The sequence below is a fragment of the Cyprinus carpio genome, chromosome A1 (assembly GCF_018340385.1).
Source record: "Cyprinus carpio isolate SPL01 chromosome A1, ASM1834038v1, whole genome shotgun sequence".
NCBI classification, from domain to species: Eukaryota; Metazoa; Chordata; class Actinopteri; order Cypriniformes; family Cyprinidae; genus Cyprinus; species Cyprinus carpio.
In genome coordinates, this window is record NC_056572.1 from 25405246 (window position 1) to 25477334 (window position 72089).

The 72089-nt window shown below is 37.6% G+C and overlaps 2 protein-coding genes across 2 annotated transcripts in view; both read right to left on the bottom strand.

Moving 5' to 3' along the window:
• Nucleotides 1-4096: 4096 nt before the first annotated feature.
• LOC109098912 (regulator of G-protein signaling 12-like) lies at nt 4097-48206 on the bottom strand. The gene is given in 18 exon segments (XM_042759237.1): nt 4097-5874; nt 6156-6252; nt 6910-6977; nt 7683-7779; nt 8111-8237; nt 8589-8654; nt 8953-9164; nt 12621-12690; nt 12911-13050; nt 13796-13993; nt 15029; nt 15522-15664; nt 15924-16016; nt 16429-16601; nt 20580-20601; nt 34176-34286; nt 44142-46243; nt 47942-48206. Coding segments are annotated over 17 exon segments (4155 nt in total). The 5' UTR covers nt 46104-46243; nt 47942-48206; the 3' UTR covers nt 4097-5299.
• Nucleotides 48207-50291: 2085 nt separating this feature from the next.
• LOC109098744 (huntingtin-like) overlaps nt 50292-72089 on the bottom strand; it is a 41788-nt gene continuing 19990 nt past the window's right edge. Inside the window, exons 34-66 of the mRNA XM_042759232.1 lie at nt 71933-72081; nt 71637-71773; nt 71439-71555; nt 71174-71296; nt 69983-70233; nt 69541-69683; nt 69209-69419; nt 68804-68939; nt 67981-68160; nt 67714-67890; nt 66747-66823; nt 66504-66642; nt 66282-66404; nt 65996-66206; nt 65460-65605; nt 59966-60143; nt 59793-59873; nt 59530-59714; nt 59320-59446; nt 58487-58590; nt 58250-58404; nt 58032-58171; nt 57858-57940; nt 57453-57583; nt 57224-57356; nt 56216-56371; nt 55937-56127; nt 55324-55438; nt 54156-54369; nt 53022-53127; nt 52772-52934; nt 52026-52186; nt 50292-51887 (exon numbers count right to left, since the gene is read on the bottom strand). Of these exons, the coding sequence (XP_042615166.1) occupies nt 51674-51887; nt 52026-52186; nt 52772-52934; nt 53022-53127; nt 54156-54369; nt 55324-55438; nt 55937-56127; nt 56216-56371; nt 57224-57356; nt 57453-57583; nt 57858-57940; nt 58032-58171; nt 58250-58404; nt 58487-58590; nt 59320-59446; nt 59530-59714; nt 59793-59873; nt 59966-60143; nt 65460-65605; nt 65996-66206; nt 66282-66404; nt 66504-66642; nt 66747-66823; nt 67714-67890; nt 67981-68160; nt 68804-68939; nt 69209-69419; nt 69541-69683; nt 69983-70233; nt 71174-71296; nt 71439-71555; nt 71637-71773; nt 71933-72081 (4957 nt within the window). The 3' untranslated portion in view covers nt 50292-51673. The remainder of the gene's footprint in view (nt 51888-52025; nt 52187-52771; nt 52935-53021; nt 53128-54155; nt 54370-55323; nt 55439-55936; nt 56128-56215; nt 56372-57223; nt 57357-57452; nt 57584-57857; nt 57941-58031; nt 58172-58249; nt 58405-58486; nt 58591-59319; nt 59447-59529; nt 59715-59792; nt 59874-59965; nt 60144-65459; nt 65606-65995; nt 66207-66281; nt 66405-66503; nt 66643-66746; nt 66824-67713; nt 67891-67980; nt 68161-68803; nt 68940-69208; nt 69420-69540; nt 69684-69982; nt 70234-71173; nt 71297-71438; nt 71556-71636; nt 71774-71932; nt 72082-72089) is intronic.

Sequence of the window (72089 nt, forward strand, 5' to 3'; positions counted from 1 at the left end):
GGATATTCCATGTCTTGTGACCAGATAGACAGTATTATTGATGTATCTTTTGCAATGACATTTGATAGCCATGGCAGACAGTAAGTTTTATTATTATTATTATTATTATTATTATTATTATTATTATTGAATAACACATTTTGCCGTTCAGCAGACAAAAATTGAAAAACCGTGCCCATATGGAGTCATATGGCCCACTTTTATGGTGCTATCTTTGTCATTTCCACTTAAATGAATGTGGCTTTACACCCACACCCATGTGTTGCATTATTCAAAGACATGCCAATATTTAACGTTTGCTGAGACATTGACAGAATCCTCTAAAATGAATGTCAAAAGGGTGATGTGTTGGTGGTGCAGCATGAGAGTGCCGAGATTAATTTATCAATACGATTTCAGATTTCATATATGATTTATACATAACTTAGTAAGATTTTTCAAATGAAAACAAATCTAATATGCTCACCAAGGCTGTATTATTTGATCAAAAATATAGTAAAACATTCATATTGTAAAATCCTATTACAGTTTCAAAACATTATTTTCTATTTGAATATATTTTAAAATTGTAGTTTATTCCTGATATGGCAAAGGTGAATTTTCAGCATCAATGTCACATGATCCATTCAGAAATCATTCTAATATGCTGATTTGGTACTAAAGAAACATTACTTATTATTATCAATGCTCAAAACAGTTATGCATCTTATGGAAAACATGATACATTTTTTTCAAGATTCTTTAATGAGCGAAAAGTTCAAAAGAATAGCTTTTATATGAAACAGATATCTGTAACATTCTAAACATCTTTACTCTTACTTTTGATCAAATTAATGCATTCTTGCACATTAAAAGTATTAATTAATTACTGAATGGTAGTGTACATGTAATAAATATTAGAGACTACTTATAAATATGAAACAGACATACGCTTATGTAATACATCTTTATACTCAACCACATCCAACACTAGATTTGATTAATAAGAGCAGCAGTCATGTTTTAGACATTCCTGTCTTACAAAATTAAGACTGAACAATGTCTTCTACTGGCACATCAAGCTACTGAGCTACACAGGTTGTAATAAAACTTGAATTTCTGTTGACTTCTGCTCTTCTGCACACATTAACACAACCAGTCTCCCAGCCTAACCAGCTGAAAAGTGTCTAAAACCTTCTTTTTTTTTTTTCCTTCAGCAGGATAGTTACAAAACACATTTATAGCTCATCATCAGGTTGCTTAGCAACATGCAATTGGACAGAAGACGTTGCAGCACATGATGAGATGAGTGGCTTGTGACTTGTTAGCTTTGATTTTAAGCTGCTAATGTCCCTAAGAAGACTCATTGCAAACTTATTAACATGCTTATAACCAATTGGACAGGCTATCATTACCAATACACACTGCTATGTGTTAAAGATATGTGCCAGAGGAAAATGCTAGAGAAAAGGTGAGGCTAATGAAGGCAGAACTGAGTTTGACTGTGCACATCATGGTCTATTGAATTTGAGCCGTTTTGTGTTGTTGAGTGATTAGTTACAGACACACTGCCCCCTTGTGGCAACATATAAAACTACTTGCCTGAACAGAAGCGATTTTTGTTTGTAAACCCTGTCTAATAGAAAGTCTTCATGTTATAACTAAACTGATTATCAAACATATGCACTTCAGGAAACTAAATACTCCATGTCTAAACTCTAATGACAAAAAAGCTATTGGCACATTACAGTCATGCTTTTTACAGTCAGTAATTCAATAATCACTTATCTGCCATGGCCACTAGATGGAGCACCATATCTTTTCAGATTGCAAGCCTCCTAGGACTTTGTTTTGTCACTTAGCAAAGATTGTAATGCATTTGCTCATTGAAAACTCGCTGTAACTGTTTGTATTACTGTGGGGAAAAAACATGGGGTTTTGTGTCAGCAGTGACTTTGAAGTGATTCTCTTTCTGACTCTTCTTCATGGGGAAAAACATAGTCTTCCTGTTCAAGCAGATGTTTCAAACTTGCCGGGTGCAAAAGTCTTACCACAAACACTTGAACATGCCCTGTGTATTTATTGGGTCATTCACATGCTGCAAGACTTTGTGAGTATTTGGTAGAGATGAGCATCCAGATGGGATTCTTGGGCAACAAAAAATAGCAAATGTTTCTTTGCAGTTAATAATTAAAGTAAATTTAACAAAAGTCAGTTCCAGTAGGATGATTTAAACTGTTTAATCCCATTAAAACATCCCCAAAATGAAATAGTCATTAGAATTTGATCTTGAAATGTGGTCTTCATCCTAATATTCCAAAGAATCGGAAATTCCCAAGCATTTGTAATTTTGACAGGAATTTGCAGGTGTTTGTACTGTAAATATAGAACTGAAAGTAGCGACGCTATTAATATTTTTCAGTAACATGACAGTAGTTTAGCTATTATTATAAGTGATATGTAAAGATCAGCTATTGAAATATATAGAAGAGAGCATCAGGAGTAGTCACGCAGCAACGTGGCTTCATGGTAAAATTACAACAGCATTTTGATTTCTGTCTATGGAGTGTTTCCCTTCTTTTGGAGCGTGAAAATGTACAAAGTGAGACAATGCAGAATTAGGACACTTCCTCCGGTGGAGGATGAGAGAGGGAGCACTGAGGGGAAACAGAGGCTGGTTTTGTCTGAGCCCAGTACCAGCTTCCAAACAACACAAAGCCTGCCTAACCAGCCATTCACTTTAACTAGGCCTCTGTGCATCGCTAATGCACTGAGAACAGCCTCCCTTAAACAGATGGTGGGGGAAGTGGGATGAGAGTGTGAAGGAGTTATTAAAAAACGCTTCTGAGAGTAGAACATTTCATCATGTGATCAGCTGTGTGGTTAATGCTTCATGTCTACCTTGTATTATTTATTTCATAACAGGAAAAGGAAACAATAATCTATCTTATCTGAGAATTTTTTGGGCTTCTGTCTTTCATTGAACTCTCAAGGATGTGGTGCTGTTTTCACTCATATTATACTAATCACTTCCTTTTTAAAAGTGTGGGGTTGATAGGTTTTTTTTAATGCTGTTGAAAGAAGTTTATGTTCTTATGCTCAATATATTTTATAATATAATATAATATATAAATATATATAACACACACACACACACACACACACACAAACATATGTGTGTGTGATGGCAAAGCTGAATTTTCAGCAGCCATTATTCCAGCCTACAGTGTCCTTCAGTAAAATTATTTTAATATGCAAATTTGCTGCTTAAGAAGCATTTCTTATTATTACTATCAGTGTTAAAAAAACAGTTGTGCTACTAAATATTTTGTTAAAACCGTGATACATTTTTAAAAAGCCTCTTTGATGAATAATTCAAAAGAACAGCATTTGAAGAAAAATTTTTTTTAACATTTTAAATGTCTTGTCATTTTTGACCAATTAAATGTCTTTGCTTGATAAAATTATTATTTTCTTAAAAAACATTTAGGTATTTTTTTATCTTACTGACCCCAAAATTTTTGGTTTGACAACTCTTGTATTCAAAGATCTCTGTCAGGATGACTTTTTCAAGAGTAAGTACTGAACTGGTTAAAAAATATTAAGTTCTCCAAATTCTTGAGGTGCAATTTCATTTAAGAACACCATAACATGCCAGAAAGACCCTAAGGCCAGAAACATGATCTTACAAGTACGCAAACAATACATAGCCATCACATTCCAGCTGCAGAGTTCCCTTTACTGTACATGAGTACAGTAAATTAAAATAGTTACCTTTTAATTAATTTTTTTTTTTTGGCATTAAACATGTTTATGATCAAACTTGCCCAGTAAGATTAAAACGATTGCTTCACAATAACAGTAGATGACCTGAAAGAGAAAACTGACTATAGAAGCAGACAACTAACTAACACCTTTTATAGCACCATAGTGGTAAGACTGAGAATATACTTGTGCTGCATTTTGAATTGTGCTGACATATTTTGGAGTACAACAATGCTTGAATTTAAACTTGCATAGTTGGAAGCATGTGTGTTTATGTACTTAAGAGTATGTTTCAGGTCTAAGAAATAGTAGAAATTGAAAACTGGAAAGAGATCGGAACAAGACACAAACATAAGAGGAAGGGAGAAAGAGCTCACCCCTAACTTTTATTTAACTCTATTTACAGGTTTGCAGAAATATCAGTCCGAGCAGAGATATTGGTTGTCTACAAAAAAGACTGCTACAGAAAACTGAAAATGATTTCAGTGTCAGAAGGAACTGAATGGAGAACAATTCAACAATGTCGGCAACTCAACATAGCAATAAATCACACAGATGTAACAGAAACCATGTACACATTTAGTATTTTATCATTCATGAAGATATACTGAAGTTTCATCCTGGATAAATTAATCCTTTTTTTAGGATTATATTACACAATTACATAAGTAACATATGATACTGTAGCTTAAAAAACATGGAAGTGATGTCATGGTGGTAAACAGGAAGTGATCTGCGTAGCTACACATTGTTGAATTGCATTTACGTAAGAATACGATGGAAAAATGAAAAAAACACTCTGAGGTCTCAATTTAAGATTTAAATATAGAAATGTGAGGTCATGAGAAGTTACTGAATACTCTTTGTCAATATTTATGTTTCATGGACAGGTTCATGGAAGGCACACTACTGGTAACCATTGAGAGGTAAGGTGAGGCCTTTGTCGTAACTGATTGTGGCCGTTTACGTTTTTAGTCCATTTTTTGTATTCACATCATTTGAACAACTTTTTTTAAACAGATTAATATATTCATGCATAAACAAGGGTGTTTGTCACTTCAAACACTCCACATCTGGTTTGTAGTTTATATTTAATGTCGAAGAACTATCACGTTTAGTTCAGTCGGTTGTGGCTCCTGTTAAGGCCATCATGTGATCAGCCAGAGAGCAGATTTATGCAGAAAACGAGGAAGATCAGTTCAGTTCACTACTAACCTCAGATCAGTCCGACTGGCTAGAATAATTTTATTGTTTCTCTCAGTGGAATAAAAGCTGTGAAGGTCAATGATTGTCAAGACTGTGTGTGGCTAGTTGTTTTAAAATACTTTCAGGGGAAAATAAACTGTCAAATGCATTGTAGGTAGAAGTCTCTTTTTCGATTCTTCATTAAAGTGCTTAAAGGGTGTCAAATGTACATGGGAAGGATGTGGTTTTGCCAGGGTTTGGGATAGGGCTTACGATGAGGCACACAGCAAATCCACAGCACTCAGAAATCACACACATCTTCAGGAGGGACCAGAGAGAGGTGAGGATAACACATGCGAGTGTAGTTTGTTCACACAGGAGAGGTACCTGATTGAGCCCAGCTGTCCTGGAAAGTGTCCTCTCTCAGGAGGTGCAGTCGGTCTGGGGAAGGAAGGAGAGGCATAGGGGAATGGTGAAGGAGAGAGCTGTTAGGGCTTGTGATGTCGCCTTCGGCGACAAATGTCAGGTCCGTGCTGCTCTCCTCTTCCTCCAGTGCCTGGACCCCTCCGTCACTCCTCCAGTCTGTGATCCCGGACGAGCCCCCTTTTTGCGAGTGTGGTATTGGGGATAGTGAGGAACTAAATGGTGGTGGATTTCGGCCTGCTGCGTTTCTGAGAGGATTATTGGGAGGCAGCGCACGTCTAGGCGCTGTGCCTTCCACCGCTGAATCTAAGCTCTGCGATTGGTGGCTGGCACTGAGTGCGGAACCGTTCTCCTTGGATCGGGGCCGGTTCTTGTGGGAGACAGGGGTGGAGCTGAGGTTGCTGCTGTCTGCTTCCATGTCGAGGCGCAGGAAGTCCGGAAGGACAAGGTTGGATTTGTTCAGCAAACCCCGCTGGTCGTCAGCTCTGTTGCTCTGTGCTTTGGATATGAGCTCGAAGAATTCTGGTTGAACAACAAATACAATTTTAAACTGTTTTATTTGTTGGAAAGTAAAAAGCACATCTGACATGTTACAAAGAGCGTTAGATAGAAAGCATTCTCGCAAGACATCAGCAACAGATTTACTGCAGTTGCAAAGTGTGCTTGCGTTAGCATTAGCTACATCAGCCAGTGTTGCTACAGAGATTGGTTAGCAGAAGATGTAGCCAAGAACAACTTCACCGCCTAACTAGGTAAAAGAAAGATAGATTATTCAAGAAAGTGAAAGGGGAATAGTATTTTACCTTCAGCTTCATCTATATTAAGCTTTTTCTGTTTGCGCTTTTCCACCTGGGCCCTGGTTTTCACAGATGAAGCCTTTCCTGCCGCTTTGTCCTCCCCCTGGGTAGCGACAATGAGAATGGGGCACATTAAGGGTGCGTGGATGAGAACCGCCTCTTCTGCAAGGCTTTCTCTGGGGCGCAGGGCTAAAACTACTGGGGTCTCATAGGGGTACTAGGTGGGCCTCTAGTCACTATCACTAAAGCTAGTGTACATACTCACTCTACTTGTGCAAGCATACTAAAGTCAATCTCCATTCAGCACAGCATGTAACTGCAGAAAAAAACCACCACCAGCACAGCATGCCACCACAAGCCCAAAATCAATAAACATCCACGCTCCACTTTCTTATTTTTCAACCATTTCTCTCAACATATCACACAGCTACCAGCAACTATTAAGATGAAAGTGTCTGTACAGAGGAAGAACCCTTGAACCAAGGAACTCTTGGCGGACAGAGTCTGCTATCACCTCACAACATTGTGGTGTGTTGAAGGAAAGGAAGTGGTCAAGAGGTGGGTTGCTGTGATCCGAGAAGTGGGGTTAGATCATCCACAGGCCCAGAAATGCAGAGATACACACAGCCTTCAGACCAGAGAAAAGAATAGGGAAGCCAGCCATGCACAGACTCCCCACACACAGGCCAAAAAATACAAAGAAAGAAAGAAAGAGAGAGAAGGGGATGAAAATGTATGATCTTGGAGATCAAGGTCTTACTGTGGCTGACTGGCTTCGCGTAGACAGAGGTGGACCATGACTTTTAGATGAGACCAGCTTTTGTTTGTCTGTTCAGAGAGGGAGAAAGTTAACTTGTTCTGTTCAAGCTTAAAAGAAAGCAACTATGTTTAAGACAACAAGGCATACATAACCCATTTTACTTTCATAATGCAAAGTGCATGAGTATTACTTGACTATAATTTTTACTGTAGAGTGTGATTCCGTATTACATTTAAAGTCAATACATTTTAAATGTACGCAATTGCACCTTCATCATTACAAAAGTGTAATTACAAATATATGTAAATAAAAGAAATTACATTAAAGTATATTTTAGTTTACCATAAATGCTCATCAGTAAATTCAGCAGCACACTTGTAAGCATATTTAAAAAAACAGTTTTTAAAAATGTATTTATTATAAAATTAAACAATAATATATTTTAATTTAATTGCAGTTAACACACAATTAAATATCCAAAACATTACATTTAGTTTGCACTTAAGTATATACTTTTAAAGTGTATTATTTCTGTAATAAGTATTCTTTTTAAAAGTATACTAATGTGTATTTCTATTTTAAAAGGGACCTAACAGATACATAATTGTTTATATAGCTATCAGGGGAATTGCAGATCTAGATAATTATAAAATCCACATTTAGGAAATAAAATTGTCTGGCCTTCATGATAGTGTTTCACAGTGTGTGAAATCAAAGAATCAGATCAGATGATGTGAATGATGTCTGTCCTGTTATGTGTGCGTGCATCTTGCCTTTTCCTGGAACGTGGTCTCCTGCTTCCAGAACCACCCTCAGTCCATCTAGATTAGATATAGGAAGCCCAAGATCCAGCGGCTCTTTCTCTCCACTCTACCCACACAAAAACAACACATCTACTTAGTAGTAGTCATCATTTCATAAAATCACAAAATGCATACATTTCACATTTTATGTTACAGTAGCCCATATTCCATATAGCAATGTGCTACAAAACCAAACAAGCTAAACAAGCAAGATGATGGAAACATACTTACTACGCTACTGTGAAACCTGATAACCCAACATGATTTTTAACCCACAAACACATCGTCATCATGTTTTCGGTGAGAATTTTTGAATACAATATTGTGCACAAAACATTTCTAAGATGCATGCCAATATATTCAATATATTTAAATAAAATAAGCATATGCTGACTCACTATCCTGGCCACCAGGTCTCCTAAGTTCAGGCCATATTGGGCACACACCGGCCTCAGCACTTCTGTAACTGGCTTGGTGGGTTTTGCTTTCAGCCCAACAGAACGGTTTATGGGCACCAGATCCAGTCTATGAGGGGGAGATGAAGAAAGAGAGAAGTTAAGAAAAATAAACTTTACAAAATGATAATGAAAGACTTCAGTTAAGTTTAAAAAGTATAAAAGAAAAAGAGGCCTGATTAATACATAAAGACTAGGGATGCACGATAAATATCGGCCGATAATTAATGTGCATCTCGTCAGTAAAGCCGGTTCTCGCACCTGACGGAATTTACCGCTGTTTAGAGAACCGGCTTTACTGACGAGATGCTCATTAATTATTGGCTTATATTTATCGTGCACCCCTAATAAACACGGACAAAAATGATAGATGAAAAGATGAATGAATGGATAGATATAAAAACATAAAACTGGCGTGTACCGGAATAGTGTACGTTTCTCCAGCCGCAGATCTCTGGAGCACAGTGTCATGCAGTCCTGGTCCACACTAAAGGCTTTACACAAGGACAAACATGCTATTATAGTCTATTACAGCATTACAGTATCAAATGATACAGATGCGTGCACACACACACACACATACACACACACACACACACACACATAAATGCAACACTCAGCACAAACACACACATACTGAAACCACCTTGTAACCTTTCAAGGTGGACAGGCCAAAATTAAAAGCAAAAGCAAAACTGAAGGTACCTTAATTACTGGTTACTATAATAGTATAGTTTTATCCACAAAACACAGTTAACACTCTACAATGGAGATCTGAACTGCACTATGATAGACATGTTACCTTTTCTCCTCCTACTAAGAACAGATCCACAGCAGCCAGATTAATGCAGAGCTTCTCACACAAGCCTAAGAGCACCTCTCTGATGGAGACGCCAGGCCTGATGGGTACTGAGCTGCATGAACCATCCGGAAGGTTAATGTTACAGTGACGCACGGCACGCTCAGACAACGACATGGAGTTACGCGACACCTCACCCTGTCAGACAAAGGATTACAAAGGAATAAGCAATACAAACAAATTAAATGAACACAAAAATATTCAATTCAGCTATATTAAATTGGAGATAATACTCATAATTAGAGGATATATTCTTAAAAACAAATAATTCTACTACAAATAAAAATGTATTAATAATATGACCATCATCATTAGACAATGTGCCAGTATTTGGTAATACGATACATCACGCGAATGAATATGCACGATATTGTTATCATAGGCACTTCAAAATACCGAGAATAATTATTTAATATACCTGCAAGCAGCAATTATCGGGGTTCAAGCAGTTAAGGCATTTAAGCACATACGGATAAAGATTGTGTGTTAACATGGCTGTAACCCCCTTAATCAATAGCATTTTGGGTAAATAGAGGTAATTTACCAACGAAATATTATGATTTTTAAAATGTATGACTGTTATAGCGCCACCTACAGTCCGATCACCATGAAAGTTTGCATGCTTGTTAAGAGTCATCGGTCACATGTTTTCACCAAGTTTCATAAAGTTCTGAGTTTTTGTTCAGGTTTTATAGGCTTTTATAGGCACTTTTCTAAATGACCCCGTTATAAGTAACCAAAGGACAAAATTCACTTTTTTTTTTTTTTGATAATTATTGTTTTTTCAGTTTCATCAGTTTTTTCTGCCACCAAGTGGGAGAGCTTTGCAATTTTTTTTTATTTGACCAAAGATTTAGCTCATACACATATCTTCCGATTTCTGTGAAGATATCTCATTCCATTCCAGAGTTATAGCCATTTTAGTAAAATTGGCCACGCCTCTTTCGAACCTTATGGCGCCCCTTTGCGACCGTGAGTTGAAATTTCAACTTTTGTTTTGATAATTATTGATATTCGGTGTCCAGGGAATATTTCTGCACTGGTTTGGTTCTGATCAGGAAAAAAACCACTAACTAGCAAAAAAAATAAGCTTTTTTAAATAATCTTGAATATTTAATTAACAGTTTTATTGACAACATTGGTCCCAGAGGCAAAGTTGTGTTCAGCATGACGAGATCTATTTTATGATATGAAGATGTAGTGTATGCGTGAATATGTGAACCTTTTTTTTTTTTTGTACAATTTAATTCTGTTATAATTGAAATATTTTTTTTTTTTTTTTTTACTAACTGTTATAGAGCCACCATATGGATCTCCGTGACTCTTTGCATGCTTGTTAAGAGTCATCTGACACATGTTTTCACCAAGTGTCAAAATTTTAAGTTTTCATTTAGGTTTTATAGGCCGTTGAGTATATTTGGCCATGCCCCTTTTCTAAATGACCCATTTATAGATAACCAAAGGACAAAATTCTACATTTTTTTTTAAATAATTATTGATCTAGAGAGTCCAGAGAATATTACTGCAGTGGTTTGGTTCCGATCAGGTGAAAAACGTAGGACTAGTTCGCAAAAGTAGGTTTTTAACATATTTGAGAATAATTAATGAATGATTTGATTTCCAGCAATGGTTCTTGAGGCAAAGTTGTGCATTATGAGGACATCTATCAAATGATATGCATACTGTGTGGATATTTGAAACACCACATGATTACTGAGCCATAAAACTCATTAGCACCAACTAGTGGCCAATTTCTTTCAAAATTCTTACAGACCTTTAGAGACATGAGTCGAACAGGCCCACCGAGTTTCATTCTGATTGACCTCCGTTAACCTTGTCAAATAGGTGCTCAAAATTCATTGGCCAATGGCGGCCATGTTTTTTGAGATATGCCAATGTTTTTTTTTTCCTCCTATAGCGCCACCAAGTGGCAGAGCTGCGCATTTTTTATTTGACCAAAGTTTTAGCTCATACACACGTGTAGCAAGTTTGGGGAAGATATCTCATTTCGATCATGAGTTATAGCCTTTAGCGTAAACTGGTCCTCGACTTTTGAACATTTTAGTGCCCCATTGCGACAGTGAGTTGAAATTTCAACTTTTTTTGATAATTATTAATATTCACTGTCCAAAGAACATTTCTGCAGTGGTTTGGTTCCAATTGGGCGAAAATCCTAGGACTAGTTCGCAAAAGCAGGTTTAGGACATACGTCAAATTTGCAGAAAAAAGAGTGACAAATCACAGTGACAATCCCAAGGATTCTGAAAATGTAGCGCTGTAGCGCCCCCTATTGGCCGATTGGGCTGAGACTTTGCACCTGAGTAGCGAGCCAGACTACTACCTTCTGACCAAGTTTCAGCTTTCTAGGCCTTACGGTTTGGCCTGCACAATCAGTTTTACCGGAGAATAATAATAATAAAAAAAAAAAAATCCTAATCCTAACTGCATGCTTGAGCCCCTAATTACAAATTATACAGAATTTTGAATGCATTTTAGGAAAACTTTTCCCATCAACTGGTCACAATGCACAACACCTATGTATGCTGCTTGAAAGACGTGTGAAGTCTGATGTAAACAAGCACGGATGAGAAGCGCATGGCGGAACACGTGAGAGACGAGCTGAATGAAAGCGCACATTCACTCTCTGACAGCAGATGGCGCTAAAACTGCAGAAAATGCAGCCATTACCCTGGAATCCCCATAAATAAAGCAGCTGCGCTACTTTCTAAAACGTTAAATAGCCATTCGGATTTTTGTATTGGCTATGGTGTTCATCAAAGTGCCAAAAACATAAATATTCATACTTAGGTTATTTTCAGACTTTTTTTTATGTTTAATCTGGACTACAACATGCCCTAGACATTGTTTGAAAGTGTTTTGATTCTTTATTGCTCGGTCACACTTTACATTAGGGTTTCATTAGTAAACATCAGTCAATTCAGTTAACATAAACTGCCAATGAAAAATTATTCTAACATTCACTAATCTTAGCTAATTCCAATATTTAATAACGCATTGTTAAAATCAAAAGTTGCAACACTGTGTTATGTAGTTGTATTTTTTTTAAAAAAGATTAATAACTTCTGTAGCAAACGCAGCTTTTGCTCATTGTGAATGTTAATGCATTAACTAAGGTTAACTAATGAGATCTTATTTTAAAGTGATACCTTTTGGTATTTATAGTTCTTTTGCACTTTAATCTGTGTAAAATTTTTTACTTTATACGTTTTTCTGTATAAAAAAAAATCATATTTAAATGTTCAGTTATTTTATTATAAGAAAAAAAATTATTAAACCTGTTATGCTGTATTATGACAACACTTTTTTAAAACTAAATTTTCAATATCGTTATAATACCGTATACCGTGATAAAAAAGCATTAGCAATTAATCGCAACATTTAGTTTCAAATGTTTCATTTCAAAGTTTTATACCAGCATATCCCTAATCATCATTATTAATTGACTGGGTGGACTTAATACAATATACTATATTTTATAATTATGACAAAATCCTAATAATCCTAGACAGATTACCATCAACTTGAGTCAGACACATTCAACTCACCTCATTTTTTTCCAGAACCAGAGGTTGCAAGTTCCAAACTTGCACCAGACGACAAAGAGCCCTGTGATTCTCTCCGTCCGTTACTACCCCAGTAAAGCCTGTGGTGAAAGACAAATATCATTTATAACCAACATACTAGAAAATCCAGGGAATAGAGGAAATATTCAAGGAAAGACAAGAAGCACAGAAACAAAAAATGCAGACATGAAAAGTATAAAACTTTATGAGCATTGTAAGTGCACAGCAAATACACAAAAACTAAAATGAAGCTAAACTGCAGAACAATAATTTAACAGAATCAGCACTGATGTCCCCCACTCACTGTAGTCTCCAAGGTCCTTCTTCTTAGATCCTTTTCCGAAACTTCTATTTCTGGACCAGGAGAAGAAAACGCTTTTCTTTTTATCGCTATGTTCATCTTTGCTGTCTTCATTTAGTGACCTTCCCGATTTACTCTTCTTGTCGTCCTGCACCTTCAAAAAATGTTCAATTATTTTCCACACTCAAACACAAAGGTGTTACACAAAGATCCCAAGGTAACAGACAATAAAATAAAAAACAATAAAAACTCCACTGACATGAACCACTGATATGCAGAATAAAAAATGAGATGCACAGCCAGTCAGGAATTTAGAGAGTTAAATTAGATCTGACTGGAAAGCATGGTGGGATGTTAACTGAGATGACTGTCTCTCTTCTTTTGAAAGCTTCTGTGATAACTATATTAACACTTGGCTATGTAAACAAGAAGATAATGCTGACAATAGCTTCAGTCTCACACCTTAAATGAAACAAGATAATTGCATATAAATACTTTAAGGTGTTAAGCTTTCCCACATACATAGGTCACAAATTACTTTAAAGGGCAATTAAAAGTGAGACATCTTCGCGAAATGATGGTAAAACTTCAAAATAACATTTTTAAACATTATTACATTCTGCAATGCTGAAGAGATCATATTTCAATAGTTACAAAGGTCATAAATTCATAATTGATAAATGTTCATACATAATCACATATGAATGTACATAAACTACTAAAGGTGTTACTAAACCTTCCACTGAGAGATAACTGGGGGTATCATTCTTTAATATGCTTCACAATTTGTTTGTTTTTGTGATTATGTTTCAAAGGAAGTCATTGTGTCAACTGACAACTGACTTTCATCATTCAAATGAAGGGCATTAAGATATAAAGTAAACACAAATGTGTTTGTGTTACCTTTTAGGTGTAGAGAGGTTAGAGCGGTCAGAGCTTGTGCTATGTTTGGACGTGGGACTACTGGGGACCTGGTAGGGGTCTGGAAGAGGACGGCCCTCCACCTCTGCAAGCATACATTCTTGATACAGGTAGGACTTTAGGAAGCGGGTGTAACTGTCAAACTTCATCAGGTTAAAGATCTATTGAGGGAAAAAAAGAAGAGGTGCACTGTAAAGCCAGCTGCTTACAAGACACAAGCATGGCACAAATCTCGATACTGGTCTAGCATATCCATATTTTTTTATGTTTGTCAACTAGCATTAATCTTGCTGGTAAAGCTGCTTAAAGCAAACCAGTGGGGGCACCAGCATCCTTATCAACAACATACTGTATGTTGATGACCACCAATGTGGGTCTTATCAGCTGCAATGATATACACTTCCATTCAAGTTGAAAGGAGATCAGTCTTTTTTTCTTTTCCTTTTTAAAGAAATTAATACTTTTATTAAGCAAGTATGTATTAAATTAATCTGAAATGACAGTGAAAACATATACAGTGTAACAAAAGATTTCAGTTTCAAATAAATGCTGTTCTTTTCAACTTTTCATTCATTAAAAAATTCTATTTATCAAAAAATAAACTGCTTTCAACAAGTATTTCTGAAGGGTCATGTGACACTGAAGACTGGAATAATGGCTGCTGAAAATTCAGCTTTGCAATCACATGAATAAACTACATTTTACAATAAAATAGAAAGCATTAATAATATTTAATAATATTATTAATCAAATAAATGCAGTCTTGTTCATCATAGCGACAGCAAACAGACTTATTTCAAAAACAACTAAAATATCTTCCTGAACAAAATGCAAGCTTTAATTAAAAACGTCACCATTTTTATGGCACCAGATTCCCCGTTTAAAATGACAAATCCAGAAAAATAAAAAAATGGGGTGGAAAAAAGGAAGGACCTGGATTGCGGGGGTTATGCATTACACCACTGAACAGCTACAGTTATCTGACATTGCAAAATGTGGCCAACATAATGTTGATGTGACTCTGATTGACAGAGATCTTGGATAAGGAGGTGACAGCCAGACAGGAGCCTCTAAATGCTGCTACGTGATTCTCCGCCTTTAAAAGACACTTTATAAGAACACACATTCTCTGCTGCTACAAGCACAAAGGTTGCCCGCAGGTTTCCTCACAGTTATCATGGGACGGTTGGAGTCACTCTAAGGATGCTACATTCATGATCTTATGATATCATAGAGCTGAATTCAAAATACTTTATTATTTCACATCTTGCCTACAGTCCTCAAAAGACAGTGTTGTGATGGTAACGCCTCACAGACATGCCGTAAAAATAACGTGTTGGGGAGTACAAAGCCTTCTGGGATCAGAATGTGGGATTTTTTTTTTTTGTCATGTTGTCATGAAAATACAATCACTGAAATCATTTGATTTGTTCTATTGTATATTAACTGGTCTGGGAAAGGCGTCAAGTAGAACCAACATAAAAAGACAGGTAAGGCATGTAAGCGCATGGATTTTCCAAACATTTCAAAATCTACTAGGTTGGGCCTGACACCGACGCAGCCTGATGTGCTTTGGGAAAGTTTTTGGCTCTGTGTTAATTCCATGCTAAAGCTTTTAATTTAGGAAATACAGTGCTGTACCCCCAAGGTTACAGTAAAGAATCCAAATATGAGAACTTCCTGTCTTACTGTAGCTGCTGCTCTTTGAACATGTTCGGCCTTGGAGCGTTGAGGATGTCATCAGCCAACTGAGCCTGACTATCAATGTTGACGGGTGTGGTGGCTTTACTCGACAGGAAGCTGTTGTAGATCTCTCGGGCCCTCTGGGACAGCTGGGGGCCAAAAGTTACAAAAAGGTCACAATCAAACGGAAGATGAAAAACAATGTTTATTTCATCCTGTCCACGCAAAGGTATTTATTACACTAAATGAACTGCAATAGACAAAAAAAATAAACAGTCTCAAAAATTCCCAGAATATGTTTTGTGATCAAGTACCCAAATAAAAAAAAAAAAAATTAACTAATTAATTAATTAATTAAACTGAATTTACATTATTTAAATTCAACTGGTAAATATGTGGACTTTATACCTGTTTCTTGTCTGTTTCAGGAACATGACTGAAATATTCACATGCTTGCCAAAATAAAATATTCTCCTCACTGAACTCCTTCTTCAGAAACTCCTGCAGGATGAAAAGAAAAAGAAATAAATTAAAGATCACTGATTATACTGCAAAACATACAAAATAAAGTCCTTTACACGCATTGTTTTTTTACCTTTAAACTAGAAAATTAAACTTACTAACTACTCACTGGCTGATCTGAATTCTCTAAGCATTCTTTGCTTTTCAAAAAAAAAATCAATTTCAAACACTTCCTGGTGGTTTTGTTTGAGACCTTGAATTCATCGAGTTCCTCATGCAAACACTCACTGAGAAACGCCTTTACCACTTCTGATAAGAAAAGTATCTAAGGTCTTCACATTTTTCAATAAAATGCATAAAACTTGACATGTACTCCCAGCCAGTAGCGATCAAGTATTCTGTAACAGTGCAACTGCTGTGTAAAAGGAAGACTTGGACCGATCCAACATACCGAGAAATATCGGACACCGATGGGATCCTGTAGCAGCCGCTCGAAGCAGACGGCCCATGACAATGCAACGCGCCGTTCAGTGTGGCGTCTATGGCATTGCACGCTTGGTAGGCGAGCATTACTGTTCAGACTGTTATCACTGCCGCAGCCTTTCAGGTCCACACTGTTCAGCTCTATGCACAAACAATGAGATAACACATGTTACTTTTATTCGCACCAAAACACAGTGGCACAATTATTTTTGTGTTATAGAAGAAAGGTATAGTATCATGAAGCTTTTTCTTCATTCAATTTGACATATTGCATATGACAGACTTATATGACAGGACACAATAACCCTCCCAAAAAAAAATATTAACTCTTTCAAATCAGCAAATGCCCAACGGGACCTGAATTATGTAATCCTGATTCCTGATAAGGGTGGGGTGCTCTAAATTTAAAACCATATTCTTAAAATAGACCTGCATTTGCAAAATGAACAACAAAAACATCAGAGCTAGAACACCACAAAACAACATGACAAATTCAAGATGTTTCTCCACTTTTCTAAATGCCTTCATCACCCTTAACTGATTTCTAAAACCACCTGATAATTTTTTTCTGCTGCTTCTGAGGTGAGATACTCCTCCTTTTAGTTTCTGGGTGATTCTGATTGGTTGGTGAGTTCTTGTAATTAAATACTATCGATTAAAGTTACAAAGCAAATACTTCTTTAAAGGCACAGTTTAAAAATAGTCATTACTTTACTCGCAGGCACGTGTTGTTCCAAACTCATATGCTGTTATTTTATCTAAGGAACATCAAACAGAAAATAGTTCATTCCATGTTACTATGAACAGATTTACTTTTGTGTTCTGTGTGTTCAGGCACAACATAAGGGTGAGAAATAATGACTATAGCTGAATATAAAACATGCTAAAAGAAGGACTCAGAAGAAATTCAAATGTTAAGTTTCAGATAGACCACCTCTGAAAGAATCTCAGCAGACCTGGGGTCACTATCAGCATGAGCTCTTACCTGGGTAAGCTGGTACGAGCCTGTGTGATGCCACTTTACCAGGTATTTCATGCCAATTGGACGCCAGGCTTTGACATCCAACCCCACATTACAAACACACACTACCAACGTGTGGCAGAGGATGAACAGCTATCAAACTGTCCATAGAGCTAATGTACATGCTTGCTGGAGACATCATAAGCATCTAGTCACTAAACTAAAACAAAGCAGACACACAGCGACGAGACGACATGCATGCAATAGAGGTAAACAGATAGAGTTGCCCTGTGCAACAAGCTCTGAACGGGCAGAAATGATAAATTATTGAAAGTGGAGAGGGGAGGAGAAACTTAGACGGTAGAGGTAGTAACAAGAACCTGCAATATTAATGCTGGACCAGCACAGCCACCCCAGTAGCACCTAACTGAAGACAAACTGCACACATAAACAGATAGGACAATTTCATTTTGACTGTGTTGCATAATGTCCACTGCCCTGAGTAATAGGGGTCCATTAACAAATAAGAGTGATCCATGCGATAAGAATGCATGCATCCTAATAATTTTCAAACAAATGTTTTTAAAATGTTTTTTAAGGTAAGGTATTTTTTTGTACAAATATGATTCATTCATGAAATATAAATTGTATGGATTTTATGTTTATGTCTAATACATTAGCGTTATATATGTAATATTAATTTAAAATAACAAATTGGTGCCAAACAAAAAAAAATACGTATTTTATATTATATATTTACACTTCAATATATATAAAATGTATTGGGGAGTCACACAACATGACATGACATTTCACAACTGAAGTACCCTTGTTTTGTTATAAAAACGGTTCAAATCTTATGGATTATACAATTATACGAGACTTACTGACCTTGACACACCAGTAATGAGGGTTTCTGGATCTGTCCTATGAATATTCACTTCCTGTTTTACGTGTTTTTTTCTACATGATTCATGGTTGCACACATGATTTAGTTTTGGCAGACATGTTTTTCTCTCAAATTTGTTCTTTTTTTACTATAAGATATGACACTATTTGCCAACTATAATACTACTAAAAGGTTTTCTTTTTAAACATGTATTTTTTTTAATTCCTTAGATAGTTTTTATAAGCTCCCCAAAAATATCAAAATTTTAAATATGAGAAATATTTCTTCAGTTTATAGAGGGGGTGCATTCCAGTGATTGTATTTATGAATTGCAGCTTGAAATAAATGACTAGCTCTTGCACAGAAAAAATAAGCATTGTGTCATTGATCCTTAGATGCAGACACCTTTACATCATGAAATAACTGACACAAGGGGTCCAGACTGGTACAACTCACACTAAGATGTCTACAAGAACACAGTCCAGTCTAAAAGACAGCAGGAATAATAATGAAGGAGAGAAATGAGAAGGTTGCTGAGATTGCACTTTGATTTCAAGTGATGGATGGGTGTTACTGACGTTACACATGGATCCTTAACGCACTCTCTCTGCTTTCACAGGCAGCTTTTACGATCCTTCCATGCCAGTAATTGATCCTGGAGCCAGTTTTCTAGGGAATAAAAAAACTGGCCCCGGCAACCTGAACACACTCATGACCAGCCGGGCTAAACTCAATTCAGATCCTCCTCATGGTCAGTGTGGTGGAGGGCCGGGTGCTTGTAGAGGCCACAACTATTGTGTGCCCATTCACAACACAAACCCTGTAAAAGAACTACTACTAGACCGTAAAAGCAAAACAGCCCACGAAATTAAGTTTGCGTAACACTTTATTTCAATAGCCCTCAAAACATTTATCCTAACAGTAAGTAAACTTCTGCAAAACTACATGTGTTTATACTACTTATTCATTTGAGGTATTAGTGGAAGGTACATCGCTAACACATCGTCAGGTAAAATGTTTCTGTTTGAGGAAGTATTATCAAAAAGTATAAGTACCATAAACTAACAGTATACTTAATAATCCTTTTGTGAGTTAGGCTGACATGCATGTGGCAAATTACTGAAGTAGTTTCCACATTGTAGTTACGTACAGGTACGCGAACATCTGACGTGGACTACGAAATAAAGTGTCAAACGGTACGTTCCTCACAGTTTTGCATGCATACATTTTGTCACTCTGTGCCTGTGGTTATGCAGAAGGCTGAAAATCTATGGCTCTGACTGGGGCAACGTTAAGCCAACAATTCACAGAATCCCTGACACATTCACCACATGTTAATTGAGGCACTGAGGTGGAGAAAGGGGAGGTAGTTAGGGGTGATTCATCCTAGTGCAGTTGGACTGTGAGGAAAGAACAAGAGATTTACTTGCTGAGTTGGCCTGATGAAGCATGCAACAATCGTACAATCATTGGGCTGCGTTCATGGAATAGGTTTGTATAAAAGAGATGGAAGAGGGGTGAAGGTTCAACGAGACACGTATATGAACCACCCAGATGTTGGCCACATTCTATACATTACGCATAGTAACATTTGATGTTCACGAGGAAGAAGTGATCAAAAAAATAGATGATTGCACTGGACCTCAAAAAGAACCAAGATGAACTTTTAAATTACATTGTTTACACCCACAAAATGGCCCCAGAGGACTGAAATCGCTAGTATATATTCTTCTTACAAGCATTTATGAGAGCAGAAAAATTCGTGTATAAGAGCTGGATTTGAGAGCAGGTGATGGATGGATGGCATTGAGGGAACAGAAGCCAATCTTATCAAGAGGATCAGGAAGCAAAAATAAAAAACACTACGCCAACAATGGTGTGTGCTTTCACCCTAATTTGCGTAGATCTCCAGTTAATAATATAAACACATTAAATGTAAACACACAGCCAAAAGAAAACGCGACACCGTCTGATACCAAGAGACATCAGAAATCAGACTCGGAGGAAAAGAGGAGCAGAAAGGAGGAAAGAAAGCACATACAAGTTATTGAAAGTCTGATATATCGAGAAATGTAAGCGAAGTAATCAAGGTCCCCAAAGAGCTGGAGTACAAAAGAAGTGGAGCTCAAGGATGGAAAGTTTGTGACCAAAAAAAAAAAAAAACAAATCCGGGTGGAGCAAAAGTAAGACATAAAAAACAGAACATTTGAATAAGAGGATCAGATGCAATTTCATGGCTTTAATATAACAACAGTGATTAATTACACACCACCATCAGAGACAGCCGCAGACCGAACGAGAACACAGAAAAGAAGACATGTGTGAGGGACGTCTCATTCACCAAAAACACACACTGAAGTCTGCAACACAGCAGGTACTGCTGAGAGGGCATGATACAAACACACAGCTCTTCTGTTTTAATGGTACAGTCTTTCACACACGCCTCCTAACTCACTCTAAGAGTAATGAGAAGATGATCAGGTACATTCAGCGATTTGATGATGCAGACTCCGCCATTGACACAATTAGTCCACCTCAGTTGTTGATTCATTGCGCCCTGAGATGTTCACTTCGGTTCGGTTAGTAAGAGATAAGCAAGAGACTGAACCTTTTCATCACACAGACAAATATGAGTCAGAGACTTTGTACAAAATGGGAAAAAAATTGTGTTACACTGCGTAAATTTGATGACGACCCATTTATGAGGGTCAAACGATGCGAGCTACAGCCATAACAGTGGATAGCAATAAATGCGTTATAGGATGCATTAGTATTAATCACCAATGACAGTAAGGACATTAGAAGTGTTATAAATAGTTTTCTATTAGAGTTCTAAAAAGTGACAACTCAAACTTTGAATGGTTAGTTAGATATAATATTTAAAAAATTATGGTTTATATTACATGTATTAAAGGGATCATCCATAAAAGAATATACAATTAAAAAAATCAATGAATCTGTATATTGTATTTTCTGTATTTGTTCTACATTCAGAAGAATGTTGACTATATTAAAAAAAAAAAGAAAAGAAATTCTTAAAATGACCAAGAAAAGACAACAACTGATTTCCAAAAGAACGGAAGTCACACATTGTGGTTGTGTGCACAAAACTGACCTAAGCCTCCTGCAAGGAAATGCCTTTATTCCTTGCAACAAGAATGACTGATTCGATACAGGCCTAGAAATGGTTATTATTTGTAGCATATTTACAAAATGAGCAATTAAAGAACATGAAAGGGGAGGCTGATCTTTCACAATCCAGAACACAGGCATGGAGGAAAAATGAATGATAAAAATAGACCACGTCTCAGCGGCTACGGTGCACCAGAATGCGATAAACCAAAAAGACAGATGTAGTTTCCATATGAACAGGTCCTATACAAAATAAACACTGTCTATAACTACAACGTTTCTTTTTCCCAACATGACCTTGTAATTTAAGCCAAAACTGACCTTGATGTTATTCCACACTGCATTTAGAAAAACTGAAAAAATTCCCAGGACGAAATGTGGGAGCACCCTTACATAATCATCATTTTGGCTGCAACAAGCTGACTCCTGTCCTTGTTTGAGATGAAATCAGCATAGCCTATGAGCTTTATTCTAATCAGTGCCAATGACATCAGGAACACACTTACCCCGTCCAGGACATCAACTACATTACCAATCCAATTCACCAATAAGCTGTTGCGGTGTAAATAATTGACTCGCTGAGGACTTGCTGAATGCTAGAAGATACCTGTACTATATAAACACAATAGTGGTTAAAGTTTGTATGTTGTTCACACTATCAGACACGGTTTATCAACTTAATCTTCTTTGTTAACATCTCCCGTTCCTGTTCTATATCCAACTCCTCTTGCTTAAGGGTCCTTATACTCACCTCATGCAATATGTATTTAAATTCACCTTCTAAAATAAGCTCGTGTTAATGGTTGAAGCTGTTTTTATAGCTTTCATGTCGACAAGGACGACACCAAGCCATTTACAAATTGCCCAAGTCTATCCTATTTCTAAAAGTAAACCCTATACATTTATGCAATGTCATAACGTAGTATTTATAAATTAATCCTTGCTGGAGCGTGGAGGTTTTCTGTCAGTGGTCCTCCTGGTTCCCATCTCGTCGATCATTTCAAAATTAGAAACACTTACCCATCGCAAAACAATCATGGCGCAGCCAGTAGTCAAGACATTTATTTCCTAAATGATCAGAAAGATTTTAGTTGTGACCTTGATTTGCAATGAAGAATATGAAAAAGATAAATTAACATCCACTCCAGGAAGAATTTGAAATGTTTATTTCTTTGAAAAACCCTTTCAGATGAAAACACCACAGCAGCTATCGCGAACACAGTAACTTTGGGAAAAAGCCTGCTCTGTAGCTAATCTGTTCAAACCATGTATTAATCATTATCTGGAAACATCATATGAAACCAAAAGCAAGTAGGCTATAAGTGTAAGCACTAGGAAGACTATGACTGCAGAATCAATGTCAGAGTGATGCTCTGAACGTCCTAGAATTATTGATCATTCCTTCAAAACCCTTCCAAATGAAAAAAAAAGTCTTGAAGACATTATAGTTTGACTTCTCGCTTAAGTTCTGCTCATCGTCTTACCCCCTCTTAACCCCTTCTCTGTCCCCTACTTCCTATTCTCATATCCAGTGGGTTTCCCTGCATTTTGTCTGGTGCAGTGGAGCAGCTTGTAACATCATATTGAAATTATAATGTGGCCTTTTCCCAGCCCGAAATAGTCTTAATCCCTCTCCACCCCTCCACCTTCCTGACTCTTTCCCTGCTTACACCCAGTCTCGTTCGGTCTGCCTTAAGGGGAACAAGACTGGTGGCAACACAAAGGCTGCTTTAGAGTTAACAGTGTTGATGGCGCTCTTGTTTACGAGTGATGAGGTTGAGCGGTCACGGAAATGGATTCTGGTTGTTTGTAAGAGTAAAATAGATATCTCACCACAAGACTGGAGCTGATGTAGTTTTTTCTATGACGTGCACATGACGTAAGAAGAGGAAAGCAACTACACCTAAGCAAGTCGAAATCACACAATTATTGAGAGTGATTTCGGAGGACGTAATACCAACACATCAACCAAAAGTGGTAGAGGATGCACGCCTAGGTTAGTCACTCCTGGACCACCGACAGGCAGTGCGCTTGATCTTGGCCTGGAATATCTGTACCGGGGGGGCAGGGCCCATGGTAGAGCGCAAGGCCGTATGAACAGTTGAGCATCCACAATGTCTAAACACAAACATAAGACGACAAATAAACGAAAAAGCCAATTCAAACAATTAAGCAAACAAAGGGATTCAAAAGTTTGACACAAAGAACAAAAAAGACACAACTTACAGTATGGGGTCATTTCGTATTCTGGCCTGGTTCATGTAGAAAGTTGTAATGAATAATACAAGTCACTGGCCAAATACTTTTCTTCCTATTGGGCCATATATTAGTGCATGGGATTGTCAAAAAAAGGCGAGCGCAGGGACGGAGGTGGCATCTGATTTAGCATTTCATACACAACTTGAACATACTAATAAACAATTCCAGTTAGGTCAACACTTGATGTTCATAGTGTCAAAATCATGGGTCCTGAGGGCAAAAATAAATAAATAAATAAATAGAGAACCATTGCACGAGCTATGCGACACCACCAGGCTAACAAAAGTGGGTGATAGATCTATATTGTAAAGATATATAGATATATATCATAGTTATAAGATATATAGATATATAATATATATATAGATATAGATATATATTATATAGACTACTAGATGTCTTTGTGTTTTTTTTAGTTGAGTTATCAAAGCATTCTAGGAACACACAAGTTCCTTCACAAGGTGCTTTCAGTTTTCATCTCTACGATCTCACTCCCAGTTGCATGATGACCCAATGATGTTACCTTAATGTGTTGCCTTCTCTTCCTCGCTGCGGTGAGTTCTCTAACAGTCAAGCATACAGACCTGGTCGGCTATGAGTAGTCCCGACATGCACCTAAGGTGTTTATCATATGACGTCGGTGTCGCGGTGTCTCTTGCACGCGGGTGCCGTGTTCCCCGTCATTCTCTGCAGGTTCTCGTAGTCGCTGTATTGAGGCATGCGTTTCTGATGTTACGACTTTGCGGGAGGTTTGCAGTCATTGAGAACAGTAACAGTAAGTAAGTATTCCTTTAAAAAGCCAGGCCACAAGTTGCAGAAGGAACATACTACAAAACATCACTTGTTGTACATCCAAGTGTGTTTGTTTACACAAGGCTTTGGACAATTATCACACACAACAACCTCTGTGCTAAGGTTTTTGCATGGGTTAAAATATATTTGAAATTGGTGTAGCTGACACAGGGATGACTTCAATGACAGTGTGAAAGCACAGCTAGCTACACACCAACCAAAGCCAAGATGTTCATATAAATATAAAACTTCACAAAGCAAGGCCTGTATTTAATAAGGTTGGGATAATTATCTAAAAGTCGATATGAAACAGCAATCACAATCGATTTTTACCGTATTCGCATAATTCGATGTATTTCTGAGGAATCAGGACTTCAAGCAGAGGTGCAAGTTGCGGATGGCACACTTTTGTACAAACTCATGCAACGGTATATTACCAGAAATGTTACACTATGTTTAAAAGTGGGGGTTAGTAAATTTATATGAGATAAATATTGTGGTCTTTGGAAATTTATCAAGATACCAATATCCAATAATACCGCAAAAAAACTGTATCAGGTTTCCACAAAAAATATTAGCAGCACAAACTATTGTCAAACTTGATGTCAATAATATAAGTTTTCTTGAATGCCAAATCCGCTATATTAGAATGATTTCGAAGGATCACAGTTACTGAAGACTGGAGTAATGAGACTGAAAATCAGCTTTGCCATGACAGGAATAACTTTCATTTAACATATATGAAAATATATATAAAAAAATAGACATGAGGCACTCGTTTTTAACAAAAGCTCATATCAAGCAAAGTCCAAATCCACAATAAAAGATTGGGGGCAGAAATGTAAACGGAAAAAAAAAGTAGGATGAAGAGACAAAAGTATAAAATGAATGGTGCTACAGAGAGAAGAAGAAGGAAAAAAAATGAAAGGAAATGAGGGATTGAAAAGATTTGATGACTGGTTCTCCACTCCCCACATAAACACATCCAGTAAGGTGTTTGAAAAGTAACAGACAAGGTTTTTCCAAAACCTAGCGCACTGTGGTTTGAGACGAAGCAGGGAAAACTGTGGGGACTAACAGCTAACGGACCAAACAGATTCCAGTGTTTAGATTTGAAATCTGAAATGAATAGTCCCTCGCACTGAGTGCTCAATTACCGTAGGATAGAAGAGTAAGTTGTGCTTCTGCCAAACGTGAAGGCAGTAGGAAATTCATATACAAATACTCGCACAGTTCTGCTTTGGCATGAAAAATGCTCAAACTAACTTATAGCACAAACTATTATAATTAGACAGACAGATGAGCTGTATTAATCTGACAAAAATACCCACCAATTAATCAATCTTGCACACACGTTGTCAAGAAGACATAGTTTAGTGGAACAAAACAGTGCTGTAATACAGGTTGTGTTTCTGTTCTCCTTTCAGGACACCGCCGGGAGGATGTTTACAGAAGCGAAATGAATGGGGACTAACAAAAAAGCTCGACATCTCTAACATATTACAACGAATTAACACGGGCCAAAAAAACTCAAAGTTCTAGACACATAAGAGACAGTATGACAGATAAAGAAGGAAACGAAAAATAGAAGGAAACGAAACAAAAAGTGTAAAAGAAGTGAACAACTTTTCATTACTCACAGATCCAACGAGAAGAAGCCTCACCGTATGACGAAAGTAGCAGAACCCTTGATAACAAAAACGACAAGCCTCTTTTTCAAAAGGGGGGGGGAAACTCATGGTGTTTTTGCGATGTGTCTCCATTTCTATAGACCACAAGCTCCCAACGTTGTAGAGCACCCAAACGCTATGACTGGAGAATCCATACTGCTTCTTACAAATAGACTGCGATCATTTATTCCTTCACAGCAAGAGCTGAACATGCTCTCCGAGAGCGAAGGCAGTATTAACTGACGAGGGAGTTCCACTTCGTGATTCTGTGATGTTTACTACGGGCAACCTTGAATTTTGTAGCAGAAAGTGCTTGGGGCTGTGAGTGAAGAAAAGAAATTTCAGGAGAGATGAAAAAAGACAAACTAGGCACGATTCTCCGCTTCCCTCGCTTTGCTTTGACCTGTGTAGTAACTACAAGAAAAGATGTCAGTACTTTCACCCGTGGTGGATCTTAATCAATGCAATGCAGACGCAGACTAGGGCCTCTCTTGTTTCTCTCACCTTAGAGAAATCAAGAAATGCTGACCACAGAAAACGTAATAGTCACCATTCCTGGCCTCTGCCACGCACACTTCAATAAAATTCCTCCATTCAGATAAAAAATGAACGACCACTCACTCGCGGGTCATCCAGCTGCACAGCCCTGTTGCTGCCACTTCAAATAAGCAGCATCTGTCTTAATTATCCAATGTCTAAAATCACAGCCGGGGAATAAAGCAGCCAAAGCTCCCACACGAGGTTTATTATAGAGCAGTATATAAATCCCAAGAGGCCTCTGAGATCGTCTGCTGAGAAGGAATGTTATGTGGGGAGGACAAGTGAGGTCTCGGGGTAGTGGGAGGAATTGGCGCGTAAGGTGGAATGACCCTGCCGTGAGAGTGTGACGTTACACGAAAGGCAGGTTCTAGAGCAGGGTTCATATCAGTAAATAGAGAGAAAAGTCTTTCTTTGTTTTTTTTTTTTTGGTTTTTTTTTTTTTTTTTAATTGTTTTTTTTTTTTTGGTTTTTTAATTTCATTAAAATGCCAAACCTAATGAGCTCTATTCAAAACTATGAGACGTCGCAACATACGCAATGAAGATCTGAAGAGGCGAAAAAGAAAAATATTAAAATGCTTAGCAGAACAATTACACAGAAGAAAACCAAAGAATGTTTTAGAGGGACCATTAACAATTATGCCACTTTTGCTGGTCGGTTGAAAGGAGTCTTAAGGGAGGTTTAGGGAGCTTGTTATTTAGTATTAGGCTATATATTATGCTGTGGGTTGTGGTTTTTTGTCGATTAGTGTGTTAAAGAGCAATCCCGCAGTTATACAAGAACCGCCCTCTCAGCCACCGAGCAACTAAGACCACCCCCCCACCCACCCGACGAGCCAGCGGCCGGGAACACACAGGAATAGAAATAAAAGTAAAATTAAAGTAGTTTGGATCAACTAAGATTGTAAAGGTGAAATTCTCTACTATAAGTAAGCCCTTGTGTAAAGTGGACTAAAAAATAAGAAAATTAAATAATGTTGAAAATCGTCAATACAAAAATTAAAATAAATACAAATAATGTATTGTAAAAATGAGTGTTGAACTGCTGAGAACCAAGTTAGTCAATCAGCTCATTTCAAATTTGTGAAAATACAAAGTTCTCTGAAGAGCTTCAAGCCAATGAAATGAAGTATGACAGTGTTTTCAGAGATCACTTCTGACAGCGAAGAAGCAAGGTTCAGATTCAAATGCATCCAATACAAGTACACTACCTAATACTGGATCAAATCTGAAGTCCATACTGAACGCAGATTCCACATTCCTGCTGGTTACCAGGACTGTCTGATTGACTGGTTCCCAGTGGGCATGAAGGCATTAAAAGATGTTCTCTCTTTTCCCCCGAAAATCAAGAGCAAAATGGAGCTTATGTGAGATATGGAAGGGCTGGACAAACAGGACGTAAACCTATACGAAAAGGACATCGTAAATCTGCGGGCCATGCATGACCAATAATAAGAAACCAAGGATTATAATGTAATAATATGATACTATTTTCTATCTATAATATAAATTATATAGGTATATATATTACGGGGCCTTCTGTTTATGTACCACGTGGGACGAAGAAGGATTAAGTTATTTTAATATATAGAATATATATAATCTATATATATATAATATAATCTAATTATGTATTATATATAATAGAAATGTTTATATGGCCTTGTTCTCTAATAACCAGCCAAAACACAGTAAACAAAAACCACTACAATAATATCTGCCAGCACAATATATGAGAAGACTGATCCACACTACAAAACATGAAAATTAAAATTGGCAAGAGAAATAAATAGATAAACAATAGCATGGATTGTTTATATGTGGATAGTAATATATAGGAACACGCGTTAACAATAAAAATTATGAAAATATACATTATTCTGATAGATGACAAACGTTTATCGAAAGAAGGAAGGAGTGTTAGGCGCCCTCCTAGACTGATTCTATGATTTATTTCAATTAAAAGACCAAATTAGTTTTACAATACTGCCATACTGCTGTGTATTCCTCAAACACAGGCCCAACAAACACACTCACTGAACAAAAGGTGTGCATTAAATGTCTATCGAATTAAAAAATAAAAAAATGCCTCATAGAATAAAACTAATTAAAAAATTTAAAATAACATTTTACACAATGTTTGCATATTCATTACAAGGACTCCAAGATACATCTGATGATATTTAGTGTAATTAGAAGTTAAATTTTTCTTGGAAATCAGTAAAGAGAAAAAAAAAAACAAAGAGAAGAAAATCAAATTAATTTCTGTTCTAATTTTCAGGAAAAAAAAAAAGTGTCTTAAAAAAAAAAAAGGTGAAAAAAAACAACTTAAGGAACTCAGAACTACTATTCAGCAAGCATTAACATAAAATACTTCATTGCAATACCGAATTAGTTCACTCAAAGTATTTGTTTTGCAATGTTTCACTTTAATTTTTCGATTTGTGTTCTTCTTTCTTAAAAGGAAGTACAGCTTTACTTCAAATGAACTGTTTGTTGTCTATAAAGCCTACACAATTTTAACAATAAAAAATTCTAACACACTCATGCAAGTCATGAGACTGAAGACTAAGTTGCTTTAAATCATAGCTGGCACTTGAATAACCACAAAAAACCCTCAAATGATGCTGAAAGAAAACAGTAAAAACAGAAGAAAAAAAAAGAATGACAAATACAGAAATCTTCATCAGGAGCTCATAAGAATACACAATAACACCTGATTGGACAAATCAGGTCACATGATTCGGTATATGCAAAGATGATTCGTGATCAAACCATAAAAGGTAAATGTATATAATTACATGTACCAACATCTTTACTCTTACTCCTTTTTAGCATAAAATTAGATAATTAAAATATATATTTAAAGCATAAATCATAGCAACAAATGGAATCAAATGAGCATTCGAGATGCAAATTCACTTTATAACCCGTCCATCAGCACAGTTTTCAACTAATTGGGGTTTCAACAGACATGAACCTGCATTCCAAAGCAAGATCGCACAAGTACTTGTGCAAGCAGTGTAAAATCCAAACAGCGGTTTGTAATCGCAACCACACTCTTAAATATTAACAGCAGACACAGACTCATGCGACAGAAAACTGTCGGGGTGCATCCACAACCCCCCACCTCAACTAAAACACTGCATTTAAACACAACACGACTTGACAGATCAAACAAGCACACTAGCCCATATAAATGTGTGAGTAAAGGTACTCACTCCATCAGAATTGACGCTCAATGTTGGCTCCATGTATGGCAGTGTTAGACTCCACAGTCGGCCGTTAAATGACTCCACGCTCTGTAAACACATCCATCCACTGGCTGCGTCCAGTACGGCGTGTGTGAGTCCGTGTTCACAGTCTTTCCCTGTCACTATCTCTGCGTCTTGTGTTGTTTGATTCCCTCTCTCTCTCCCTCTCTCCCTCTCTCCGTCTTTCCACCCACTCCGCTGTAATTCCTATTCCACCCACAGAGCTAGGGCTCACAGACAGAGATGCAGAGACACGCTCGCAAATGGGAGTGAAAGCACAAGCAGCACAATCATATACTTCACAGAGGCGTGAGAAACAGCCACACACACGCACTGAAAATGTAAGTGCTTCACAGTGGGATTCTTCATGTTATTTACACAATGTGTTGTGCCACCTTATTAGTATGCCTGGAGCACAGCATCTGCTTAAAAAAGGGAGCGTGAAAGAATCAGAATGAATGTGTGTGTGTGTGTGTGTGTGTGTGTGTGTATGTGTGTGTGTGTGTGGTGTGTGTGTGTGTGTGTGTGTGTGTGTGTTGTTGTGTGCTTGTGTGTGTCTGAACAATTAGGGGGTTCAGCTTCCCGGCATGTGCTTATTTCAGTGTGTGTATAATTGCAGTCAATGTGTACAATAAAAAGTAACAGGAACATCGAATTGTCCTTCTCAGTGTGTTTGGGTGTGGATTTTCCTTATTTGACAGGCACTATTAAAACCTAAAACTGGGTATGAAGGGCAACATTCTTCAACACAGTCCCAACTCTGATTCTCTCCATAAGTGGTGTTTAAGAATCCATGGGGTCTGTTTTTTTAAACCCGGGAACAAAGTTGATTCATCACTGTAATAAATCAGTCCGAATTTGTGACTGATGAGAAGCTACGTGCAGAAGAACATATGTGCCTACTGTAGCCAGTGGCCTCAGAGAGTTAAAAATGCATTGTATTGCTCCTGCTTTTGATTATTTAAAGTCAATATAGGAGATAATACATCCAGCTAGACACATAGAGTAATACAATCATTATAAGTGAGAAAAAACGCATGCATATACAGTAAAAAAACAGAAACAAACATGTGATTCTGAGAAACTATTCAAAATCAGGCAGTCACAAGATTTTTTCAACTACTGGAAGTTATTTTCCAGTGCTGTGTCATTAATATTTATTTAGCCTAGCGGTGGACAATTTTCAACTACAAGAAGTTAATCTTTCACCATAAGACCAAATATGTGTATTTCAAATTTACTTCCGCAGTCTGTGTTTATGAAGAAAGTCAGTCTCCGGAGTGCCATTCGGTTTAAATTACCATGTGAGATGAGTTTGTATTTAAAAATAAATTGTATTTGTGACTTTCAACAATAGTTAAGTTCAGTTTTAAATAGGGGGTGGAATCTATTGGCTCAGTGAGCAAACTGAAGGACTCGAAAGGCTGGCATGATGTCACGGTGTTTTGCGGGCATGAACAGAAATTACATCTAACCGGGTAAACACTCGCTGACAAGATAACTGCATAACCCACTTTCTCTTACATGATAGGCCAGCCAGAGGAAATATGTGGTGTGTTCTGGAGAAGCCGGTAATTAGTGCCTTTCCTGATGTTGGTCTGTCCATGTTCATCTCAGAGCTTGAGAGTGTGTGTGTCACAGCATTTAAGGACAGTATTCAATTAGCATGTAATTTAAGAGTGCGTATGTATGTTCATGCCTCACTGCAGAGAGTGTGTGAGTTTGTAGCAGAATCCCTGCTAACGAGAAGAATGCTGCTCAATACTCATTAGCGCGCACACACACACACACTAATTACTGTGCTGCTTCACAAAGAGAACTCTGTTCACACACAAGTGCAGCCAGTCTGCATATGTGCAGTTCTGAGAAAAAAGACGAAGGTACCGGAACACAAGGCAAAGAGATGAGAGGAAACCAAAGAGGGAAAAACAGTCACATTTAACCTTCTTTTCAATCTATTGCATTATCACAGTTTCTGTATTAACTATCAAGGCTTTTCTTAGCATTTGTACACAGCAAATGACTAACTTCCTGCTTCTAAGTGCTTAAGACAGTTGTTTTCTTTCTTCTTCACTCAATACAACCCACTTTATGCAATTAGGTGAGTGTTTGTTTTAGCCACTAACTAGAGGAAGCATTTCATTCTTTTATCTTATCATGCCTGATCAACAGAGTGACTGTCCCGTCAGAGTGGCACGGAGGCTTATTTTCATGCTATGTGCCTCAGCTGAGGGATTCCTGCTTTTTAAAAGAGCAAAGTTTTGATCATGAAATGAACAATAAACAAGTCCAAAAGAGTAACAGTTTTCTGGGATCAGTTACTTATTATTGACTGATCATTTATAATAGTGGACAAAGGTATAAGAGTAGGAGGGCCTCATTAAACCTAGTCTTTGAAAAGTGTTGGCAATGACATGAGGTCATGGGTTTAATTCCCAGGGAATACATTAACTAATTAAATATACCTTGAATGCAATATCAGTGGTTTTGCACAAAAGCATCTAGCAATTGCATAAATGTACATGTATCTTTTCATGGAAACTGAACCCAAAGATTTAGGCGATCACATAGCTATGGCCCCTCCTGAATTGTTTAAGTCTATGTGATTTGTTCTGGCCGTTTTATTTGTTGGCTATTTCTACCCATCAGCGCCCTGTTTGACAATATTTTTGATTTTGAAAAGCCTGTCGACTTTTTACCGTTTATTCTAAGGTGATGTTTTTTTAACATTTGTATATTTATTTGTTCAAACATTTTTTTCTCAACTTTACTTTATTTTAACTTTGTGTAATTTATTTTATCAAGGTGTATGCTATGCCTTCAAACTTTTGTATCGTTTGCTAATAAACGTTCTATTTTCAGTTTTTTATAATGAAACTTTGTGTCAGTTATTTGTTATTTTATATAAGGCTCATAGCATGGTGTATTTTATTCGTTTTGTTAATAAAAGTTCTATATTTAATATAAGTGAGTTTGCCGTTGTACTGCCTTGTTGTCCATTCAAGCAATTGATGCTGAACTGCTGCTATTTTGAAAGATAAAGCAAAATGTGCATGGGCATTTACAAGCAATTTAAAAGCAAAGAAAAGCGAGGAAAAGAGAGAAAAGACCCCCCCCCCCACTCCTTCACAACCATAGTAGAAACACATTCCTTGTACTCAAATCATCATGCTATAACAAGGACTTCACAGTTTTATAGTGAATAACTTTGCGAAGATTAAACACACATGGATGTTCATTTAAAAGAAGTTAAACTGAAAGAGTGTAATTGCTGAGCCACTAGCATTACTAAATGTAAATGTCACACCTTCACACTGTTTGGACTTCGTTTTCAGTTTCACTGTTGTTTTCACTGTTGAGTTATTTGTCATGGTTTCTGATTTGATGTCATTTAGTTCAGATGTGTGTCATTAATTATCCTCATTTGCTTGTATACTTAAGTACAACACACAACTGTGTCAGTAATTACAAAAATAATGATTTTTTTCGAACAGGTTGCCAAATTACTACTATTTGTCAAGCAGAGTTTTCATACCACCACAGATGCACAGTGTGCACACTTTTCACAAAAATCAACGTACAAATGGCTTACTTATTGTTGTCTGCACAAATTAAGTTGGAGTAGAATTCCAAATGAATGGAACAGAAAATATGTAAAAAGCCTCTGATTACACACACAAAGATGGATAAAACTATAATAACCACTGGCATGCTGAGGCTATCAGGATAGACTGAGATGTGATGTGCTGTCAGTTTCTTTTTGCCCCGACCTCTTCCATCTGAAAATTACACCATCCATGTTTCACTGTCTCCTCCATTGCCATGGCAATCTGCTGTCACCACATTTGTGTGCGCATCACACGACACGTGTATGCACTCTATCTCTTCGACTGCTGGGTCTAAAATTAAACTCACATGTGTGAGTATGACCACAGCCATTAATACACTAGAATACCCTCGCTGTGGTGTCAAATCTGCTCTATATGCACACAGCTGTCGTTTCGTGAATAAGGGCCCAAGAGTTCATGCACTCCAGAGGGTTGGTTGTGTTTGTTTCAGTGTGCATGCATGTCTCTGAATTACTGCGTAGATCACTCATTCCTTATGTAATGATTCCCTACCCTCTGAGTGATAGGATCGTAAGAATGTGAGAGAGACAAAGACTGAAACGTAGGGACACCTTCCTGAGGAGAAAAAGAAAAGCATTTGGGGAACTTACCTCAAGGTCATCAAGTGAACGAGCCATACTGAGACGCTTGGAACGTCCAAAAGATCGTCTGCCCGAGGAACGGTGAGGAAAGCCCATAGTGATGCCTTTAAATCTTCCGCCCTGTGAGAAACAGAGAGAAAGACATTAGTGACATACTGGTGGTTGAACAAATTCTTATAATGCAGATGTCCTTATGATAGAATATATATTGTGTGATGCATTAAGCATTCCATCGTCCTCATATTGGCAAACCATGAGTCCCCCAGAAATGTCTGGGAATTTGTAAATGTCTTTATCTCACAGCAAGAAATGTCAAATCTGTGGCGGTCCATGAGGATGAGATGCACTGTTGTGCATAAAGAAGCTGGGGGCCACACTAGATATTGAAAGCTACTTTTCATATTGACTTAATTCAGGAACTCATTATTCTGTTTCTGTTCACCAGTGTCTGTGTGAACCTCACTGAATTTATGCCTCAGTTGTTAAACTTTTTTTACATACAAATAATTACACGTTAAGACATTTGCTGGAAATAGAACTCAAAAACAGTCGAATGTGAGAGAATTTATTAATTTTATTTTAATTTATTTTATTTTATGAGTACAGCTAGCTCAGATTTAACAATTCAGATTTTATAAAAGTAAAAAATATTAGTATTGTGAAATATTATTACAGTTTAAAATAGCTATTTTCTATTTAAATATATTTTAAAAAGACATTTTATTTCAGGATTCTTTGATAAATAGATAGTGTTGTAAGACCAAGATCAAGAGAGCACTTTAAATCCACATTTACTGACTGAGAATTGTCTTGGTAAAATATTAAAAATTAATTTGCATTATAATTACAATTGCATAAATGATATTAAATTAAAGTTTTAAATATAAACTTTTTAATATAGAAATATGAAAATTGTATTAAATTATACTAATATTAAATGCCAGCATATTAGGAAATCAGCATATTAGAATTATTTGTGAAGGATCATGTGACTGAAGAGTAACGGCTGCTGAAAATTCAACTTTGTGATCAGAGAAATAAATTACAACTTACAATATATGCAAATGTTATTTTTAAATGATTATTTATTGTGAAAGTTATTTTAAATCACTTTGAAATATAATGATATAAGTTCACTCATGATCATTCATAGGACTTCTACATTTGCATTCATCCTTTGTTCTGCACAAACACAAGAGAGTCTGGTGGGATGAATCCCAGCTCATAATCATATCAGTGTCCATCTACCAAAACTGTTTCCTGAGAAATAGAAGTGATAAGCTCATTGTCTCCCTCTCCCTATTTTTGAAAAGGACAGCAACATTTATTCTCCATTCCATGTGTGAAATACACAGAGGAGCTAGTAAACAACTCTCCTCTCACTGTTTGATTTCATTATGAGAGGAACGTTTGGCTATAGCACAGGATCACATGAACAGACACATGGGGAAATGTGCGCTTGTGTGTGTGTGTGTGTGTGTGTGTGTGTGTGTGTGTGTGTGTGTGTGTGTGTGTGTGTGTAAAAATTAACCATGCAAAGGATACCGTTCTAAAGTTCCTTTTGTCATTTAAGTGTTTTTAATAAGAGGATTTCCTGATTTTTAAGATAAATGTAACATTTGTGCCATTAGCTGCACTGCATAATATTTTTTTTTTTAAGGAAATTTGCATACGTAACGCTTGCATGTGTAAAACTCTCTATACAGCCACTATCTTAAGGTGCTGTGGATGGTTGCTAGGGTGTTTCAAGGTTGGGTCTAAGTCTCTATGATGTTCTGGTTCCTAGATATGACTTAAGTCCTTTTTTCAATGTAAAGGTGCAGTCACATTAGCAAACTTTCAGTAAAATTTCATATGCAAAATAGGTCTACTGTCAATAGCGTAGCTATTTGTATAAAGATTTGTATAAAGCACAGCTCACACGGAATACAGTGAATTTGTAAGACCAACCTGTAATCTACGTTGGGAAATTTTTTACACTCACATGAATTTCCAGACTGTTGGGATTCCAGATGAAATGACTGGATTTTGCCCATAAAAACTCATTAAACACTCTCAGAAAAAAGGTAGAAAAGCTGTCACTGGGGTGGTACCTTTTCAAAAGGTATACTTTTGTACTTTTAAGGTACTAATATGTACACTTTAAGTACTAATTTGTACCTTTAAGTGCCAATATTGACTCTTTAGGTACAAATGTGTGCCTTTTGAGAAGGTACCGCCCCATGAAATTTATGACTTATTTTCTTAAATTTTCTTAAAACAAATTAGGGCTGCATGATTATGACAAAAATCATAATTGTCGATTATTCCCTTGAAATTGTAATTGTGATTATTAATTGGGATTATCACAATTTAATTCCATTCAATTCAATTCAAGTTTATTTGTATAGCGTTTTTTACGATACAAATCGTTGCAAAGCAACTTTACAGAAAATTAGGTTTCTGCAATATTTAGTAGTAGCTTATCAGTGGTGACTGTCAGTATATGTACATATGGCAGAAATGTACGGAAAAATCTATTAAAGACGTAATCAAATTTATATTGAATGAAGTTTATACCATTGTTTGATCCAACTGCATGCCATATTTTTATATGAAATAAACAAGCTGAAAACACTAAAACTTTTAGTGCTTTTCTATAGTATTAAGCTAGTATAGGCTAAACTATACATTGGATTGGTTTCTTCTTTAAATTATAAAAAAGTAAAAATATGAATGGTGTTAAATTGTTATACTAAAACTAAAATTAAAATAACAGGATAAACCCTTAAGATAACATGTAGAAAGAAAAAAATGCATCTTAAGCACGCAGAATAACATCAGTGGACTTTAAACGATTAATTGCCGCTTTGAATGATTACGTAATTGTGGCATCCATAACTGTAATCGCGATTATAAATTTGATTAATTGTGCAGCCCTAATACAAATATTTTTGGAGATATTTATATTTCAGTCCATATAATGCAAGTGGACAAAACCCAAGTTGATGTTTCAAAATCCAAGTAAAATGACTCCAGTGGATGAATCAATGTCTATTGAAATTAAATATGTTTGTGTAAGAAAAATATAAATATTTAAAAAATTTAATATAAACCACAGCTTTCAACAAACAAGCCAGAAGACATTGATTCATCAAATGGAGTGATATGGATTAACGTCATGTTCACTTTGTAAAGTGTCAACTCTGGGAATCCCCTTGCATTATATGGACTCAAAGAGAAGGATTATTTTTCTATAAATCTTACTTTGTGTCCATTTGAAGAAAGGAAGTCATGTATATCTGGGACAACATGAAGGTAAGTAAATAATGAGAGAATTTTCATTCATGGAGTATCCCTTTCAAGAGTTTTTTTTGCCCATTTTCTAGTGTACCAATTGCAAGTAGTAGCCTTTGTCTGATTGATATTAAGACGTAAGCACTCAACAAACCATAACACTCAACAAAGCTTCAAAGCAACAGTATTTACACATTCTCTACATATTCAACTGGTATAAAATAAAGTATTTTAACAGAAAAAAAATACACACACCAGCATTAAACCTAATCGATTCTGTAAATACTTTAAACCATGTCATGTTTTGTGTTCAGAGAAAGATCAACAGGCACTAGACAGAGAAGCAGAAGGACGAAAGTACAAAGATGGGAGAACTAGTAGTCAGGCGGTTAGACAGGCAGAGAGACAGACTGATTAGAGGGATCATTTCCATAGGCTAAAGTTTAGAGAATGATTGTGCAGATGACAAGAGCAGTGTAATCAAATGGCCTTCTGTGTTGCCTAGAAACACAGCGAACTCTGTGTGTTCAGCCTCATCATTATGACACATCAAGTGATAACAAACATTTGCACACAGCCACAAATATGCCAACACCAGTGACTACATACACATGAGAGTCAGGCAGCACATACTTCAGCTATGCACATATGTGTCTGCATTTAAAGGGACAGTTAAACCAAATATAATTCTGTCATAATTTACTCACACTCATATAATCCCAAACCTGTTTTAAATTCTTTCTTCTGCAAACACAAAATAAAGAGGGCAATCAAACCATTTTGGTTATAATAATATTTCCTTATAAATATTTTCTTTGTTCCCCAGGAGAAGAGGTTTAGAACGAAGGTAAGCAGGCCTACACAATGACAGAATTGTCTGTGAACTATCCCTTTAAGGCTACCAAGACAGGACATTTACATAATATCTCTCTCAATCTCACACACTCACAATATGAATTTCAAGGCAAACATGCATAGACACCATGATCACACAACACACATACACACATGCTCATATGACATACATAAAAAGAAACCTCCCAGAATCAGGAGAGAACCAATGATCTGCGCTATGGAAACAGATGAAAACAGGTTCCTTAAAGAAAAAACTGTAATGTGAAACAAATTGAAGCATAAAGTGACTTAGAGGAAAAATTCAAAAGAAATCTACCAAAAATTCAAAGAACACGAGAGCGAATGAGTGTAAATTCTGCATCCAGTCCTGGTGTCTGGATACTAGACCCATATTTGGTTTCATTAAAAACACTATTGGTCATGTAATGAAGGAAAGGCTTAGCCGGACGTGAGTGACTGCCTCTTGATCACCTTAGTGGTTTCCATGGCAATTGAGCACCACAGCGTTGTGAATTGATCTAAAGAAATATCATGGAGTAAACTACATTACTTGGGTGAATCTTGCGAGTGGTGGCTGAAAAGAAGCATAGAGATGTCAACATTGGTTTTGGAGAACAACACTAAATGTTCCAGATGTTAGCGGGAGCTGCTCTGTTTTGTGTGTAGTAGCCTACTTGAATCCTAGAAGAAAAGAATGTTTTATTTATACACTTCAAAAGACTAATGATGAAGAGAAAGACACAGAAACATGAGGCTCATATGACTATGCTTACATCAGCACAGCCTAAAGCTATTTTTAGGTTGCCAAAGAGTGAATGATACACAAACAAGCTAAAAGGTCTCAAAATACATTCTATCCTCTTTTTTATTTCATTTCACATCACAGTTTCACCTATTGATTTATTCACTCTACAACTGTATATTTAGTCTTTCTTTCTCTAGCTCTCGCTCCGCTCTTAGGGTGCAGATGGGTCAGTCTTAGGGTTGAGATAACATCATAGATTCCTGTGGGGAGCAGGGACGTACTGTGCACTGCATCGACCTCTTAGACTTATCAGGGAGGAGCTCTGAAGAGCTTTCTTTCCTGTTTACTTCATCCATGTTGGGATGACAAATGTCACTATAAAAAAAACATGTTCCACATGCTGTTTATCTGTTTCATACCATCTCAAAACGAATTTGTTCTCTGTACGCCCATGAAGCAAATCTGCAAAAAATCTATTATAGAATACTCCACCACACTGTAATATAACAACACAGCCACTGCAAATAAGGATTCTTATTATCAAAACCGTAAACATCACAATACTGAAAAAGAAATCTCAGTATTGATAATAACCAACATGACAACTGTTTAGTACTGCTCTCCTTAAGTCTTAACATGCCTTGTTCTAGCACATGATCAATAGTCATTGTAGGCAAATAGTTTACAAATAATATGAACATGATATACTGAATTTTTCTTGTATACAGTACATACGGTGGGAAATTTTCCAATTACTTTTAGCCAACTGGTGTCAAAGTGACTTTTAGTGGATGTATGAATTAAGCTGCATTTAATAAGTTAAATATGGACGACATAACGACAACAAGAAAGAGTCTAAATACTTTTCATCTTTTCTTTGAACAGTATATCTATTTTATAAACATTTGAAACAAAATGTCCAATAAATGTAAATAATAAGTCAAATAAAATAAATGAAAATATAACAAAATGAAGCTTTTCATCTTTACTTTACTATATATTTATAGTAGTCAACATTTGAAGTGGATCAAAACCTTTCATCAAAGTTGTCCCAAAACCAAAACAATACCCGTTCTTGTCTTAGGACAACTTTGATGAACTTTTTTGATCCACTTCAAATGTTGACTACTGTATATATTCTGTATAATTATTTGAAACAAAACACAAAATAAAGTAAATGAAAAAAATATTTAAACATTTAAATAAACAATAAAATGAAACCAACTTGTTAGATATTTTAGATTAACACTTTAGATTAGGGAACACATATTAGTACTTATAGAGCCCATATTATTGCCTTATTCTGCATGACCATATTCTAGATTCCTTAACCCTACCCTATACCTAAACATAACTACTATAAACAACTACCCTACTTACTTTCAATAAGCAGTTATTAGGAGTTTATTGAGAGGAAAACTCTTATGTGTTCCTTAATCTAAAGTGTTACCAATATTTTGCTTTAGAATCTAAAGCCATTCATATATACCACCTTTAAACCACTAAATCAATAATCATTTGAAATGGCTAATGAGTTTGGGGGGTAAAATGGACAAAGGAAAATAATCATCATATTATACTGCAACAAGTATTTGACCTGTAACTGACACACAGACAGTGGAACAGTGCCGCCTGTTGGTGAGTAATAGATCAACTTATGACCCCATGTTATTGTGGATGTCTCTTTCATGATCTCACAAAAAAAGACATGAATGTTTAAACTAACATAATGAAACGAACCACTGTGAATAGATCCCTGTGCTTTAGGGGTGTGCTAATGCAGTCAAGAAAATTAAAGCAGGTGCTTTTGACTCCAAAATAACTTAAAGGGTTAGTTCACCCAAATATTAAAATTATGTCATTAATGACTCACCCTCATGTCGTTCCAAACCTGTAAGACCTCCATTCATCTTCGAAACACAGTTTAAGATATTTTAGATTTAGTCCGAAAGCTTTCTGTCCCTCCATTGAAAATGTATGTACGGTATACTGTCCACGTCCAGAAAGGTAATAAAAACATCATCAAAGTAGTCCATGTTACATCAGAGGGTCCGTTGGAATTTATTGAATCATCGAAAATACATTTTGTTCCAAAAATAACAAAAATAACGACTTTATTCCGCTTTTTCTTCTCTTCCGGGTCTGTTGTGAACCCGACTGCTGTGACTGTTGACGTATGACGCTGCTGACGTGTTTTCTGGTGCGCCCAATAACAAAGAAAACACGTCAGCAGCGTCGTACGTCAGCAGCATCACTACAGTGTTGTGAACGCGCTCACAACAGACCCGGAAGAGAAGAAAAAGCGGAATAAAGTCGTAATTTTTGTTATTTTTGGACCGAAATGTATTTTCGATGCTTCTATAAATTCCAACGGACCCTCTGATGTCACATGGACTACTTTGATGATGTTTTTATTACCTTTCAGGACATGGACAGTATACCGTACATACATTTTCAATGGAGGGACTGAAAGCTCTCGGACTAAATCTAAAATATCTTAAACTGTGTTCCGAAGATGAACGGAGGTCTTACGGGTTTGGAACGACATGAGGGTGAGTCATTAATGACATAATTTTAATTTTTGGCTGAACTAACCCTTTAATAGCATTAATAAATATAATTTATCAGCCTTATTCAGGTTGACTGTACACTATTAAAACTCATGCTGGCATGATACCTCACACCTCTTCATCAGTCATGGCTGCCACCACCTGTGTGAGACAAACGCTATGTCAACAGCACTCAACTAGAATGCACCCATATTAACAGATCCTGGAATCACCTTACCAACTACATTTTTGTATGCAGTTTTTATTACCTCAATAAATGAGAGACTACATTGAATATTTGAGTTTTTAATTATTCACCTGCCACACTATTCAAATTAATTAGTGTAGGCTAAAGTTGATTGAAAATTTGTGGAAAGACCTTAAAGAAATGCTACAGCATCCAAAAATAGCCCTTTTCCTTATACAGATATATACATTTAAACATAAAGTATTGATGTTAATGTCCACATTATATGAGTGGTGCTAGAATGAAAGAAGCAGAGAATGAACTGAAAAACAATTGCTTAAAGAAGTCGACGCAGACCACTGATGTCTGACAAGCCTTACTGTTTTTAGTAGTCCCTGAAGATATTGAAACAGAAGATGCATGTAACATCTACAATACTATTCTGGGAAAACCAATCAGTGTTGTCTGTTTTGTTGGTTTGGGCCAGTTTGGGGCCTGTTGGCTCCTGTGGAGCACTTATGGGCTTTACTTTATCTGAGAAACTGTGTTTTTAGAGAGCTTCATACTTCACAAATAGTCCAGTCAATAGCCAATCTGCTGAAGAATATTGATATTTCATCCTCATGACGATCCAAACCTGTATGACTTTAATTTCAACTGTAGAACACAAAGTATCATATGGCTTCTGAAAACTTGCAATATACTGTATGAGTCATCTGCAATACAAAAAAAGATGGTTCTTTACACAAGGTAACAGATTTATTTAAAACCTTATCATCCACTCAAACCATTTTGAAATGGTTCTTTGTGTTAAGAGTTTAGAGCTGTTTTGTTTTTCAAATCTCTGACAAATCTCCTAATTTTTTATTTTCTGGAGCTCAACCATCCAACTACACAGAGTGTCAACACACTCCCCACAGTTAAATGATTTCATTCTTAAATTGTCCATAAATTAGAAACTCTGTTAGATTTTAGAAATTGCAACTGTTTCCTACCAATCATGTTTATTTTTTTAACTAAACACCAACTCTGCTCAGTTGAGGGTACTTCTCTCCTCTTCTCCATTAAGTAACAGGTACGTTAAATGAATGATCCATTTTGTTAAGAGTTTTAAATGGTCACACACACAAAATAATAATAATAACAATAATGTGACAATCACAATTTTGGCCTTCAGAAACAATTGCTTTTACTTAAATGAAAGAGACAAATTGTAATTCTAAACTCATTTGGGTTAGGTTAACCCTTTCTGCCACGATGCTGTCATATCTGCAGAAACTGTCACTCAAAATACAGACATAATGACCGACCAAAAGAACCCTAATCTGGTGCCATTTAGAACCATTTCTTGAGAGTGTAGTTTTATGGCAACTTACTTTCATCATTTTTGGAGGTTAACAGCCCCTGGTCCCTATCTGCTTTCATTTTATGAAAAATTGTGCATCAATCTTCTACTAAACCTCTCCTTTTGTGCTCCACAGAGGAAAGAACATCATATGGGTTTGGAGCAACATGACTTGATGACAGAATTTTCATATCTGGGTGAACCATTTTTTTTTAAAAGTATCTTGATCAGATTAATTTCAGTGGTTTAAAATCTACCACCCAGATTCAAGATTTGATTGAATATGAGTGAACTGGTGTCAGCTGCTGGAGGCCCATCAAAGGCAGTCAGATCAGAGCAGGAGCTCACAGCCATTTGAACTGAAAGTTTTCAACTGGGAGAATGATAAGAACCCAGCTTTGTATCTTCTCATCTCAGGGTCAGTTTTAACATGTTCCCTCCAAGCCAAGAGCAGCAGCTGATGCAGCAAATGAGGCAGTTTCAGCCTGGCTACGCATGTCACCTACCTGACAGAATTCTTTTTGACAGTGAAGTGTTTGTGCCATTTACTGAGCAGTGCAAAATTATAACAGCAACAGCATATTTTAAGCTTAAAATAAGTGAGAATTTAAGATTGAGTGAAATTTTGCAATTCCTCTTTTTTTTCAGAAATTCCTAATGCAAACCGCAAAGTAAAGGATCATTCCATGCCTGATAATAAGAACAAGGGAAAAGTGATATTCATTCCAGGCACATGTCTGCAAAGCCTTTTTGGATAAACAACAGCTGTTTGAACAACACATGCCCTGGCTCATTAACCAGTGCGCTGCACTTGTGTCAAATTTAAAATCATTACTTAATAATTCTTCCTAATCCTAAAGATCAGTTAACTTTGTAATTCTGAATGCATTTCGATTTCTGGGTCAATTCCTCTGGAATGCGGTAGCCTTACTAATTGTGATCCCAAACAAGTTGTTCACAAAAGTCAAAAAAATAACGTGAATTGGGGCCTTTTTAATGTAAAAAAAAATTATCTTACCTTTTTCTCTGAACCTTTCATTCTTCTGCAGTCGTTCGATTGTTGCTGATGCTCTCGAAGGCTCTTCTCCCCAAACAGCTTCTTAGCCCACTCGTCCTTCCGTGCATGGAGTCGGTGAGGCTGTGAGGCGATCTCGCCTGCAGCACGGTACCGGTCAGCTGGAATCTTACTCATGGGTGGTGGCAGGGTGCTACAGTTAGCACTGGACCATCCGTCTGTGGACTCTGCATAAGACTCCTGATCACTGCTGTGTCCCTGACGCCAGTCCCTCATGACATGAACTGGCAGCCAGCGCTGGCCTGATGCTCCTGTCACCTTCTTGCCATGGGCGGAATAGTGGGAGCGTGAAGGAAGGCCTGACACATCCAGCCGTAAGGAGGAGTTTAGATGCCTGCTAGAAAGCAAAGGTGGGTCTCCGTGGGAATGTGGATGGGGCTGAGGGTGATCTACAAACTGGTCAGGACGGTAGCCATTTCGATGTGAGACCGGCGGTGGCGGCGGCGGTGGTGGAAGACCTCCTAGGACACTTTGGCTACGAGGTCCTGGTGGGTTTTCCCATAGTCCTGTGGGAACATGGCGACTAGGATTTGCACCCAAGTCAACCAAAAGGACTCGGTTGTTCTTCTCCTCTGGCTGGAAGTTACCGATGCCACTGTCACTGTTGCTGCTTGTGCTGTTGTTCTGCTGAGCATCTAGATCACCATCGAGGAAAGCTCGAGCTCGCATACCCTCTATAGATTCTCCCATGTCCCGGTACAGCACAGACACAAACTGTAGAAGTGGCTGTGAAGTCGGTGGAAACTCCAAGCAGCCACCGTTATCTGGGTCTGGAGTGCAGTCAAAGCCAAAGCGTCGGGCTACACCTTGGTGGATCTTATGATGACAGAGTTCCGGGTCTACAATAAAGACATGACAAGACGTACGCAAGCCTTGCTCCTCTTCACCATGTCTATTTACAGCATGTGCATTTGTGGCTTGCATTGTGACAAGGCCAAAGAAGCGGCGGTCATCTGGACACACTGCGCTGAATGCTAACTTCTCTGCAGGGTAAGTGGCTAGAACAGCGCCTCGATCGTTGCATAGCTGTACACAATCATGCATGACTTTGAGTAGGACCAACGAGTGTACTTTCTGTTCTGCGCGCAGACGCCGCATACAGCCACGAATCGCCTGCAGGCTGTCACTTTCCAAATTGGCACTTGTTGAAGCCAATTCAATAGATCCCAAGTATCCCACAACCATCCCAACGTTGAGTATACCCGCAGAGTCTGCATTTTTCAACAGGGCAAATTCATCTTGCTGTTCAAACACATCAACAAACACAGAGTCATCATTGAGCACTTTGGCCATCTCCTCTTGAGTGAGCAAGTTGGGATCACTCCGTCGGGTGCCGGCGTTACCGTACGAGAAGTCTGGCTCTGAGAGGGCCCTTGTTTTAGAAGCAGAGGCACAAGCTACTGTTTTCTCCGAGCTGCTGGATGAGTGGCTTGAATTTTCAAAGATCATGTTAAAGATTCCACCAGACTGCATTTCCGCTACAACACGTTCAGCACGGTTTATACCTAGTGTCTTTGAGTCCATCTTTGGCCGCAACCAGTGGCCCTTGTGGTCATGGAACCCCAATTCTTCATCGCTTGAACATGAATCTAGATGTGCATTGTTATGACTGCCTTCAGCAATGACCAAGTATAAGACACCCGTGCAGCGGCCAATCAGCTTGACAACATCCTCGTGAGATGCTTTGGACACATTAATGTCGTTCACACTCAGTATTTGATCTCCGGAGCGAAGTCCCACATAGTCAGCCGGACTACCTTTCAGGATGCAATTTAGCACACATGGAGACTGACCAGATAGTGTAAAGCCATAGCCTGTTCTTCCCCGCGCAACCTCCACCCCTCTTATGCGTGCATGTGGCTGGGCATTCACACGCCTCCTGCCTTGCTCTGATTGTCTGAACATCCTTCTTTCAGTCCGTTTTACTCTCTTCTGACTAGGGCTCACAAAAGCAGAGATGGCGAGTTTAGTGATATCATCCTTCCAGCTCCAGAGCCCCAGTCTAAGGCCCTAACGTGGTGCATGCCTGAATATTCATACAACACCTTCACAAAGAAGAAAGGGAAAAGGTCATTAATTCATTGACAAATTAATAAACATATTAAGAGAAAAGTATATGGAAATGGTGAAAATGTCACTTCAGTTGTTAAAATATGCATTTGAAGTTGATTAAATTATTAGAGATTCCTTAAAACATTGAGAATTGTGATAACAAATATGTTACTGCTTAGTCATGATTATTGGTTCATTCCAGAATAGGCTTTCATACAGATATACACTTTTTACCCACCCTCTCACTTACCTGCCAACCAGAAAGAAACAGGTAGAAATAGAGGACAGGTAATTGTTGCTAAGCAATAGAAGTAGGGTGGGTATCAGACAGGGATCATGCATTATTCTAAATTCATAAAAATGACACAAAACAAACTTTTCATATATATCTGCATTGATGTGTATGGGTCAATGACAAGACTTTTTTCTTTCTTGTTTTTTTTTTTTTTTTTTTTTTTTTTTTTATACATTAAAAATGTATACCAAAAGTGTACGAGTTTTACATTTTCCAAGATCAGCATGTTTCCAGTGGTTTATTTATTTATTTAGTGTGGCCATAAATCAGAAATGTCCAGGTGGTGTAACTGATAAACAAATAAATATATATGGAACCAACATGACTACAGGGATTCAATTTCTAAGAACCTGGAAATTGTTTTCCAAATATCTTTTTGTCATGCCGCCATTTGGCACTGACCCACATAACGTAATGTTATATATAATGTACATAAAATATAACAATATAGAAATTACAATATGCTAACTAAATAAAAAATACAAGACTTAATGGACATTTGCAAGTGTATATATGCAATATGCATTTTAAAGACGGGGGAAAGTGTTTTTGAAAAGTGGCGTCGAGTTAGCATTTTATAATAATAAACATGAAACTGATAGGATAGAAAACTGATAGGATACAGAAACTCACAAATGTAACAGTGTTTGTCATCGATATCTTTTCCGTATTTTCCTACAAACTTTCTTGAAGTTACAGATGCGAAGTAGACTCATCCACTCTTGCTAACGGTCCCGCCTTCTTTTTCCCATTGTTGGAATGCCCACGCGTCAACGTGTGTAACCATGACAATGGACTGTCGCTAGATATTTCTCATCGCTCATTGGTTTCCATGGCTGTCAATCATCTCCACAACGACCCCAGCCCAGTTTGACGGAAACTCGCCAACTGACCGCAAAAGTTATGCTACAGGTGTCCGAATCAACACGAGCGAAACACGTTAAAAAAGTAAAACACCACTGTACACATCTTAATAAGTTACCTACTACGTTTGAGATGAATTTAATATTTAATATCGGTAGAGAGCCGAGCTGCCTCGGTGTTGGTTTTCTTGAGGAACAGCTGGGCAGTGAGTAACATCTAACGGTATTGAGTTATCGGCATCAATAGCCAGATACTGACAACATATATTGATACAAAACTCGTTATAAGCTATAAAACGATAACCCAGTATAGATACGCATGCAGTTACATCACAGTATCGTTTACCTGCAATGTATGAAAGTTTTAATATCTGCAGAAAGTATAAGAAATTCTCATGGCTACGTTGCTAACATTAGCCGCCACTTCCCAGAAACTTTCCTGTGAGGAAGAAATAAAAAATTCGTAGCATTTCAGTACAGATAAGACTGAGTTAAAGATCATAGTTATATATTAGACAATTAAGTGTTCTTACTTGTGACGGATGTGTCCCAACCTGATGTGAAGTTTAATGGCATTGTAACCTTAGTGCTGCATGAGGAGTAAACAAAAGGAGAGGGCAGCTGGTGTGTGGACAGCAGGAGCAGGAGGAGGAAACTATATCTCAGTTTTTTTCTTTTCTTCTTTAAGGGCAGCACCGGAATAGGGGTTTTCCTTCACATGACATTAGATTTAGGGCTATAATTCAGTTTATCCCCTGTGTTATATAGATGTGGTACTTAAGAGTAATTTGAATGGCATAAAGTAAAATATCCTGCCAAGTTCACACTAGAACCATTTAAAGTAATTTTAAAAATGGTTGTTGTTCTTTTAATAAGACTGTAGAAGTTGATAAGAGTTTCCCATCCAAGGTTTTTCAATAACACATAAAGCATGGAATTATCAAGAGAGATATGGTTTATTTCAAGATTATTAGTAGTAATTAATTTAGTTAAGAATTAACAGCTGCTGCTGTTGACCTGACATCAACATAATGTAAAATTTTATTTCACACACACACACACACACACACACACACACACAAGCCCTGGGCTTGGAATCCTCCATTTGTTCTGCTCAGAAAGTTAATAACCTGTGCTTTTCATAAAACATCCTACTTTGAAGTAGAAAATGTTCAGAGCCTAGGAGTAAACGTAAAAAAAAAATAAAAAAAAAAACCTTAATAATAACGATAAAAAGAAGTAATCACTATATTTTTACATGATATTAAAAATTAATAACGATAAAAAGAAGTAATCACTATATTTTTACATGATATTAAAAATTAATAACGATAAAAAGAAGTAATCACTATATTTCAGGGCTCTTAAACTACTTTTAAAGGCCATATTACCTGAAGGACAATTAGCAAATCTTAGCTCTTTTATTTGAAATCTAACGTGCATATCAAATACCCAGCTGTCATTTTACAAAATAATGATAATATAAAAAAGAACAGTGTCTTTCCTGTTTCCCCTTTAAAACTCCCATTATTGCCAGGCTGAATTTAGCTTCTGAGTCACTGGTTAACAAGCCCCACAATATGTGATAAACAATGAAAAAAAGCAATTAAACGAATGGAACATTCTACATCTTTTATTCATTTCTGTGTTATAACATTTTCATGATTTATGACGTTAAAACAACCCATTAAAATAAATTCATCAATTTTTTTTGTCCTTTTTACCTGCTATAGTTTGCATAAGTGAGCTAAATAAATAACATAAAGGGATTAGGTTTCTTAAAAATAAAAAGCTCCGGTGCTTGACCATCATGGCATCGTACTGTGATAATTATGGGACATGCTGCTGCAATCCACTCATCTCTCTCATCAAGTTTTAACTGTGAAAAAAAAAAAAAAACAGATTTTGCTAGAAAAGAACAATATAATGCAAGGGGAGTGGTTTAAAAATTATTCCCATCTGAGGTGCATTAAACCAGTCAGGATTCTCCCCTCTCTTTTGTAAATGAAGCTTCCTAAGCACACAAACTAAAGAGGATAAAAGGTATTTATCGTATGATATTTATGAAACTGTGATAGGCGGAGTAGTAACATTAATTTTGCAGTATGTCACGTTTGGTCCAACCACATTGTTAAAGCCATTCAACTTATTCCAGCTGCACATGAACCCTAACATGACTGTATTAAGCCCAAAAAGACTTGAGATTTAAAGATCTTCAAAGCTGCCATCAGAGCCGTTAAAGAAGTGTTTCAATGGGAAACAGTATGTAGATTTGACTGTTATGTGAATCTAATATTCTTATTGGCTCTATATTCTGTAGATCTGCAAGAAATCCTGTAGGCATGGGGCAATATTTAAGCAAGATGAATCTGACAATACTTTTCAGGGAACTAAAGGCTTTTCACTGAGCAGTTAACTGCTATGTGCATATTCCACTTCACTAAGACAAAGTAAACATCTTATCAGAATCAGAATATACAGTTATATAATAGACATAACCAGCTAATTGTCTCCATGGAAGCAGATTAACAAGCGTACCATGAGTCATGTAATTTGCCAGATTCGTCTGCATTGGTAATTACAGTTATGCAATATCCATGTAGACTGATCCGACTAACAATAACAAATCACCCCGTTTCAAAAGTTGTTGCCATCACATAAAATACTGACTCAATATTGAAAGCAGACTAAAGCATGCTTCAAGTTAATATACATCCTCAGCTTCTCAAATAGACTTATATTTACAGTGAAGGTTTCTATGCCACCCAAGATGGATAAACATTTTTTTTTTTAGTCAGTCTCTCAATAATGAAAGGTTGAATTATTGAGCACATTCAGTTACAACTGCCTTTCTCTTTACACCATCTCATGTCCACAATTAGATGTTGTCATGCACCACGGTTTATTCATTTAATCACAAATAGTATTTCTTTTACACAAATTGTACATTGATGTAAACACTCCACAGATTAAAATACATACTTCCAGTCATTACACTAGATCAATAATCATATCTTACATCCTGAGCTTTTAAAAGAAATTTAACAAATAACTAAAGAAGTGTTTCAAGGGACACAGTATGTAGATTTGAGCTGCAATTTTCATATGCATAAACCATCGTCTAAAAACTTAACTATGCTAATTGCAATGGCTATTTCAAACCGTGTCCATACAAAGGGACTTTAGAGATTCACATTTGTGATCTGGTTTCTCTCCGTCTTTAAAAAAATCAACTTAAAAACAACAAATATAGACAATGAATTTTTAAGAGGAAAAATAAACTCTGTTCCAGGCAATTCACCCCTCTTACTCAGTAAGTCAAACACATTTTACATTTAAATACACAAAAATCTTATCATACCAATAGTCGCAACCACTCCCACATTAGAGGGGATATACAAATTCAATTTACAATCTATTTTTGCTTCAAGTGCTAGCAAACACAGAGCAAAGCAATGCGTCGCCCATGCAAAAGGAATGCTTTTAAACTGAAGGAGCTGCGAGTGTATGAAAGCGAGTGTCTTTCTTTTTTAAGGGAGCAGGAGAGTATGAACTGTTGGAGAGGAGGGTAGAGACAGGCATCGTATAAAATATCTGGATGTACTGATTTTAGCAAGTAAATTGGAGTGGCTGAATTCTAGGTCTGTGGACTAAAAGATCTGATCTTGGATCTGCTAAATTCCAGAAGTGCATGAGATATATGTTTGCATCATGTTTGTAAGAACATTCACTACAATATGTTCTTTAGTCAGTTTGTTTATAGCTGAAAATTCTCTATATTAGAATATTGCGTTCCTAATAATGGAAACGCATCGTCAGTTTACCCCATAACTGATATCCTTTGCGACCAGCCTCACAGTTTTGCCACAGTAACATTCTTTGATACTAGATGAAGAGCTTTTATACATACAAAATATGGAGAAGCCAAGCCTGCATCCATATAGGCTTTGAGACGTTAAGTGAGATATAGTGGTAGCACTACTTTTTTTGATTACAGATTCTGCTGTGCTGTGGTTCTTGTGGCCTCATCCTTGCTTGGAATGGTCCCACTGTCTCTAATAACTATGAAGTATTTGGGGTAATGTCCTCTGACAGTTTCATAACAACCGTCCATACATCCAATCAGAGATAATTGTTTCTTGTTGCCATGCATCCTGGTATGTAACGTTCTGATAAGTGTGATGTCTTCCGCTCGAGTACTGTTACCAACTTTTTGATGCCTAATTTATAATGGAGATCCTAATGATACAATATTGTTTTCTGCATTATAGTGACGTGTCATGGTGAATGCTCTGCAAACAGCACAGTAATTGGTAATACGGACTACCAGGTGAAGCCACCATCTCAAAGACCGACTGGAAGGCCCTGCGGTCTAACTCTTCATCAATCTGGTGTCGGTAGAAATCCATAGCTACCAGACAAAAGAGGCTAATGTCCACTGTGTCGGACTTCCCCATGCGACTGATGACATGAGGCAGGCTAAAGAGAAGGGAGATGTTAAGGAAAACAAGGATGAAGACAAAAAGGAAAGGAAAGCATGGAATAGGAAGTGTGCTGTCACCAAAACAATGGGTGCAATAACTGCACCAACTGAAAATCATATGTGTTTAAGGATACAGGGCAGAGATCCACTGACTGGTCGAGGCACTGACAAAGAAACATGACAAGCTCCACATTGCCATGGCGACAGGCGTCCTCTGTGTGAAGTTTGACAGCGAGAGTAGCACCCAGTCACGCACCATGGAGGACTGCCCAGTTGCATGAAGTGTCTGAAATACCTGTATCAAGAAATACATGCACTTATATGATCATATAACTTGTTTATAAAGTGACTTCAAGGGATAGTTCAAAAAGAATATACAATGAAAGCCAATGGGGTCCAAAACAACACTGGATAGTATTGATTTCATTGTATGTACAAATATGTTTAAAAAAATTCTAAATATTATGTGTTCAACAGAAGAAAAAACAGGTTTGGAAAAACATGACAGAATTCTAGTAAGACTAAAGATGCGAGCACATTTACTGATGTTCAGTTAATTTTCATGGGCAAAATCTGGAATTTTGTATGGGGGCGAAACTTTTTCCCCATGCAGATTTCACAACAGTTTAAAAGTTGTTCATACGGAATCTCCACATTGACTTACAGAAAGCTGCTTGGTTTGAGAGTGACTACTATGTGAACTGTATTTCATAAAATTACCACTCTACCAACAATAGACAACTGACATTTTTTGCCTATGAAATTTTGAATGAAATTTTGCTAATGTGACCTCACTTTAAGAACCAAAAGCTTTTAGGATCACAGCACACCTAAAGCATTATTTAAGATATCAAAAAAAAGCCCAAAAAGTGGCACTTGCCTTGTATACCACTGTAGCCATGAATTGCGGGTAAGGCTGCTGATTGGACAGGAACTCCCCAATGACTTTATTCATGACGTCCTGCAGTGGGAAAAAGTCATCCAGGAACTGAGGAAGGATCCGGGCTACCACACGCGCCTCACTCGGAAAGCCTTTGCGAATCCTGTGGCAAGAGTTTTCCACAGACGAATCAGTACAATACAAAAATGGTTTTAGCTAGGGCAAGTTTCTTCAAAAAAGACATACATACCTGTCAAACAGGACGGATACACGCTCCATTGCGACAATGACCGATTCGCTGTCAGGAGCTGTGGGGTCTGCATCAGCAGGGCGCCCAGGACTTCCCTTCTCCTTCCCTGTTGGGTAACATTATGGCCACCAGTAAGAGAAACCATTCCATAATGGATCCATTCAAAATAAACTAGATTTCTATACATCCCGACTAAAGAAAACCTCAGCGTTCAAAAGTTAATTTGAATGGTAATCTTATTATCTAGTATTTTCACTTCAGTATCACAGGAACAAAATTAAACAACCTTTCGCACAAGACACTTTCTTGTTGAATTCATACTGAGGACTCTGCTGCTATGTGCTCTGTTAGTAGGGTGAGCATCTAAGGTGATTCTGTTCTTATAGCGGATGGAGTTAAGGCTGATTTATACTTCTGCGTCGGACCTACGCCGTAGCCTACGCATAGACACACACCCTACGCCGTAGCCAACGCCGTGACCTGACGTGCACCTCTCCAAAAATCTAACAGCGCGTCAATTCTACGCGGACCGCAAGCACTGTGATTGGTCTGCTAGAACCCCTTCCTCTGTATGTACTTGAGTTTGGTGTGTGTTTTATAATGTGCACTTTAATATATTTTAATGTTACACCTTCTTATATAAAATAAAACAAAGCAAAGAACAAGTGTCTTATCATTTATTATACTACATAGCATTATACATCAGTATTTGTCCGCGATAAACAATGTTGATCTGCCGTGGTACAAGTCCTTGTGAAGATTGAAAGAATGCCATCTTCTCTTGTTCCGTTGTTGTCTCCTTTTGTAGTTTTAAATACTGATTTAATATTTATTTGTCGCCGTCATGGCTATAATAATGCTTCTCTCCGCCGAGCCGCTTCTTCTTCGGCTTTTGTCATGGTACTGCGGGTTACACCAGCAGCATGCCCGTGGACACCGCAGAATAGCAGTTTGCATGTGTACTGCACGTCGACGCGGACAACGACGCAGAAGTATAAATTAAAACTGACGCATAGCCTACGGCGTAAAGGCTACGGCGTAGGTCCGACGCAGAAGTATAAATCAGCCTTTAGTAGGGTGGGTAAGTATTAAAGATGAAGCTGAAATTTGTCCTGCCTTCCTCTCCAGCCACACCTGTGTACATGCAGGTGAGCATGAGACCCAGGGCAGCCATGGCACGGTGTGGGCTGGGCATGTTCACACGCTCAACGCTCAGCTTGACTAGCGTCTCTGCGTCCACACGCGACAACTGCTCAGACAGAAGCAACCGCTCCAGACCTCGCAGAATGCAGTGGTAGATGATGGATGGTGTGGCCTCCTCACTAGCAGACAGCATCATACAGCACAGCTGGGAATGTAGAGAAGGTACAACAGGAGAGAGAGAAGGTTCAGTGACATATCAGAGTGCCCAAGGAAATAAAAAAATGTAGCTTAGAACATATTAAGTTCTTAAAAGAACATGCTCTTTATATTCACATTGGTTTTGGAAAACATTTTACCATATAACACCATTTCCAAGAGGAATTTATATTTAAAGGGATAGTTCACCCACTAATTAAACTGAAATGAAACCAAACAGTTGTGGGTAGCCATTGACTTTCATAGTATTTTTTCCCCTACACTATCAAAGTCAATGAATACCAGCAACTGTTTGGTAACCAACATTACTCAAAATATTTTATTTTGTGTTCAACAGAATAAATACCGGTTGAATACAGCTTGAGGGTGAATAAATGATGACAGAATTTAAAATTTTGGGTGAACTATCCCTTTAATGAAACACTTGTGAAAATATATTTTCCGCAAACCTTGAATACATGCGAGTATTTATTACTTTCAAAAACGTTTTAAATATATATTTTTCAAAAATGTTTTAACAAATATCAAAATTTATTAAATCAGAAATATAATTTAGTTTTTGGAAAATCATGCCACATAACATTTTACAACCTGAATATATCTTGCTTTGCCAGAGTAAGGTCAAATTATAGTATAATTTCTTGTTTTGTTGTTTCTGCATGTTTTTTCAGCCACATGACATTGTTGGTTGCACCACATAACTTAATAAAACATTTTTGTTTTCTCTAAATAATACAAGATTATGCCAAACTACTTGCCAAACTAGAATAATTTTCTGTATTAATATATTTATAGATAGATAATTTTCTGCCATTTATGAGATTCTGAGGCTTCCCTGCCATTGACAGAATTTTCCGGCTTTCAGTGTTTACACTGGTGTATGGCAGGAGTCACTATTATGCATCTTCTGAAAGATGCTTGTGATGCGGTGGTTGGCATTCACCTGAATGATCCCAGCATTGAACTCGGACCCTACATCCAGGGGGTAGTTCTCCATCATGTAGAATGCCACGGCGCACATCACCAACACATGCTGTTGGTTGTGTAGATTCACACATCTGATTGAGACACACAAAGAGTGTTAGTCATAAACACGCTCATCTATTTTCAGTGAGGCTATCTGATGCTAATTTTAGCCCTGGTCTTTAATGAGGGTTCTCAGATCTCAGTAAGACACCATACATTACAGCTAATGAGGAGCTGATGACCATGCAGCGTGCAGGCGTGTGTTGTGATTGCCAGTGTGAACCTATTATTGAGTCTCCCAGCATGCCACAGAGACTTTGGCATTAGCTTTGACTGCATGGGTCATAACCTCTTAAGAGAGACGCTAACAGTGTGAAGTCTTTCATCCAATGCAGGACGCAAGCTGTTAACCTCTCAACTCATATTCTCTTAAATAAAACAGCAAATATTAAGAGTAAGTGTAACACTAATGATTGGTGTGTGGGGCAGGGGTTAAAGCTCATGGCTGGTAATAGGAAGATTGTTGATTCAATCCCAGCAAGGACAGAGTGTGAAGTGTGTGTATGTATTCAGGTTGTAGTGTTACTCACTGTGCTATAGCTCTAAGGTTAGAGAGCAGGTATTCACTGACGGTAGGTATAAGCTGGCGTGCCGTATCGTCCAGAAGGTCGCACTCCAGCACGTACAGAACTCCGTGAAGAGCGCCAATTCGACTGGGCAGATGAGTGCTGCGCAAAGTGCTCTCCAACAGACGGCACACAGGCTCTGCGATGGCTTTATCCTGACACAAGTACATTAGTCCCGACTGTTAAATAGCTGTAGCTGCATTTATTTATATAGCTGCTGCTTCAGTGCATATACATGCTCACCATGCCAAGCACTGCCGCTGCTTTGCAGATTGCTGGCACAAGGTACTGGTTGAGAATCTCATCTTCTGGTGGATGGACCTTCTGCAGCTCAGTCAGAGTGGAGAACATCATATCAAACTGATTCCTCTCAGTGAAGAGATCAGACACTGCCAGCAGCTTGAAGACACAGGGAGACAAAGACAGGATATGTGTTAACTGTATAGGATGAAAATTTGCACTCTTATGACACAATGTTCAAACTCTCAAATTTTTATTTACTGTGCTAGGCAGCAAAAGTTGAAACATGTCAACTGAAACACACAGTATGACTAGTATAGCCTGATTCATGAACAGATTACTCCTGGGACCTAGATCTTATAAAGAATCATAAAACAACTCACAAACTCAGGAGTTATCAGTCTGAATCAGTCTTAATAAAATAAATGATGTACTTGATGCACAGAGTGGTTACTGAATTTACATCTGACTCACTCCAGTTATGTCTGATTTGAAATGAGGCAACACTGTTTTGTAACGTTAGCTTTGTGACAAAGCAAAGGCAAAAGATTATCTCAGTTAAACATAATTTCTGTAAATTCCTGCTTAATTTAAATGAAAACATTAAAAACACAGTATGTCAGTTTCATCGCTAGATGTCACTTTAAAGTTACCAAAATAGCACTTTTTGTGTGAATTTCAATTTTTTTTTATTTCATAGATTTTAAATGTTCCTTTTGTGTTCATTTCGTAAAAAGCAGTAAGCGGCACTAAATCCAGATTTCTTTTAACAAGTGTTGATTTTGCAGAAAATTGGTAGGTATTTCATAACAATAGCTGTTCTATACAGATCATGCCTTTTTCATTAGTGCCAAAAACCGCACCATTTAACTTTTTTGTTTTGAGAAAAAATGGAAAAATTTCAATATATATCATTCATCATCAAAATATTGAAATATGAATTTTTTGCTATATCGCCCATCCTTACTATACAGCATAAAAAGGCTGATGAAATGCTAAGCACAGACTCACCGATCTGACCACCTCACTGAGGAGCACAACAGGAGTCTTCTTGCTACTGGGGCTGCCAGGGAGGATCCACTGACTGTAGAGCTCCAGAAGGAACTGTGAGCAGGAATGGATGTCAACCCCAGCACGGTGCTTCCTGGACAGGACGAGAAGACAGACAATGCAGGGTGTGAAGTCTGGAGGATGCTGGTTTCAAAGAGCTGTTCTGCTAGTAACTTTGTAAAAGTCTGACCTGGAGTTGATCGGCGATAATTGTGGAGAGGCAGGTGCTGGAGCATCTGCTTCATCTTCCTCATCCTCACCCCACTCCTCCTCCCTCAGAGGGGTGATGTTATTTCCCAACCACACTGAGTGTATTGACACCTGCAAAGTGTACAGGATTGATATTTTAAGCAGGAATGTGACTGAAGTCAAATACCTTATTCAGAAAGGCATGGATAATAGCTTCAAAGCGATTAACTTAACCAATTCTATCGAATAATAGAAAAAATATTTGGCATACTCCTTGTGTTTGCTGGATACGCAACAATAAGTGTGTGAAGTGAATGAGGGTAAACTCTAAATTAAATAAGCATGAATCAAATATGGAGACAAATGTTAATAAAATCAAGGTTTGTAGAGTAGTCAGTTTACTAACTTGACCCAGTTTGTAGTCCATGTTGCCCATCTCCCTCTCTGTGTTAATCTGCAGCAGGAGTTTCTCATGGCTGATGAGCGTGCCTGAACATGCAGATATAAACACATACACACAAAGGTCAAGAATACGACTGTACACATATAGAGCAAGAGGATCTTTCGGCTGACCACTGACCTGCCGTTGAGGATGATAAGGATGGCACGGGGTCCCAGGCATGATAGGGGAAGTGTGTGGCGATGTTGTCCCTCTTTGACACCATGGCCTGAATCTCACGCTCAACCATACCTCTAATCACACTCAGCTTGCGACCAAACCTACAAAACACACACAAACGTATGACCCACATCTAAACCTAGAGGCCTAACACATGAATAAAATAAATGTGTACATACCTGGTGTCCAGAGCTTTAAGGATTTTGTTGCGGGGTTGCTGTTCAGGGCAGCTGACGGCTGGATTTCCTGCTGTTGGCAAAGTCATGGCACTCAGCACCAGAGAGGTGATGGCCTGAACCGCCAGTACATTGATCTGAGTCCTCTCCAGATCCTCCTGTGACACAAACAGACACGTCTTATCTATTACCACAACCTGGAAGAGTGTTTATATTTTTGGTGGAAGTTGAATGATTTACCTCTTGCTGGGTTTCCTCTTCTTGGTCCATCGTGATTGGCTGAGTGACCAGCACTCCCAACAGAGTAGCCCACGTCTCCTCAAACTGTGTCCGACTGCTCCAGCCTGCAAAAAGACCACATGTACATATCAAGCTGCTTAATAATCATGTATTATACAAAAAACAATACATGGGGTCTGCCTGATAATATATATATATATTTATATATTATTGGACAGATTGTTTATGTATTGTAAAGCATATGTTTATGTATAGATTTAAAAGCTTGGGGTCAGTACGATTTTTTAATGGGTTTTAAAGAAGTCTCAAAAATTAATTTTTTTAAATTGAGAATTATACATCTGAAAGCTTTCCATTGATCTATGATTTGTTATGATAGTATATTTGGCCGAGATACAACTATTTGAAAATCTGGAATCTGAGGGTGCAAAAAAAATCAGATATATACTGAGAAAATTGTCTTCAAAGTTGTCCAAATGAAGTTCTTAGCAATGCATATTACTAATCAAAAATTAAGTTTTGATATATTTACGGTAGGAAATTTACAAAATATCTTTGTGGAACATGATCTTTACTTAATATCCTATTGATTTTTGGCATAAAATATAATAATTTTGACCCATGCAATGTTTTTTTTGGCTATTGCTAAAAATACACCCCAGTGACTTAAGACTGGTTTTGTGGTCCAGGGTCACATATATGTCTATATTATCTGTAATTCTTTTAATTGTATTAATTTTTGAGTGATGTTATGAAGAAATCAAAGATTCTGTTAGATATCGTAAAATTTCATGACTACTAGAGACACAAACTCTGAAACTAGTCTCTCATACCCAGAGTGTTAATGCGGTAGAGGAACTCTCTGAAGACGTCTTTCTCCTGCAGGAACTCTACAGGGATCTCTGGCAATGCTGTGCCAAATTCTCCACTCGGCCTGGGGGACCAGCCCAGCTTCCAGACCTGTTAAATCAAACAAGCAAACACTTTCATATGCTTCTAAACACCCATAAACATAATGACTGCATAAACACTCAATCTCTCACCAGTGATGGGATTCGGGTGTAGCTGTTTACAACGGGCAGCCTGGCGAGGCTGATGATGACATTCCGTAGGATAGGTGTAAGGAATGCTGGAATGTTCTTGTTTCTATGGTGACCCAGAGCCAGCACACTTTGCAGACCTTCAACCAGCTCGGCCATGATCTCACAACACCGCCATTCAAGTTGTTCTTAAAAAAAACAATTACTTTAACGCTTGTTGTTGTTGTCATCATGGATCAGTGTGTAACATATATGTGTTAACTTACTATCTGCAGAGTCCAACTGGTCTTCTGACTGCTCTGTTTTCCGCTCCGGCCTCAGAAGCTGGTCACCAGGACCAACAGCGACTGCATAACACACATAACATCATGAAAATAAATTGATTGCACTTTTATAAGGTTTTATTAGGCTGTGTATTCCAGAGTTTTGCAACACACACCTGCGTGGATGAGGAGCTGTATACAGTGGACGATTGAGCAGGTGTGTGTGAGGTAGGTGTGTGAGGCGAAGTGTGTCCACACTGCCGGCTGCTGGAGAGCCAGACACAGACACGACAGACTTATTTGCATGTCCACACTCAGAGGCAGCTGATCCTGCAGCAAACGCCAAACCACCACCTACAGATATAGAAAGAGAAATATACGCTGAGTGGCTTTTATTTATAATAGATGTTACGCCTACATCATATGCTAAAAACAACACTCTCTCGTGAACGCAGGGGAAACTAGAGATTATGGTTTATCAGAAGGACTTTATTAACCCCCAAGCCGTGTGGAGTACTTTTTATTATGGATGGATGCACTTTTTTGGGCTTCAAAATCTTGATCCCAATTCACTGCCATTGTAAAGCTTGAAAGAGTCAGGACATTTTTAAATATAACTCTGATTGTATTTGTCTAAAAGGGGGTGAGGGTGAGTAATCATGGGGTAATTTTCATTTTTGGGTGAACTATCCTTTTAATCAAACTGTCTGTCTGTGGATATTAAACCACAAAAAGACTGATATTTAAATATTATGTCTGCAAGTTCTGTGCATCTCTGTGTGAAGATATGGAGCCTGTTGTCTACTAGACACTTATTTAAGTGACATCTCTATTTGAAGACACGTCACATGAACTTCATCTCCAGAGTTGTGCTGAGAGTTCACTTCACCAAGTCATTTGATAAAACTACCGTCAGATACTTTCAAGAAATAATAATAATAACAATAATAATAAACTTTTTAAGTTTTAACTATAAGGAATATCACATACTTTTTTTTATTTTTAAATAGTAATTTTCTTGTTCAAACATTATTGTAATATATTTAAAATGACCAATTAAATTAAAAACACAGAATCCAAAAAACTTATAACAGACAAAAGAGTTTCTGAAAGAAAGAAGAAAATTACATTTCTTAGGGCACTATTATTAAAATTAAATTCTAAAATTACTTAAGTTTTATGAATTCAGTTGATTACAAATCCTTATTGATTATGTTATTTGGCCTTTTGATCCTTAAAAGTTGAAATGTAAAACACATTTTGTTAAAAAATACAAACTAAATATGTAAAAAAATAATTAAAAAATAAAACCCTATTTATATTTATAGCATTAAAAAAATCTTATTTCAAATTGAGTTCAAATCCCCAAATCAGAGCTTCTCTGTTAAAAGGATACATTTTCTACTGGATGTCTTTCTTAATTTTAGCAATCTGGCAACCATGCGTACACGCTCACTCTATATTGTGGAAGTGCCAACAACGATCTGAAAACAGATAAACAAGTAAGCTGGATTTTAGCGATTTCCGTTCAGCGTTCAGCTTAAATGAAAGTGTCATTCAGTCTGTCTGTGTTCTGTCATGAGATGTCGACTATTTCGTTTATGATTGTGGTTGCTAAATAAATGCACTTACTCAACCGCTGTTGTTTTAATAGAAGAACATCATTTAGTGAGTGAGTGAGTGAGGTGACATGTGGCCAAGAACGGCGTCCCACTCTCTGAATTTGTGCTCTGCATTTAAAGGGGTCATATGATGCTGCTGAAAAGAACATTATTTTGTGCATTTGGTGTAATGAAATATGTTTATGCGATTTAAGTTTTAAAAAAAAACATTATTTTCCACATACTGTACATTATTGTTTCTCCTCTATGCCGCGCCTTCTGAAAGGCGTCGATTTTTACAAAGCTCATCGTTCTGAAAAGCGAGGTGTGCTGTGAATGGCCAGCTATCCAGCGCGTTGTGATTGGCCAATGCCTCAAGCGTGTGACGGAAATGTTACACCTCTTAACATATTGTGATGTCCAGTCAGAGCGACGAGACAAAAACATAAAACCCATTATAAACATGATATAAACATGATTTCTAGTCGTGTCTTCTTTTGGAAGGCAAAAACAAAGTCACACACCGCAGCCTTGAGTGAGCAAAGGCCGGAGGTCTAGAGTGAACCGCGGCCGGCTTGAGTGAGCCTCGGTCTAGAGTGAACCGCGACCGGCTTGAGTGAGCAGAGGCAGGCATCTTGAGGCAGATTCTACAAAGGAGCGTACCTTGGTCTTGCAGCAGCCACATGTGTCGACCCCGGGCTGCCACTGTGAAGGCCCATTCTGCGAAAGTTGATGTATTTCCTCAGCGACCAGCACAGATCAGCCCCAGGCATGACGAATCGGATATTATCCTCTTTTGGAAGGCCAAACAAAGTAGTTTCGCTTTCACAGTGAAACACACAGCGTCTATACCACATGGAGGCGGCGGCAACAACAATACTACAACGAGAATAAAAGGTATGCCTTCTTTCTTTGCGTGAACATCTGGGCGGCGTTATGCAAATCTTCTCACATACTGATGTAGAGATGTGGGGGCGTGTTAGAACGAGCCGTTTCAGGAGGGCGTGGACGAGTCTCAACTTTTATAAAGAATATATCTTTGGATTTGAGACTTTAATCTTTGCAACTTTACAGATCTTCTTTATTCACCAAGAGCTTGTAACACTCCAAAGAGAAAGGAAAATTTGAAATCGCATCATATGACCCCTTTAATCCATCCAAGTGCACACACACACACAGCATTAATAATTCAACACACACACACAGCAGTGAGTAGTGAACACACACACACTGTGAACACACATCCGGGGCAGTGCAATTCCAATAATTCCATTGCAATTAGGAATTACTGGAATTACTATTAGGCAGTGGCGTAGCGTTAGTAATGCAGGGTATGCAGGTGCATATGGGCCTGGGAAGTCTGGGGGCCCGCCAGGCCCAGGGGAACTTTTAGTTGAAACGAGGGAACGAATAGAGCCCTGCAAGGGCCCGAACCTCGTCCGACAGCTTATCAGAATTCCAGTCCCGAGTCTGACTGGATCCCCTGACTTATTTCTCTCTCTCTTCCCTACACACAGTTGCTGTTGCAGCCATTCAGTTTTGTTTTTTAATGGCAAAGTGGTCATATTTCTTTTTGTTTCTTTATTAAGTTAATTTAGTAATATGTTTGGAACAATCTATGTTTGTTAAATTAAAGTTTTTGTTTTTTACAACGACCAAGGGGCCAGCGGCAGGAAGCACGATGAGCATATATTAGATCAATTTAGGCTTCTTCTCAAATCAACATGACTTGCCTAATATAAAATCTATGGATAAATAAAAAACACTTCATGCTTTTCACCATATTAATTTAAAAATTCAACCTAGATAAATGTGTGCTATTAGGCGCATATCTGATCATTTGTGCCGAGAGTGGAAGCTGAAGCATGCTTTGCTGGACATGCACTCACAATATATCAACAAAGCGTAAAAAAAACAACTTTTGTTAAAAAAAAAACAAACAAACAGGAAAACAAACAGGATGCGCATTTTGTGTCTCTGGCTTAATCAGGAGGGCTTCACAAAACTGAACCGAAACTCAGCAAATACTTGCCTCATGATAAACATATTTATAAAATGCTTTATATTAATACTTTAAAATGAAATAATTCAAATCCAAAACAAAAACTCATTCATAATGTAATCCATAAAGAGGCATTTCTCTCTAAAAGTGCATCCAGTTGAGGAGATGGCGAGTCAGGTTAGTCAAATTCATCTTTGTGACACTGACTCATAAAACACTAGTTTATTAACAAATAATTAAAATATCCCCTCACTGTTTATTATTATTATTGTTTACTTTTTGTCATTGTTTATTTGTTTTGTTTTTTTGGCCACTGTGCCAAAATTGTGTTTGCATTCAGTACAAATAGCCTACAGCGGCATTTTAGTGGCACGTTGAAAAACAACTAAATAAGATAAACGTCATAATATTTTAGGGGGAAAAAAATTACTATATTATATTATATTATATTATATTATATTATATTATATTATATTATATTATATTGTGTGAAGTTAATGTGAAAATTCCACCTATTCCCTGCCAAAAAAAGTCTGTGGCATCCAACCTGTCACATTTAACATGAAAAACTGCAATAAAACATAGACTTATTGACGTTTTTTGAAACTCTGATTGATCGAGACATTCATTTGTATTAAATTGTTCTGATTTTTTTTAACAAGCATTTGAATATACATGTTTATTTCTTGCTGCAAATATTAAAGAGGAAAATATAATTGATTCATATGCCACAACTGGCAAATTATCTCACTACAAATTAAAGAGTGTAAAAACACTTTTATTCTATATATTTTATTATAAAAATGAAAGTAGGCACTTTGTAGTAACAAAGCACAAAGCTGCGATTATTGGGTAGCTTGCATGCTACAGATAGGCCTAATGGACTTAAAAACGTTAAATATTATTTCCAAGCATTTATACTGTAAATAAAACAGCTTGTGAAGCAAGATCCACATAACGTTATTTACTTCAGAAAAAACAACAATAGGGCCTAGGTTAAGTTAACCGAGCTGGACGTTTGTGGGGGGGTAAATGGGCCCGGGGCTGCTATTAGGAATTTCACTGTTCAACTATTTTTTGTTTGTGTTAACCAATTTTCGTAATATAGACAGAGAGAGTGCTTATCTAAGTCTTTGATATTCATTTATATATTAAATAGCCTATAATAAATCAGTACACTAGATAAGGTAAAATAAACCATGTGTATGAGTCCACATGATTTGTGCAATGCCTGAAATGTAAAAATAAATTTCTCAAATGACAACAATCATTGCGATAATAATTTTGAGCAAAAAATTATTTTTTATCAGTTTAACCATTATACAGCATGACAAAAACATGACTAAGTTTTCACTGACTAAAACGCTCAGACATTTAGTCGACTAAAACTTGACTAAACAAAAACAGGACAAGTAATAATTAAAAAGTGCATTTGACGCAGGACTAAGACTAATTTAAAAGACTAAGGTGATGACTTTATCAATTGGCGACTGGCTCTTTTACTGAGAAGGCAGGACTGTTCCGCCATATTGCTGGTTGCACTTTCTCCCATTCATAAGTAATAGGAGTGCACTGTCTTTGAATATCTAACTTCTCTGCTTTTTACTAACTGGCATCACCCGGTAAGGTTATCTGTTTAACCAATGTGGCCAAACATTTACACATTTCACAGTGCCGAGGCTTTTATTTTGACAGCATTGAGCTTGAACTGTCGGTTACAGTGTTTACTTCCTTTTTAGTCACGTTTTAAGAAGTTTATTTCTGAAAAATACTATAACAGGATTACATAATCAAGATCTTTCTTTCAATATTGATTCATTTTCAAATTATTTAATTTTTAAATGTAGTAAATATGTCAAATAAATATAAATTCCATAGCTGCATGTGTTACGTAATATTTTTAAATTAAGTAGGGTGATATCAAGTAGGCGTGTATCAGTTTACATCAGCTATCGACCAACCTACGTTCTAAGATTTCGGCTTCAGCCATCAAACAATCCATATTGGTCAACCACTAGAATATTCCATATAAAATCATCCTATTTGCAAAGGATGCATCAGTCTTACCTCTATGGCGAGGGTGCTGAAGGTGGTAATGAGTGTCTCTTTGTCTTTGGGAATGTGCAGTGAGGACGGCAGCTTGGACAGAGACAGCAGGTACTGACTCAACACGCCACACAGACTCAACACCGTCTGATAAAACCCAGGCTCACCTGCAACCACACACATAAACACATGCAATGAGAGTGTGTTCATTACCACTTCACTATAATTTGCAGCATTTTCCACAAAGGAAAATTCCTATGTACTTACACCTACGAAAGTTTGGACAGACCTACTCATTTTTTATTATTATTATTTTCACCATGTCAAATCATCAAAACAATGAGACCGCACAAATGTAAGGATGGGGATTTTGCAATGACCACAGCAATGTTAAACAAAGTCTGCCTTTGCCTTGATTATAGTATTGTACAAATTTGTATGTTGATCAGTGCCACCTAATATAGAGGAACGGATTTGGTTGTCATTTAGCCAATGGTTATCCATAAAAGGGTTCAGGTACAGGAGGTTTGTGAGTTATTAGTTTGGTTAGGACTCACTGTAGACTTGATTAAGCTTCTGCCAATAGTCCGCACACATTTGGGTGGAGGGTAGGAGGGGCTGATGAGGGGAGGGGAGGAGCTCAATGACACCAGCCAATCGCTCGAAGGCCACCTGTTGAGCTGTGTCAAATATAACCGTCTCATGATCCTTACACACCCTCTGTACCCCGACACTCAGACATGATGCCAGCAGACACAAGTTAAAGTCCTGCAAATACAATAACACGTCTTCAGTGTCTGTTCGTGTTATAAAATGAGAGATATGCGTGTATTTGGTGTTTACCTTGCAGGTCATGATTGCGTTCAGGTCAGACTGAGGAAGTTTTGTCAACAGCTCTGTAGTTTCATATAGAGCTCCTTCACCTCTCAAACAACACTGAGATTTCACCAGAGCAACATACCACTCCTGCAACACACACACACACAATAGTAATAATGGTATGTTTTTGCTAAGGATTTTTCAGCTATTTTCAGTTTGAAACCAACGTTGTACAGTAAGTCATACTTTATTGGGTTCCACATTTTCAGGGGCAGGGGGCGGGTCCCCATCCAGTGGGTGTGAGGTAATGGGGGCGGCAGGGCTCGTGGTATCTTCAGCAATAGTGGCTCTGAACCTGTCCAGCAGGGAGTAGAACCGCTGATGCCTGACATAAGAAAAAAGGGACATTTTAAAAAGCAGGGTTGGGAGATCTTCTTATCAACAACAACAAAACAAACAGATCCGAAGCAAACTGATGAGGCACTTTACCTTTGCGCAAGGCCACTGGTCTGCAGGTACTGCTGAATCCTGTCCAGCTCCTCCAGTGGAAGCTGAGCGATACTATTCTACAGTAGGAGAAGAAAACACAGTCCTCAATAACAATTTAGTGCAGTGGTTCTCATCCAGGGGTCCGGGGCCCACTAGGTGCCCCTCCAAAGGGGGCTGCAAGATGGCTTAATATGTTATAAAGTAAGCTAAAACAGCTAAAATGTAAGCTGACATTGTATTACTTATTTTAGTTTGTTCCCTCAACAACTTTTAATTTAACTAATCATTTAAATTTGTAATCTAAGTCATGGAGGTTTTTATATGATTTTATTATACAGATTTTTTATCTAATCATGTCAATCTCACAAATATTTTATCAGGTAGAAATGTTTTTTGTGACATTTAAAAGACATTTAAAAATACTGTAATCACTAATTACAAGTAGTGATGTAAATTAATTTTTTATTTTATTTTAATTAGTTATAATTATTTGATTTAATTAATGAGGTTTTATTAATGTAATGTATAATATTTATATAAATATTTAAATATAAAAAAAAAAAAACATTAAGTGCCTTTCCTCGTTTCTGTATAATTAAAAAAAATGAAAAAAAGCAGCATTGTCATTACAGCAGAACTGCCAGGAATTTATTGGGGGGCCTTCAAATATTGTCTTTGACAATAAGAAAAGATATAAAAATAGATATTAAAATCACTTTAGTTGCCATATTACAGAAGTGCTTGTTATAGACTGTTCAGTCATCCATCCTCACAATCTATTACAATAGTAGAAGATTCACAGGGAGCTGCATTAAATTGTTTATTTTTAACTGCATTTTTTGTCGTAGTATTTCAATTCTGTGTTTTATTTGCAATTTTTTTATTTTTATTTGAATTACCATTTATTACAAAAAATGGCAAAATAAGCTGGTAGTGAGTTGTTACTGTGTGTGTGGCCGTGTTTTACCTGCAAGGTCTCAGCAAGCAGCATCTCCACACGTCTGCAGGCGAGTGTGTCCACCATGCGAGCCAGCACACGGAACGGCGTGCTGAGTAGCTTGTCCACGTATAGCATTAGCAGAGCCCCAGACTGACTTAGATGAATGCCCTCCAGACACTGCAGGGTCTTCTTCAGCATTACCGGCTGGAGATTTACACATTTAAAACATAAGTGACTGAAAAGATAAGCAAAGCACAAACTAAAAGAAGATGCAGCGCATGTGCATATACATACAGTAGAAAGGTTGTCGCAGCGTGATTGTATAGCCTGTATGAAGAGTCCGCTGGCTGCCGAATTTCGGTGCACAGCACTGATGAGATCCTGCACTGGAGGCTCATGGGAAAGACTGATCAGATCACTCACATGATTCACTGTCAGCCACGTCAGATGCTCAGAGTCATGCAGGTTTTGACACTGAGACAGGAGAAGAAAAAACTTTTTGTAAAGTGCTATGTATAATATATTTCATATGAAATACAATACTGAGTGGTAAGCTTGGCAAACAGAGAAGTTTTATATAATGGTACCAGTTATCAACTTATTTTAAGATTTTTTTTTTTTTTTTTTTTCATTTTCAGTATCAGATGATTTTTGCATATATAATGACCGGTACACTCACTTTAAGAGACAGTTCACCCAAAAATGGAAGTTTTCTCATTATTTACCCACCCTCAATTTTTCCCAAACCTGTAAGAATTTATTTTTTTCTGCAGGATACAAAAGAAGATATTTTGAAGAATGTGGGTAACCAAACAGTTTCTGGCCCATTTGTTTTGTTTTTTTCCATGCTACAGAAGTCAATAGGGACCAGCAACTGTTTGGTTTGCTCACCCACATTCTTCAAAATATCTTCTTTTGTGTTCTCCCGAAGAAAGAAACTCACAGGTTTGGGACAATTTGAGTGTATGTAAATTATTTCATTTTTGGATAAACTAAGTAAAATTTGTGTAATAAAAATAAAAAGTGATATGGAAGTTAAGATAGGTCAAATAAAACTCATGCTCAGACACTGCTTTAAAAAAAAAAAAAAGGGCACACATTGCTTAAGAAATCTCACCACATAGTCACAGAAGAGGATAAGTGCTCCTCGTCGGACGATCTCTCTGTTACACATAGCCAACTTCCCCTCAGGCCTCTCCTCCTCTCCAGATGAGTGCGGACTCAGCAGCTTAGTGCTGGACAGACTGTGCCTCCTAATGAAATTATAAAGAAAAACAACTTGCTTAAAGGTAACGTTACATATTTGTATAAACAACAGATCTACCATAGACTCTTACAAAGAGCAATTTCAAGTTTCACTTCAACATATAACTGTAATAATTCACAACACGTGGAAGGCCAATTTGTTTTTGCCCTTACAAAAAGCAATTTATTCCTATATTTGCTTAGCCTGGTTGTAACAGTTGGATAAGGCTTCATTTTAAACAGCCTTTCTCATTAGGCTGCTAGCTTGTAGTCTGACCTGGGTGTCTGATGCACCTCTGACCACCAGGTGTAGTTGGTGTAGTTGATGATGAGAAGGACCTGACACCAGAGCAGGACCAGAGATGGGTGTGTAGTGATGAGCTGAAGCACCAGGCTGTTCAAACCCTCCAAAGCATAAAAATTACCCCCCTCCCCTCCCTCAGCCTTCAACAGCCTGCTGCCCGCTGCCGTGATCCGACGGAACATTCCTGGAAAGTTGATAGCAAATGGGAACTTGGTGAGAAATCTGCTGAGCTGGTAAATAGCCGGTGTTTGGTTCTTACACCGTGACATGTGACTATACGAGTTCAGACACGAGATTCTGCCTACCTGATTTGAAGATGTGGATCAAACACATGAGCAGTGTGCCCAGCTGCTGACAGTAGAACGTGTGCTGTTGTTCACTCATGTCAACTTTCACCTGTTTAGTGGCGATATCATCCAGCAACACCCCCACTAACTGCAATAAGAACCTGACAAACAAAAAGAGATTAATAATTGTATTAATTAAATAATTATCATTATTGTTGTCGTGTTTGCCTTGTTGCTATAAACATTTAGAAGCATTCAGCCAATCTTCAACAGGCATGTGATCATCTAAATACAAAAAAAGGAGGAAAACCTGTTTTTCCCCATTCAGTATAACTGTACAACAACAACTGTAATTATCAAGGTTATTATTATTACTATTATTATTCAGTATATTTTATTTTATCATTTTTCCACACTGACTGACTTTTTTCCAGTGACCAGTACATACACAACAAATTACCTAGCAAACGTTTCCTCAGGAGGGACATGCTGCGACTCTCCATTGGTGTCTTCCATGGTGGTGGGCGGAGCTTCAGGAGGGGAGGGGTCATCATCACACAATCGACGGATGGTGGGACAGGAAAGGAGGTATGGCGACAAAGAAAGCTCCTGAATACGAGACAGAATGATGTCCTCTGTGGACTGTGAGATGAGGACACGCAGGATGGCGAGAATCCCAGACACCCACAACTGCACCGTACCCACTGATGCCTACAGAAGAGAACAGGCAAACAATGAGCCACTTAACAAGATTAAGGTGCACTGGCATTTACCACTGTTCAGCAAATTTTTCGGTGGGTAAAAATACAGTAATTTCAATAGGAATCCATGTGATAGGGAATTTTGTGTGAAGGCAGAAGACTTCCCTATGTAGTTTGTCACTCAAATTCACCATGTGTACCAACAGAAAGCTGCTTGTTTTAATAGTGACTTCTGTCTGAGCTATGCTTCATACACTATATGGACAAAAGCATTGGGACACACCTCTTATTTACTGCCTTCAAGCCTCAGATCACCAAGCACAATACGAAGCGTCAGATTAACTGGCATAAAGCATGCCGCCACTGGACTATAGAGCAGTGGAAACATGTTCTGTGGAGTGATGAACCATAGTCTCATAGGCGAGCCTGGGTTTGGCTGATATCAGGAGAACATTATGTGCCTGACTGCACTGTGCCAATTGTAAAGTTTGGTAGAGGAGGGATAATGGTATAGAGCTGTTTTCTGAAAATGCCACTTGCTTCCAGTGAAGGCCAATCACTGTGATGGACAATGCTATGCTTCCACCTTTGTGGTAATCTTTTGGGGAAGGCACTTTTCTATTCCAGCATGACTGTGCACCAGTGCACAACACAGAGTCCATAAAGACATGGTTGGATGAGTTTGGTGTGGAAGAACTCGACTGGCCCACACAGAGCCCTGACCTCAACCCCACTGAACAACTCTGGGATGAACTGGAATGGAGATTGTGAGCCAGGCCTTCTCATTCAACATCAGTGCCTGACCTCACAAATGCTCTACACTGCCATATAGTGTATATGGTTACACTATTGACATAGACAATAGACCATTTTGTCAGCAAATTCGCCTGATAATAATATTTACTGCATGAGGAAATTAATCTAAGTGATGTGTGACTGAAGGTTCTCACTAGTGTAGAAGGTGTGATGAACATGCTCTTCAGTAGCATGTCCACAGGCCGCAGAGAGGAGGGAGCCACTGTCTCGAACAGTGTGTTTAACACACCCAAAGCCTCATGGGAGTCCAGATGCATCTGTCAAGCAAACAAAAGCAAATCTGTATAGTACACATTTAAAAAAGAAAATGTGTTCATTAGATTTAATTCTGAATTTGAGATGAAACTCTTGAAGACACGGTTATATCAGGACAGGAAGTCCTTTTAGACAGAACCGCACTTGCTGTTTGCCGATCATTGGTAGGATGATGTCAGCAATCTGCCGTGAAAGCCTCTTCCACTTATCTTCATTCTCTTTATGGCACTGCTGTAGGACTAGAATAAACATCTCCAGCACCTGCACACACAAACAACCATCATTTAACATGGAAATCCAGGAATGCAACACACACATATGCACACCAGAGCAAAGTGTTACCTGATGGTGTTGTATGAGTCGTAGCAGCATGGATACCACCACCTCCTTCTGAGTGTCCAGCTCCTTCCCTGCATCTGCTTTATTGGAGCCCCGCAGCACAAAGAGATCGTGTACTATAGGCTGCAGTGCAGGGATTGCTGGGAAATAAAGAACTACATGTCATATTATGTGAAATTGTACAGTTGATATGCTTTTTTTTTACCTTTTTTTTTAAGTTTAAAATGTGATTTGGTAAACAGTCATTATATATTCTCCTCAAGGATGTGAATATATATTCATATTGTTATTCTACACACCGTGTGTCACTGCCTTCCTGTCACTGGCCATGATGCCATCACAAAGCTGAATGATCTTTGGGATGCTGATGATCTGTTTGGAGTGGTAGCGCTCATAGGACAGCAGAACCAGGAAAAAGAAAATGTTGGGCACAATCTCTTCAGAGTCCCTACACAG